This window comes from Prionailurus viverrinus, chromosome B2, assembly GCF_022837055.1.
Source record: "Prionailurus viverrinus isolate Anna chromosome B2, UM_Priviv_1.0, whole genome shotgun sequence".
NCBI classification, from domain to species: domain Eukaryota; kingdom Metazoa; phylum Chordata; class Mammalia; order Carnivora; family Felidae; genus Prionailurus; species Prionailurus viverrinus.
The window spans coordinates 14,831,441-14,897,075 of NC_062565.1; the positions used below are offsets into that span (position 1 = coordinate 14,831,441).

General features: G+C 46.1%; 1 protein-coding gene across 3 annotated transcripts; it reads left to right on the forward strand.

The window, feature by feature from the left end:
• Window positions 1–16,081: 16,081 nt before the first annotated feature.
• MCUR1 (mitochondrial calcium uniporter regulator 1) lies at window positions 16,082–42,044 on the forward strand. 3 transcript variants are annotated; one of them, XM_047859464.1, is made up of 9 exons: window positions 16,087–16,628; window positions 24,597–24,734; window positions 28,193–28,296; window positions 29,041–29,142; window positions 30,656–30,697; window positions 31,498–31,569; window positions 35,789–35,842; window positions 37,150–37,264; window positions 38,567–42,044. In XM_047859464.1, the coding sequence occupies exons 1-9, from the start codon at window positions 16,190–16,192 to the stop codon at window positions 38,620–38,622; spliced, it is 1,122 nt and encodes a 373-aa protein (XP_047715420.1). In that variant the 5' UTR covers window positions 16,087–16,189; the 3' UTR covers window positions 38,623–42,044. The 3 variants fall into 3 exon arrangements, with proteins under 3 accessions (XP_047715422.1, XP_047715421.1, XP_047715420.1); XM_047859465.1 differs by lacking the exon at window positions 35,789–35,842 and having other exon boundaries at window positions 16,083–16,628; XM_047859466.1 differs by lacking the exons at window positions 30,656–30,697; window positions 31,498–31,569; window positions 35,789–35,842 and having other exon boundaries at window positions 16,082–16,628.
• The last annotated feature ends 23,591 nt before the right edge of the window (window positions 42,045–65,635 follow it).

Here is a 65,635-nt window from a genome sequence, read left to right on the forward strand (position 1 = left end):
GAACTCACAAACCGTGAGATCATGACCTGAGCCGAAGTCGGACGCTTAACGGACTGAGCCACCCAGGCACCCCTACAGATCTCTTGATTTGGACCAGAAAGACACCAGTAAAGTAGTGTCTCCAAAGTTGGAAGAAAATACTAGAACATGAATGATTGTAAAGAATAAGAACTGAAACCTTATTAATGTGTAGCATATGGCTTTGCTCTGCCCCAACTGGGCCCACAGGCGGTAAGATCACGTGCTGTATGTAGTAGGTAAGGGATCATGAAGGAAAAGTGGGATTTCTACCACAACAAGGATTTGTAGTAGCCTCATTCACTTTCAGAGAATTGCTGTGAATTACAGTTTACCCGTGCTAGGTAAGTCAAGTCAAGAATTATCTTATGCGAGGCGCCTGAGTGGCTCGGTCAGTTAAGCCTCCGACTCTTGGTGTCGGCTTGGGTCGTGCTATCACAGCTCGTGAGTTCAAGCCCTGCATTGGGTTCTGCACTGACAGTGTGGAGCCTACTTGGAGCTCTCCCTCTCTCCCTCTTTCTCTGCTCCTCCCCTGCTCTCATTCTCTCAAAATAAATCAGCTTAAGAAAATTACAGTAAGTTAACTGATCTTTACTTAAGAAGACATCTTTTGTTATGGATAGAATTTGTCATTCCTAAAACCCATGTGTGGGAAGTCCTAACCCCCCCATCTCTCAGGATGTCACCTTACTTGGAGATAGGGTCTTTACAGAGGTAGCCAAGTCGAAGCGAGGCTATTGGTGTGGGCTGTAATCCAACACGACTGCCATTTGTATTACAAGAACTCTGGACGTAGCCAAACTCGGAGGGAAGACCATGTAAAGAAGGAGAAGGGAGAAACAGTCCTCTGCCAGCCAAGAAGAAAGGCATAGAACGGATTCTCCCTTACAGCCCCCAGAAGGAACCAACCCTACTGACACCTTGGTTTTAGCTCCAGCCTCCAGACTGTGAGACAACCAATTTCTTTTTATTTAAGCCACTCTGTCTGTGGTATTTTGCTACAGAAGCTTTAGCAAGCTGAAACACCCGCCCACGAGTAAACTTCAGATGAAAGATGCTACTCATGGGGCGCCTGGGGGGCTCAGTGGGTTAAAGTGTTGGGCTCTTGATTTCAGCTCAGGTCATGATCCCACTGCTCATGAGTTCGAGCCCCGAGTCAGGCTCTGCGCTGACAGCACGGAGCTTGCTTGGGATTCTCTCTCTCCCTCTCTCTCTGCCCTTCCTCTACTCACTCATGCGTGCACGCACACGTGCACGTGCACTCTCTCTCTCTCTTTCTCTCAAAATAAATAAATAAACTTTAAAAATTAAAAGACATTAGACCGGGGGCATAACAAGAAAATGACAGAGCTGTTGCTTCCCTTGCACACGGTCTTTATTAGTCATAATTTAAGGTAAAAATAATAATCTTCTAATCAGAGATGACCCCAAAAATGGCCCCTCAAAGAATCAGAATTACCAAAACAATAACAAGAAAGACTTAAAATATGGTTGTTGAAAATTTGGATGATGCTGAGTACTTAAACCTCCAAAACTTCTGAGTCTCCCTCTCCAGGAGAAGCAACCATCCTCCCCGCGTAATGAGGCTGACCCTACCTTGCCTGCTTTTCTGGCAACTGCCCTCCTGCCCCACTCCGCTATCGCACCCCCAAACCCACATGGAGTCGGGGCCCCCCGTGCCCCTCGGGAGCCAATTAAGAAGACAGTTCCAGGAAAAACTGAGTCTCACAGCAAAAGGAAAGGCTGGCTTGTGGAGGTTCTGAACCCTTGGGGAGTGAGTGTGGACACAGATCCCCAAGAGACTTATCCCGAAAGGGAAGAGCTCAGCGCTGACGTCATCTATATGGTGACAATCCTTACCTGCGATTCCTACGCATGGTGCCTACAGTCTCTGCCGCTAGGAGGGACTCTCACTGCCTGCCCACGGGCCTGACTAAAACCTGAAGCCAGGGGCAGACTTGACCCAATGAAGCTGAGATGCCAGAAATTCCTCCCTATCACACTGAGGAAGGAACCCGAGGACCCAAGGAGATAGGAATGTGCAATGGATTTGTGCTCACCGGTCCCTGCTGGTGGCCCTCAGTGGGCCCAGAGGATGTGACTTTCATCAGAGCTTTGAGATATAGAAGAGTGAAAGATTGAGAGAGAGAGAGAGAGAGAGAGAGAGAGAGAGAGAGGGCCTATCTCTGTGGGAACCTTGATGGAGGCTGTCCTCTGTGTAACACGCATAAATTGAGAGAAGGGTCTGGCTTTGGATTCCAGTTCCACACCTCACCAGCTTAGCAGACACTAAACGGCTCCAAGTCTCGGTTTGCTCATCTTTGTTTTTTTTATTTTTTTATTTTCTTGAGAGAGGCGGCGAGAGAAAGCAGGGGAGGTGCAGAGAGAGAGGGAGAGAGAGAGAAAATCCCAAGCAGGCTCTACGGCCAGCACAAAGCCCCACCTCAGGACCCCGGGATCACGACTGAGCCCGAATCAAGAGTCTGACGCTCAAGTGACTGAGTCACGCAGGCTTACTCATCTTTCAACGGGGATAGTGAAACCCTTTGAGGGGGGTGTGTTGACAAATACTCTCATTTGTTTTCATCAGATACGGTAAGACATGCAGACACAGAGATTATTGTAATGAAGAAAGAAGTTTATACTCACAGAGCCCTAGGAACAGGAGGTATGTCACGCAGGGACACATGGAGAAGCACCAGGGACAGTCAGGGGACAGAAGAGCGGTGAGAAGGGAGAGCATAGCTTAGGGCCTCTGTTGGGGTTTTCACAGGAAGGAGTGGGCAAGGCAGGGTACATATGCTGAGTAAGTTTGGGGCTGGGTAGTGTTTGGTTTTTTCCAAGTAAAACCAATACAATATTTTTAATTTATTTTTTAATATGATTTATTGTCAAGTTGGTTTCCATACAACACCCAGTGCTCATCCCAACAGGTGCCCTCCTCCATGCCCATCACCTGCTTTCCCCTCTCTGCCCTCAGTTTATTCTCAGTATCCAAGAGTTTCTTGTGGTTTGCCTCCCTCCCTCTTTGTAACTTTTCTTTTTCCCCCTTCCCTTCCCGCGTGGTGGGACTGGATAGTTTGAATAACTTCGGCGGGCTCTGGGCTTTAGGAGTGGTCCTTAGTTGTCCCATATCTAGCCCTGGAGTGATTCAGGGCAGGGAAAAATTGGCTTGGTGTTTGAGAGTTTGATAGAGGGGATGGTTAGAGTGTTGTGGCACTGGTTGGTTTTTATATCCAAGGCAAGCTCGCAGGGGACTTATTTGCTACCTCTCGGAATTAGCTAGCCCTGGGAGGCCCAGGTGGGAGGCCCCACATGCCAGAGCATCAAGAACACGAAAACATAAAAACAAAAAAACACGTAGTCAATACACAGGGCTACCATGAGATGGAAATGATGCAATCTTTGTAATGTCAAAGAAGAATATATTTTCTTTAAGACAACTAGAGACCAAAGCCTGAGCTCGGAAGAGTCCCGTGTTTCCGTCTGGTCTCTGATCCTTGAACCACACAGGTTACTCTTACACTCAGAGGACGTGGCCTCCCTGCAGGCCCTTCTCAGCTCTTTCTTGGCTCTCTGAGGGGGACTTGGGACATTTCCCCATGCCTCTCACTCAGAAAGTCTTCCCTGGCCCTGTGCCACATCCACTCCGTCCCTGTCACAGCTCATTGTCAGGAGAACCGGCAAGGCCGGCGTGCGGAGGGCACACAGGTGTCCTTCCTGCCCTTTAGAGACTGAATAGACAAACAGACAATGACCAGACCATTCAGAAAATTCAGACTCTGACCCACAACCCGCAGCACCTGCCCAGGAAACCAACCCCTTATCCACAGTGACCAGCCCCGGAAGTCGGCCTGCTCAAAAGCAGACCTTCCGGAAGTCGGACGCAACCTGGGGCAACAATCCGGGAAACCTAACAGTTAGCCCCAAATGGCCAGGACTCGTCTGATAACTGACGGCTTCACGAAGGTTTGTCCCTGCTTCCAACTCAGGACCAATCAGAATTAATCAAATAGGTATCCCTTTCCAGTCACACAGGAAGCCCCCCCTTGTAGTTACCCTGCCTCCAGCCTCCCGGGGCCAACAGCTTCTGATGAGGACGCACCTGAAGGGGATCCTTTTTCTTACTCTCAAGCTTTCTCATGTCCCTGCCTGCCTTTGAGTGTCTTTCAAAACGCAAGTCAGCAAGGCCGACTCTTTCGCTACAGCAAGCTCTGAATAAATCACCTCTGATTTCCTCATGAGGTTGGTCTTTTCCGTACCTCTGATCCCTAAACACATTCAGCTGTATTTCCACACAGCCTCCACCAGCAGGCACGGCAGAGCGGACCAGGAACAGGCTCGGAGCCCGCTCATCCACCTTTGGCCCTTCTTCCAGCTTCCAGACATCTTCAGTTCCTCTGGGGAGGGAAAAACAACATGGCACAGCCAACATTCCTCCACGTCTGCTGTTTTTAGGGTGAATACTATGCTCTGAATGCTTAAACGACAGGGCATTCAAAAGCCCAAGACACTTTCAACGACTAACTCTGAGGCAATACTTAAAGGCTACTGTGAAACTCATAAAGCTGAAACTTGACTCTTGTCTTTATATCACGACTGTAACACCCCGAAGGAAGACAATTTAGAATTAACAGACTTAAGTGATAGAGCAATCAAGGGCGACATTTGAGCCTTAACTGTATCCTAACGTGAGCCAACAAACTTTGAAAAATGTGGTCAGGTAACTGAGGACATATAAATGCTAACTGGATAATTGATGACAGCAAAGAATTCATGCTATTTTTATCACGTATGGTAAGAGTGTTATGTATGGGTTTTTAAAAAAGAATTATTTTCTTTTAGAAAACAGTGAAATAGGGGCGCCTGGGTGGCTCGGTTAGTCAAGTGTCCCATTTCGGCTCAGGTCACGATCTCACAGTTGGTGAGTTTGAGCCCCACGTCGGGCTCTGTGCTGACAGCTCAAAGCCTTGAGCCTGCTTCAGATCCTGTGTCTCCTTCTCTCTCTGTCCCTCCCCCCCCCCACTCTGTTTCTCTCTCTCAAAAATAAACAAACATTAAAAAAAATTATATGTTAATCATGCCGTTTTAACCTTGGGGCCTTGCTAACCCAGAGGGACTGCCCCTCCCAGGATTAGCCAAAACCTAGAGACAGTAAATCACTTGCCTGGGAGAGTGCCTTTCAAGTGCAAAGCAGCAATCCAGAGCTCACACATCCCACTACCTTCTTTATCAGACTCACTCCCTCAGGACCAATATTCCCCTGTGGTAATCGCCCCAGGGCAGGTGCAGACAACGCAGGACAACCCTACCCCCAAAGCCCACTGAAATGATTCCAGGGAGCCAACCCTAAGCCTGCTTACCCTGCCTTCCTGTTCCTCCCCCATAGAAACCACCATAAAGGCTCTGGCCTACATCTTCCCCTCATTCCCTGCTTCCCCTGAATGGCATACCCTACTCTCTTGGAATCTGTGAATAGAACAAATTATCTTTTCAATGGCAGGCATCTCCTTATCAGGATGAACTCACCGTACTTGAATAATAATAATAAAACCTCCATTTTAAAACAGAAGTCTATTTTGAAACTCAAAAGCTAAGATCTACTTTTATTTTTCTTTATATTGCGACTGTAACAAGTCTTCCTTAAGGGACTGAATTCGGAATGTCCTGTAGCCCGAGCTGGGTGACACAAGCTGGGTAGAAAAAAAACCCCATATCAGCAATTATCCCATGATAATGATAATAATGATAATTATCTTAAGTGCAGAGTAAGCATCCAGGAAATATTGTTGATTAACCAATTTTGTTTATTACCCAAGTACCTTAAGTAAGCTTTTCTTCGTTAATAGACAAAAATAAGTATGCTTTTATTTTCCTCTCCCCCCTGCCACTGATCAAGTGCCCCTAAGTATTTTTGACAGATTGAAATCCATTTTGATCTACTTACTGTTATATTTGTGGGATTCTTCTTCTATCCTCTATACATGGCTTCACTGATGTCTCAGAAGAGAAAATATTTAAACTATGCTTTCGTGAAAATATATTTATCGAATTTGTGTCGTGCCATTTCTTCCAAAGGAGAAATATTCAAATAAGGAATATTTAAGTTCAAAATAGCTATTCAGATAGATTCATGCAAGATTATTGGTTTTGGTAATTTTTTTTAGCTCCAAAGCTGGCTGAAGAAAGCCATCTAGACATGTTCATTTAGAAATAAGACTTGTATGCTGGAATAAAGGCCTATGTTTACAGATTTAAATATGTACATTTATGTATAATTATGTGAAGTTATAAAGACAAAATATAAAAGTTGTACTGCTGTGATTAAGCAATCTTGCCAATTCCCTAGAAGTGAAAAAGAAAAAAAAGAATGTAAGCATCTCCATTACATAAAATTTAAAGGGTGTATTAGCTTTCTAGGGCTGTTATAACAAGTACCGCTGAAGCCACAGAAATTAATTCTCTCACAGGTCCAGAGGCTAGAAGTTCAAAATCAAGGTGTTGGCAATGTTGGTAGCCCCCAGAAGCCTTGAGTAAGATCTGTTGCGTGTATCTCTCCCAACTTCTAGTGGTTGCCCACAATCCTAAGTGTTCCTTGACTTACAGATATGTCGCTTCAATTTCTGACTTCCCTCCCTCGATGTGTCTTTATTAACATCACCTTCTCTGTGTCTCTCTGTGTCTCTGTGCATTGTTTTTTATAAAGACCCCAGTGATTGGATAAGGACCCACCCTAATCCAGTATGATCCCCTCTTAACAAATTATACCTGCAAGGACCCTATTTCCAAATAAGGTCACATTCCAAGGTTCTGGGAAAACATGAATTTTGGGGAGACACTATTCAACCCAACATCAGGCAGAAATATAGATAAGTGAAAATACCTAGAATCACATTCCATAGCATGGAGATAGGGGCTAGGTCTGTACCTGGAATACAATATAAGATGTGGCATTTATCTGTATGATCTAAAATGAAATCAAATGTGGACTCAGATCCATAGCATCCACTTTTCCACAATTCACCTGCTAAGGACCTCTTCCTCCCACCCTGTTTATCCTAATTTCTAGAAAAAGTAATGAATCATCATTTATGTGGTAGGAATGATACCCAAGCGCCAAAGATAGAATGACGGACACAACATGGCCCCTGACCTCATGGACCTTGCCCTCTAATGCAAGAATGGATGTTAAATTGTTACATATATGGTGGAGGTAACAAAAGTGTTGATAAATTGTTATCACTCTGCATAGAGGAGATCCCCAAGACCATCGTCACTAGGAAGACTCATAGAACTCATCACATGGTTGTATTCATGGCTGATTTATTACATCAAAATGAATACCAAGTGCAATCAGCAGAGGAAAAAGGCACACGGGGTGAAGTACAGAGGAAACCAGGCACAGGCTTCCAAGGAATCCCTTTGGAATGACACAGGATACGCTTCATTCCCCTAGCGACAGGCTGTGACCACAGATGTGAAGTCTTGTCTACTGGGGAAGCTCATTAGAGACTCTGTGCCCAGGGTCTTTTTTTTTTTTTTTTAATGTGTATTTATTTATTTAGGGGAGAGAGTGCGTGAGCGAGGCAGGGACTGAGAGAGGAAGAGAGAGAATCCCAAACAGACTCCGAGCCATTAAGCGCACAGCCTGATGTGGGGCTCGATCCCACAAACCGTGAGATCATGATCTGAGCCGAGATCAAGAGTGAGTTACTCAACCAACTGAGCTACCCAGGAGCCTCGCCCAGGTCTTTTAAGGGACTGATCATGTAGACAGACTCTGCTTGACATGTGCCAAAATTCCAGACACCCAGAAAGAAAGCAGGTGTTCAGCATAAGCCATATTGTGTATACAAACAGCTTAGGCACAGTGAGCTAGTCTTGTCACTTAGCAATGAGACCCCTCCTGAGATCTAAGTTCCCAGACACCACCCAAGGACCAACCTAGTAAGCAGGACTTTCCAGGGACTATGGTTTAAGCTTGCTCTATTAACTCTTTTCTGCATACCCTGAGACACAGTGGGTCGTGTCCAGGGTCAGCCAAGCTCCCTAAAAGATCCGGATGCAGAGAGAGAAGGAGACACAGAATGCAAAGCAGGCTCCAGGCTCCGAGCTGTCAGCACAGAGCCCGATGTGGGGCTCGAACTCAAGAACTGTGAGATCATGACCTGAGCCAAAGTCGGACGCCTAAGTGACTGAGCCACTCGGGCGCCCCATGTGGGTTTCTGTTTTAGATACGGAACCTATACCCTAATAAGTCAATATAGCTAGTGTATGGGGCTTCTCAAGATGCCTTAACAAAATGACATCGATGGAGTGGCTTAAAGAACAGAAAAACGATTGCTTATACACGTGTTTTATATTTTGTTGGTAAGAAAGTATATTTGTCAAGTGTAAGGGAGGAAAAACTATTTTCCCTTCACCCATCTTCTTTTTTTAAGTCTATTTATTTATTTTGAGAGACAGTGCGTGTGAGCGCGCGCACACACACACACACACACACACACGGATGAGGGGAAGAGAGAATGGGGAGAGAAAAACCCAAGCAGGCTCCACACCATCAGCACAGAGTCTGATGTGGGGCTTGAACTCAAACCATAAGATCATGACCTGAATCAAAGTGGTATGCTTAACCGACTGAGCCACCCAGGCACCCCTAAATTAATACATTAAATTAAATTAAATTAAATTAAATTAAATTAAATTAAACTTAATTTAATTTAATGTTCATTTATTTTTGAGAGAGAGACAGCACACAAGTGGGGGAGGGACAAAGAGAGAGATGAGGGGACACAGAATCCAAAGCAGGTTCCAGATTCCGAGCTGTCAGCACAGAATCCCACAGCGGGGCTCAAACTCACAAACCACGAGGTCATGACCTGAGCTGAAGTCGGACACTTGGTCAACTGAGCCACCCAGGTGCCCCCATCTTAAGTTCTTTGGTTGGAGTCCATCAGTTCAACTGCTAAAAGAAAAGATCTACAAGCGAAAACAGACAAGTTCATTCACAAGTACAGAGGGCACACACAGGAGTGGTCAGAGATGAGGAACACATAGGAGTGGTAGAATTTGGGCTTGTACAGCATCTTAGCAAAGAACAATTATTTTGGGGAGAAGTGGTAAGACAAGCAAAAAGCGCTTTGAGCTTCTAGGGGTAGCAAATTGTGAGAAGGCAAATCTAAGGGGCAGTAATGATTGATAAGGGTAGAAAAGGTTTATTATGTAGGTAGGTTCCTCTGATTCTACTTCTCGGCTGTTACTGATCTAGAGTTCCCTCTGGGGATTAACTTCTTTCTGGTAGAGAAAGGGGAGGGGACACCTTTACAGATCTATGTCCTATGTGTAGGCAAATAGGGGAAAAGCAGAGAACTTTTCTCGTATCGACTTCCTCTCAACTGCCTTCAGTTTGAAACAGTTCTTATGCCGAAGTGGCATATTTTGGCGTGGCATTTATTCTACTAGCCCTCACATAAAAGGAGGTTGGAACATGTTTTATTTAACAGGGTCTTGGCTTGATTTATAACTTCTAAATATCTGGGTATAGAGGTAATGGGTCTTCATTTGTTCTCTTGCTCTGGTCTCTACAAATGTCAGAGGCAGACTACTTTTAAGAGTAAGCAAGAGAATGGGTATAGCAAAGACTTAAATGATTCCCAAAGAAGAAGGCTTGAGGTCATACAAGTAAATGCAGGAGGAGTAAAAACAGTAAGTTATTCAAAAGAACAAAATAGATATGGAAAACAAAAGTGATTCAAAATATGAATAGTTGTCCCTGAAATAGAAACTCAGCTGGGCACCTGGTGGCTCAGTCAGTTGAGTGCCTGACTTTGGCTCAGGTCATGATCTTGCGGTCTGTGGGTTCAAGCCCCGAGTTGGGATCTGTGCTGACAGCTCAGAGCCTAGAACTTCCTTCAGAGTCTGTGTCTCCTTCTCTCTCTGCCCCCACCCCTCCACTCTCTGTCTCTCTCTCTCTGTCAAAAATAAACATTAAAAAAAAATTTTTTTTTTAAATAGAAACTCGGGGCGCCTGGGTGGCGCAGTCGGTTAAGCGTCCGACTTCAGCCAGGTCACGATCTCGCGGGGTCCGTGAGTTCGAGCCCCGCGTCGGGCTCTGGGCTGATGGCTCAGAGCCTGGAGCCTGTTTCCGATTCTGTGTCTCCCTCTCTCTCTGCCCCTCCCCCGTTCATGCTCTGTCTCTCTCTGTCCCAAAAATAAATAAACATTGAAAAAAAAAATTTTTTTAAATAAATAAATAAATAAATAAAAATAGAAACTCAGCCAAGGGATAGGAAAATTATCAAAAATATAGGGAAAAGAAAAGAGAAACTGGTTATGTCTCAACCTTTCCTTCAGTCCTCTAAGTTATCATCATATCGTTCAATGGCAATTCTACTGTCACGTACCTTTCTTTTTTTTTTAAGGTTTTATTTTATTTTATCAAAAAAATTTTTTTTAACATTTATTTATTTTTGAGAGACAGAGTGAGACAGAGTGCTAGCCGGGGAGAGGCAGAGAGGGTGGACACAGAACCCGAAGCAGGCTCCGGGCTGTGGGCCTTCAGCACAGAACCTGATGTGGGGCTCAAACTCACGAACTGCCAAATTAAGATCTGAGCCAAAGTGGGACGCTCAACCGACTGAGCCACCCAGGGGCCCCTAAGGTCTTATTTGATTAGTAATCTCTACGCCCAGTGTGAGCCTCGAACCTACAACCTCAAGATGGAGAGTCATATGGTCTACCCTCTCAGCCACCCAGGCCGCCCTGTCATATACCTTTCTTACGCTACCTTACACATTAGTTTCTTATTGCTCTTCCCTCTTAACTTACTGTTTCCTAACTGATAATATTGCGAGAAGGGCTAATGTAGTTAATATTCTATGTAAAATAAGAACAAATGGGCACAGAATGAGTGTCCAAAGGCCTCTGCGTGGCATAAAGGGCTCAGGTTTGACGGGGGTAACTGACGCTACTCAGAGTCACCCTCTGCTTTTGGTTTCAGGGCTATATGCTTCCACTCCGAAATGGCCAGAAATCTGGCTTCCCTAGAAGGGAAGAGGAAGGAAATAGCAAGGAGAACCCCTCTATTTCTGTCAAGTCCCTATCTCAGCACACATTAGAAGCTTCTTTCACTGGGGTTTTTGCCTCTTAGGGAAGCACTAAGGAGAAGCATCTTCCCCTTTCCCCACCCCTGCAACCTACTCACACCCTTCTAACTGAAATGAGTTTCTTGTTAACTATGTAAAGTTAGGTCATTGTTTCGGGGCACCTGGGTGGCTCATTCAGTTAAGCGTCCGACTCTTGATCTCAGCTCAGGTGGTGACCTCACAGCTTGTGTCAACAAGCCCTGTGTTGGACTCTGCACTAACAGCACAAAGTCTGCTTGGGATTCTCTCGCTCCCACTCTCTCTCTCTGCCCCTCCCCCCCACATTCTCCCTCCCTCCCTCTCTCTCTCTCTCAAAAAAAAATTTTTTTGTTTATTTAAAAATAAAAGAGGGCAATTAGGTGGCACCATCAGTGAAGCATCCAACTCTTGATATCAGTTCAGGTCATGATCTCACCTGCACGTCATGAGATCAAGACCCGCACGGGGCTCTGCACTGACAGTAAGGAGCCTGCTTGAGATTCTCTCTCTCTGCCTCTCTCTCTCTCTCTCTCTCTCTCAAAATACATAAACATTTAGGTCATCATTTTTTTCTTTTACTTTTTAATCCATCCAAAAATGTCTGTCCTTTTATAGGTGTGCTTAGGCCACAGGCTGGCAAACAATGGCCCCTGGGCCACGTCCAGCCCAGCACCTGTTTTTGAAGAAGAAGAACACGTGATAGAGATTGTATGTAAAAAGTTGTAAAGTAAAAAATATTTACTATCTGGCGGGCCTGCGGGTGGCTCAGTTGGTTAAGTGTCCGACTTCGGCTCAGGTCACGATCTCGCAGTTCGTGAGTTCGAGCCCCACGTAGGACTGCACTGACAGCTCAGAGCCTGGAGCCTGCTTCGGATTCTGTGTCTCCCTCTCTCTCTGCTCCTCCCCCACTCACACCCTGTCTCTGTCTCTGTCTCAAAAATAAATAAACATTAAAAAAAATTTTTTTTAATTGAAGAGAAAAAAACTTTGTTGACCCTGGTTTAGATCACTTACATTTAATGTGATTATTGACATGTTTAGACTTAGGTCTACCATTGTATTATTTGTGTTTAGTTTGTTCCCTTTGTTTGTTTTTTTTTTTTTAATCTTCTCTTTCCCCTTTCCTGTCTCTTTTTGAGTTATTTGAACACTTTGTATTATGGCATTTTATCTATCGTGTATTTTAACTCTATCTCTTTGGATAATATATTTATGGGTTGCACTAGGCATTATAATATACATATTAACTTTTCTAAGTCTGTTTAGAATCTATTTAGAATTAATATCTAGCACTTGAACTGCAATATAGAAACCTTACCATCATATAAATACATCATACATTACATATGCTATATACATTACATCATATATATATAATAATGTACATATACGATATATAATGGATATCCATACCCATAACCATTAACCATAAACACTGAAAACCCCACCAGACACTCATAATTTTTGCTTTCAACCATTAAACATATGTTAAAGAATAGAGGAGAAGAATAGTCGATTACATTTATCTAAATATTTACTATTTCTATTGCCCTTCTTTCATTCCTGATGTTACAAGCTTCCTTTTGGCATCATTTCCCTTCTACCTAATGAACTTCCTTTAGCAATTCTTTTAGAACAAATCTGCTGCTAAAAAAAAAGAAAAGAAAAGAAAAGAAAAGAAAAGAAAAGAAAAGAAAAGAAAAAAGAAAAGAAAGAAAAAAATTGTCTTCGTTCTCTTTCATCTAAGAAGAGGTTTATTTCAACTTCATTCCTGATGGAATTTTTGCTGGGTATAGAATTCTGGGTTGACAGGATAGGCTGGAAGGATGCCAAAGGGGGAAAAACATATCCGTGAACTCAGCATCGGCTTGGTGGCACTTGGAATTTTTGCCTTCACTGACCCGTTTGCTACTATTTATTTTTCAGAGTCCTCAAATACCTGCTCTGGGCTTTGTGTCCAGATTTTATAGCTGCACTGAGTTGAAGAGATAGGGTGGGGTGTGCTAACTACTTCCCCCCTGGAACCAGAATCCTCTCCTCGCCCTTTGTTATTCTTCCATGAGGGCGAAGAGCTAATCTGAGTAGCGGACGCTGATCTCCCCTGGTCAATGTTTACTGGTAAATGAGGTCATTATGGTAAAGGTCACACTTACATGCTCGGCATCTTTGTTTTCTCTTTGACCTGCCGTTCATGAGGCTCCTATTATTAGTCAGGATAGGAGACACAAACCCCGCCGTAGCTGGTTTAAACAAAAGCAGTTTGTCGGTTTTTAGAAATAAAAATTTCAGTTTCAGGTTAAGCTAGAACAAGACATTTCTCTTCATCTTGCCGGGCTGTTTTCTCCATAAAGGCTTCAGTCACAGGCCACGTGGTAACCCCAAGAGCTCAAGGTTTAAAACATCCTACACCTAGATATCGACAGAAAATAAGACCTCCTTCCCAATAACTCTTAGAGAAATTCTAGTATCGAAGCTCATTGACTCTTAACCGGTGACATGGCCACGCCTATGGCCTGGAGAGAGGTTGGCCTACTCAAACCACATGGACTGAGCAGGGACCAGCGTCACCCCATGGAAAGCTGAGGTGCTGACACCAAACACAAGAAGGTGCTTTGGAAAGCAAGTAACATGTGTCCCTGCTTTATCTAAGGAAAAGTCCCATCCAACCTGTAATTGGTACTGACATTTGCTAGGCTTCAACCCTATACCAGGCACTGTGCTAGGCACTTTACATATGCCACTGCATTTAATACTGACAATAACGGTTTTTAAAACAACATGGAAAGGTACTCTCAGGGGCGCCTGGGTGGTTCAGTGGGTTAAGCGTCAGACTCTTGCTTTCCGGCTCAGGTCATGATGTCATAGTCATGAGATCAAGCCCTGTGTCAGTCTCTGAACTGAGTGTGGAGCCTGCTTGGGATTCTTTCCCTCCCTCTCCCTCTGCTTCTCTCCCCCTACTCACTTGCATTTTCTCTCTCTCTCTCTCTCTCTCTCACTCAAATAATTTTTTTTTAATTTTTTTTAACGTTTATTTATTTTTGAGACAGAGAGAGACAGAGCATGAACGGGGGAGGGGCAGAGAGAGAGGGAGACACAGAATCCGAAGCAGGCTCCCAGCTCTGAGCCGTCACCCCAGAGCCCGACGCGGGGCTCGAACTCATGGACCGTGAGATCATGACCTGAGCTGAAGTCGGACACTTAACCGACTGAGCCACCCAGGCGCCCCGCAAATAATTTTTTTAAAGGTACTCTGGATATCATTATTCATCAGGAAAATGCACATTAAAATCACAATAAGATAGCATTCCATTAAGGACTGAAAACATCAAAAGTTGGCAAGGATATGGAACAACTGAAACTCATCTATTGCTGGTGAGAGTGTAAAGGGGTCTGATTACTCTGGAAAACATTTCGGCATTTTCTGTACAGTTAAATTACACTGAACATATGAATCATCAGTTTGACTCCTAGGTTCTTTCCCAAGAGGATGACGAAGATTTTGTCATTAACCAAACCCTACTCAGGTTCCACAGAACTGCTTTCCAACTAGGCCTGACTTTCAGACTTCCCTGTTCCTCTCTGTATGATCCAATTTTAGCAAAACTCCCGATAAATCAATTCAACCAGGACCTTCCATCCTCCATACCTGATCACCCCGATGGGCTGTCGGCAAGAATCTTGTTAGGTTGGTTTAGCCAGAATCCATCTTCTGATGTTTCCTATCCCCACCCTGTTCTGTGGCTATGAATTCCCGTCTGTCCCTGCTGTGTTTGAAGTTGACCCCAATCTCTCTCCCCCACTGCAAAATTCCACAGTAGTGCTCCCTAGACCTATCAAGATAGCCCCCCACCCTTGAATAAAAGTTTTCCTTACTGTGCATTAACAAGTGTCATTGAATAACTTTTTTCCTTTAACAAGGGATAAATGCACATATCCACACAAAGATGTATATAAGAATGTTTATAACAGCCGTGTTCATAATAGCCCAAAACTGGAAACAAACCACCACATGCTGTCAATTTATGAACATAAAGGCTGTTGATACACTTTGCTAAATTGCTTTCCCTACCAGTTCTACAAATGTGTAACTCCTACTAACTTCTTATGGAAGTGTCAACTTGCACCTTAACATTTTTAGTTATTTGTATTTTGATAGCTACTTAAACCTTCCTTCCACCCCTTTCAACGCCATATACACTTCTCTCTTACCAGCACTTTACAGCTCTTAAGGCTCATAAAACATGCTTTCCTTCCATCATGTATGTGGACATATGTAAGTGTGTAAGAAAACTCCTGGAGGACAAGGACAACTCATTTTTCTTTCTCTCTCCAAGCCTTGAGCTTTGTGCGTTTCATTCCTTCACTCAGGAAACACCGAGTTCACACAACAGACCGACCTGTAACCGAGACAGGTGCGCTAGGCATTCAAAAAGTTCACTGAACTGAACACCACTAGTGTCAGATATCCTACGCCAGTAGCTCTCCGTTAACATACAAGCCCCACGTTTTAAATTCCCCAGATTGTGTACTAATCCGAAAACAAAAGCTCTGAAGTTTATCCTTTAAAATGTATTGACTAAGTAAGCGCCGCTCCCTCGGCCCTGTTAATTCCTTAACGTGCACACCACACGCTGGGGGACTTCGGCCAGAAAAATGACCAGGGCAGCCTTTTCAAGGGATCCTGGTGCGGGGACTTTTCAAGGGATCCTGAAGGGCGCCACGGTCATTAATTTCTTTGTAAGGACACCAGAACACTGAATACGCAAATCGTGGCAGCCCGGCAGGCAACCCAGATCCCGGAGCGCCCGCCGCCTCCACCCTACTGAGCTGGTCCGGGGCAAGTCACTCTCGCGGTGCCTGGGACCGTGCCCCGCCCCCGGCCCCGCCCCCTGGCCCCGCCCCGCCTCGGCGCGCGTCCGGAGCCCGGCAGCCCGGCAGGAAAGGGCGGGTCGAGGCCGCCGCCCACGCTCGCTCCTGCAGTCTGACACGGGCCGGCGCCGCGCGAGGGGCGGCATGAGCGCGCGCCCGGGCCGGTGACCGCCGTGGCGATGGAGTGCGGCTTCGTCGCGGGCGGGAGGCCGAAGCGCCCTACGGGCCGCCGGCGGCTTCTGCTCTTTCTGCCTTCCGGCCGCTGCGGAAGCCCGGGCGGCCGCGGCGTCCCGGCGCGCCACTGCCTGTCCGCGCTGCCGGGGGCTTTGGGGGCGCTGCGGCCCCGCGCCCCGGCGGCCCGCGGCGGAGCGTCACGTGCCTCCCCGCTGCTCCTCCTCCTGCTCGTGCCCTCCCCGCGCCTGGCCGCCGCCGCCGCCGCCTCCCCGCGTCGGCCCCTCGCGGAGCGGGAGCGGGAGCGCCCGGGGCCCTCCGTGCCCCCGGCCGGTCGCGGCGGCGCCGGGAGGTGCCTGCGGGGCCTCGCCCCGGGCGTCGCCTCGGCCGCGGGCCTCCTCCACCTGTGCCGCGGCCGGGTGGCCCCCGTCGCTTCCTCCAGGAGAGGTGAGGGCCGCGCGGCCGCGGGATGCGGGGGCAGCTCTGGCTTTAACCTCCCGAGCTGGGGCAGGGGGGAGGCTCGGCCACCCACAGGTCGGGTCTGCCGAGGTCGCCGGGCTCCTCTGCTGGGGCGTGGGGACGAAGGTCTGTGTGGTGCCCTGCCCTGGTGACCCGCGGTCGCCTGGCCTTGGCCAGCCGGGAAGAGCCGAATGACGCGGAGTCCCGGGCACCAGGTGTGTGGCGCGCTGTTGGCTCGGGCTGCAGGGAGGACCGCGCGCTGGGCGGGGAGCCGGTGCTCCGGGCTGCGGGGAGCCGCCGCGTGGGCGCCGCTGACTCGTGCGTCCTGTCGCGCCTGGGGTGCGGGCGGCTGCGGGGGTCTGCGAGCTTATTACCATTTTATTTCCGACTCTCATGGATTTTTTTTTTTTTTAGGTTTATTTATTTTTAAGAGAGACAGTGGGCGGGGGAGGGGCAGGGAGCGAGGGAGACAGAGAATCGGACGCAGGCTCCAGGCTCTGAGCTGTCAGCACAGAGCCCGACTCCCAAGGAACTCACGAACGGTGAGATCTGACCTGAACCACCCAGGCGCCCCCCCCCCGTGCCCCCCTACTCTAACGGGTTTATTAACTCCTTAACCACTAGTTGCCTGTTCTGTGTTTCGCACTCTTCTGGGTCCTTGGGATGTATCAATTGACAAAACCTCGGGTCTTCACTCTAGCAGAGGAGATGATACAGCTTGATAGCTTTAACTTACACATACACATATAATTTACATATACGTACATAAATACTGTAGGGGAAAAAAAAAACAGAGGTGGTAAGGGTTAGAAGTGAGGGGGGCCTCCAGCTATGGATTTAAATAGGGTTATCAGAATAGGTTTCATTCAGAAGGTGGTATTTGATTAAATTCTGGAAGGTGAGGGCAGTCACTGCCCTGCATAAAGATTAGGGAAGTCCAAAAACAGGCTCAGTTTACTAGACAGCAAATGGTTGATTACTAGGTCCATCATTTGTGGTCATCTTTATTAATTAGCAAAGGGCAGAAATATCACTTTGGGTGGGCTATACGTATGAGTCGGTAGCCATCAGTAACTACACTGATGGGTATTTATTTATTTATTTATTTATTTATTACGTTTTTCTCAGTAGAAATGCCCTGTGAATGTTGACCGCGTCTAAAATTTGAGAATGCCTGTGGCTGGGGGAGAAACTGATTGGGAGAGGAAGAAAGTGAAGGGAGGAAGCTTTATGTATAAAGGGTGGAGAAAGAGTCGTGAACTCTGTCAGTGTCCTGCAGTAATTCTGAGTTAGAGATGGCTTTGGTCTTTATTTCAGTGCTTTTGCTGCTTGCTTGCTTTCTTTTTTTCTTTTTTTTTTTTTTGACAGGCTGTGTAACTTGTGATTTATTTTCATTTCATAATTCAAGGTGCTGGGGCAAAGGGGAAGAGCCTTTTCTCATCAGTTTTCTGAGAGTGTGTCAAGAAGGAGGTCCTGTTGGGTTAGTCTCAAAGGATCTCATTCTTCACAGTGAGAACGGATGCCTAACTATGGGGAAACAGACAACACACACTTAAGGAGTGTGTGTGCCCATTAACTAGCAGCATAGGTTTTGGTCCTTTGCCTCCAGCCTCATGCTGTGTTCAGTACCAGAGCTACTGAGACTTGAGGATGTTACGAATAGGAAGTTTGTGCCTGGCTTCCTCCTCTGTTCAAGGCCAACTTTGGGCTGCTTTTGTATGTATTTTTAATATCCTTTTGATGGCCTGATGGTCCCTCCAAAGGAGAATTCCACATGACACTTTAGCATAGCTGCCTTTACTTGCTTCCTGGTTATTGGTAGGAGTTCCCAGTTCTTGGGCCTCACTGTGTTGTCACCATAAAGGAGAAAAAATGAGTCAGAGGTATTCCACATGCCAGAATATTGGTCGTCCTCAGGCTCTGCCCTTTGACAGAAGGCAGGACATGCAGCTTCTGTCAGCAGAGGTTGGCCTGCCAAGTGACAAGTGGCCAGCCCTTTTCTCCACTTTTCAGATGGCAGTACATATTTTGCGACCGAAATAAATTCCAGTTGTTTTTGGACGAGAAAAAAAAAATCTGCAGTATCGAAGTTTGGAATTAGCTCTTGCTTTGAAAGTAGTTGTGATAGTTTAGTGTGTGTGTGTGTGTGTGTGTGTGTGTGTGTGTGTGTGTGTGTGTGAGAGAGAGAGAGAGAGAGAGAGAGAGGTTTTAAATCACACAAGTGATTATTTTTGTTGGTTAAACAAGAAATTCGATACTAGAAAACTCCATCACTCTTCACAAGCCCCCTCTAGACTCCAGTGTTTTCAACTCGTGACCCATGGGACAGTTCAGCACAGTTGAAAGATGGGTGGGGTAACCTCTAGAGAGCCCCGTAAGAGATTCGGTCATTCATTTGTCCACCCCCACTGTTTCTCGAGCTAGGTCTGTTCTGTGTCAGGCAGACATTCGGGGTCTCTTCTCACAGAGGCCACTTTTATCTCAGGACTGGACAGAAAGGATGAAAAAAGACCAGATTTAACTGAGCAACTTAATGTAAAAAAGAAAGATCATTGGTGAAGAGGTGAAAGGAGTTGATTTCAAATTTTCTTTCTAGACAGTCTCATAATCCAGATCATAGAGTTCCCTTAAAAAATTTCTGGCGGTACCTGGGTGGCTCAGTCGGTTAAAGCATCCAACTCTTAATTTCCATTCAGGTTATGATCTCATGGTTCAGGAGATCCAGCCCCACGTCAGGCTCTGTGCTGACAGTGCAGAGCCTGCTTGGGATTCTTTCTCTCCCTCTCTCTCTGCCCCTCCCCTGCTCACACTCTCTGTCTGTCTCAAATAAATAAACATTAAAAGAAAAAAATTATTTCTGGCCTGCAGCATGCCAGGCCTTCTGCTAGATGCTAACAATGCGAACGTGACTAAGACTGGCTGCTCTTGGGATGTTTGGACTAATGGATGATACAGATGTGGGAATAATACAGGGAGTGCTGTGATCGAGCTGTCTGAACTGGGCTGAGAACACAGATAAGGAGCAATCAAGGCTGCCCCCTGCCCTGGGTGGAACTGGCAGACAGAACCATACAGAGTAGTGTAATGCTCTGCCCGGAACTTAGTATGTGCTTAGCAGATTGTAAAATTAAATGAAAAAGCGTAAAAAGGTTTCGTAAAATTTACCAGTTGAAAAAGGGGGGCAGAGCAGACTTAAGGTTGGAGTACCAAGGTTATGTAAGTGCAGGAAACGGAATAGCTTAAGTGGCTGGAAAGAAAGCTGAAAGGGCAAGGGTGGGCTAAATTAGGACAGGCTCTGTATTTGTATGCTTTGCCAACGCCTTTTTTTTTTTAAGTTTATTTATTTTGAGAGAGAGAAAAAAATACGAGTGGGGGAGGGGCAGAGAGAGAGGGGAATACAGCAGGCCCTGTGCTGACAGCAAAGAGCCCAGTGCTCATGGGGCTCACACTCATGAACCATGAGATCATGACCTGGGCCGAAGTCGGACACTTCACCAACTGCGCCATCCGGGTGCCCCTTGCCAAGGACCTTATACTGTAGCCTAACAGTTCTCTGAAAGTAAGGGCCTTTTTTTGTTTTATTAACCCTTAAGCTCACACATACATATGATAGCTGTTGCATTTTGTATTTCATCCGTCTGCAAACCGCGCTTGGTACAAAATGATTATTGGATTTCTTGTACCTGATCCCGACTGAGCCTCTTTCCAAGGTGGGAACCACTGCTGTAGTTTACAGACAAGCATCAGATCTGTAGGGTCCTGTCCACACCACACTTTTGCTTACGTGCAGTTTCCTTTAAAATGTTTGGAGGTGAAGGATTGACTATAGGAGCTGAACTATCTTTCTAGTCACTTAGGGATCTTACTGAGAAAACCTTTGAACTCTGAGTTAGTAGTGACTGTTCTTTCTTTTACCACCCTTCTCCAAACCTGGCATCGTAGAAAAGTAAGGACAAATATGAGGCAATATTTTCACACAGCTATGTTTATTACATTTAAATGAAAGGTTGTTTTTTTTTTTTTTTTTACTTTTTTAACATTTATTTATTTTTAAGAGACAGAGCATGAGCAGGGGAGGGGTAGAAAGAGAGGGAGACACAGAATCCGAAGCAGGCTCCAGGCTCCAAACTATCAGCACAGAGCCCGACACGGGGCTCGAACTCCAACCGTGAGATCATGACCTAAGTCGGACGCTCAACCGACTGAGTCACCCAGGCGCCCCTGAAAGGTTTTTTTTTTTTATATTGTTCATCTTTTTTTTTTTCTTTTGCTGCCAAAGTGTCTTTTATAGTATGATTGTAATAGTAAGGAGCTATTATGTTTAAATGTCCTTTTTGACAGAATTACTCATTGGCATTGCAATTGTTACATATTTTTTAAAACTATTTTTATGGTTCATGAAATACAAAAGCCAGGGAACTTCAAAACAAGTTTACAAAATGGGTTGGATCTGTGGCTAAATGCACAGAAATTCTTAGAAAAGATAATATACAAATTGTTAAGACACCTCTCTCTAAAGATAGGCTTTTACAGAGACATCACAAAGAATGAAAACTATAGACCAATACCTCTTACGGATAAAGACACAAAAATCCTCAGCAAAATACGCAGCAAATCAAATCCAGCACTAGGTAAGAAAGGAGTATATACATCGTGACAAAAGGGGATTCTGTCCCAGGAACAGCAGGTTCGTTTAAGATCTGAAAATCAATTCACGTACTGCACCGTATTAAAAAAATAAAGAAGAGAAACCACATGATCATCTCAAAAGACAAAGAATTTGACAACATTCAGCACCCCTTCAGATAAAAAGGTGAAAGGCATCTGTGAAAAACCCACAGCTAACATCATACTTAATAGTGAAAGACGAATACTTTCCCACCAAAGATCAGGAGCAAATCACCATCCATCCAACATTGTACTAGAAGTTCTGACCCGGTCAAGACAAGAGGCATCCAGATAAGAAGTAAAACTATCACTCTTCATAGATGACATAATCTTGTACATAGAAAACTCTAAGGAATTTGCTAAAAAACCATTAGAGCTAATTAACCAGTTCAGCAAGATTGCAGGATACAAGATCAAAATGAAAAATGTAAAAAAAAACAAAAAACAAAAATCAGTTGCATTACTCTACACTAGAATGAACAATCTGAAAAAAATCTAAAAAACAATACCCTTTATAGTAGCATCAAAAAGAATAAAATACTTAGGGATAAATTTAACATAAAAACCCACAAAACTTATATTCCACATGGTTGAAAATCTGTGTTTAACTTCTGACTTCCTGAAACTTTAACTGGTAATAGCTTGGCCAGAAGCTTTACCTAATAGACAGTTGTGTATAATATAATATTTTGTCTATGACGTGTGTTCTATTCCATATACTTATAATAGTGTAAGCTAGAGAAAAGAAAATGTTATTAAGGAAATCATAAAGATGGGGAAATACATTTACAGTACTGTACTATAAAAAATCTGTGTATAAGCGGACCCATGTGGTTAAAACCTGTGTTCAAGTGTCAGCTCTTCTGTGAAACCTACATAACATTATTAAAAAATTAAAGACATAGGGGCGCCTGGGTGGCTCAGTTGGTTAAGCATCTGACTTTGGCTTAGGTCATGATCTCACAGTGCGTGGGTCCGAGCCCTGCGTTGGGCTCTATGCTGACAACTCAAAGCCTAGAGCCTGCTTCAGATTCTATGTCTCCCTCTCTGCCCCTCTCCCACTCGCACTCTGTCTCTGTCTCTCAAAAATAAATAAACAGTAAAACCAAAAAAAAAAAAAAAAAAAAAAAAAAGAAATGGAAAGACATCTTATGTTCCTGGATTGAATTTGTACTCCCCCAATTAATATACAGATTTAAAACATTCTCTCTCAAAGTTTCACGTGTCTTCTTTGCAGAAATTGGTAAACTGAACCTAAAATTCATATGGAAATACAAGGGACTCAGAATAGCCAAAGCAATCTGGAAAAAGAACAAAACTAGACGACTCTTCCCTGATATAAAAACTTATACTACAGAGCTACAAGTAGTCAAGAAAATGTGGCATTGGTATAAGGACAAATATAAATCAGTGATATATAATGGAGAACCCAGAGATAAGCCGTTATATTTTCAGCCAATTGATTTTTGACAAATTCCAAGATAATGCTGAAACAACTGGACATCCACACTCAAAAGGTTGAACCCTCATCTCACACCACGTAAAAGTTAAATGGATCAAAGACCTAAGTATGAGAGCTGAAATTATAAAACTTTTAGGAAAAAAATACAGGTGTAAATTTTTGTGTCCTGGAATTAGCTAGTGGTTTCTGAGATATGACACCAGAAACATAAGGAACAAAAAATAAATAAATTGGATTTCATTAAAATAAAAACCTATTGCACTTCAAAAGTCACCGTCGATAAAGTGAAAGCCAGCCCACAGAATGGGAGAGTATTTCCATATCATATAAATGATAAGGAACTTTTATCTAAAATGTATAAAGAGCTCTTAACAACTGACTCAATAATAAAAAGATAACCCAATTTTTTTTTTAATGGACGTAGATATTTCTCCAAGGAAGATATACAGATGGCCACTAAGCACATGAAAAGATGCTCAACATCAGGCATCAGGGAAGTGCAAATGAAAACCACAATGGACTATCCCTATGTTTATTGCAGCATTAGTTACAACAGCCGAATGACGGAAGCAGCCCAAGGGTCCATCAGCTGATGAATGGATAGAGAAGATGTGGTATAGATATACATTGGAATATTATTTAGTCATATAAAGGATAAAATCTTGCCATTTGCAAAGACATGGATAGAGCTAGAGAGTACAGTGCTAAGCGAAATAAGTCCTATGATTTCACTCATATTTGGAATTTAAGAAACAAACAGAGGGGAAAAAAGGTGAGAGAGAGATAAGCCAAGAAACAGACTCTTAATCGTGGAGAACAAGTAAGTAAATACCATAGTTGAAGAGACATCTAAAAAAAAATAATAATAATAAAATAGAATTGCAATGGGATACCACTTTATACCCCCTAGGATGATTATAACAATAACAATAAAAAACCAATTTCAAGTATTGAGGATGTAGAGAAATTGTATCCGTCAGACACTGCTGTTGGGAATGAAAAATGGCATAGCCCCTTTGGAAAATAGCCTGCCATAACCTCATAAGGTTAAACACAGTCACTAGATGATGCAACAGTTTGAATCCTGGATATATACCCACGAGAATTGAAAATTGGTTCACACAAAATCTCATACAGTAATGTTCCCAGCAGCATCATTCCTAATAGCCAGGAAGTAGAAACAACTCAAACGCCCTTCAACTGATGAGTAGATAAGAAAAAAATTGGTATATTCGTGAAACACAATGTGATTCAGCAATAAAAAGGTATAAAAAGTGCACATAATTACAAGGTGGGTGAACCTTGAAAACCTCACCTAAGTGAAGGAAACCAGTCACAAATACCACATCCCTCATGATCTCTTCCTATGAAATACCCAGAGTAGGCAAATGCGTAGAGACAGAAAGTAGATAAGGGGTTGCGTGGGGGTCAGGGAGTAGGGAGATTGGGGCGTGATAGCTAAAGGGTATAGGGTTTCTTTTCCGGATGATGGAAATGTTCTAGAGTTAACTGTGGAGAAGGTTGCAGAACTCTGTAATTATAGTAAAAATCGCATTGAACACTTGAAATGGGTGAATTGCATAGTATGTGAATTACATCTCAATAAAGCTGTTTAAAAAAAAGAGGGGTGCCTGGCTGGCTCATTCAGAAGAGTGTGCGACTCTTGATCTTGGGGTTGTGGGTGTGAGCCCCACTTTAGGTGTAAAGATTACTTTTTAAAAAAATGTAAAAAAAACCGGGTAGGCTTTTGAGGTATGCCATGTTCTTTCATGGCTTTCCTTTACCACCAGGTCCTGTTTTGAGCTTTATTGTGCTGTCCTTTCTAGAACTAAGCCTGTCTGCTGGAAGCCTGCAGCTGGAACACAGGAGAGATGTGGAGCACAAAAGGAGGGAGTTCACCTCTTGTGGGAACAGGAAGCTCTACTTCGACACCCATGCCTTAGTGTGTTTACTCGAAGAAAATGGTAATCCTTTTGTGCCAAGCTCAATGCCACAGAAAAAAAAAACGCTGTAAAATATGACTTCTCATGATCTTATCTAATTTCTCATATTATTCTTTGACTTGTAAGTCTACAGGTAATCTTTTGGTCACTCTGTGTTTTTTAAGTTCTTATTTTTTGCTTAAGGACATTTTCGCTTCATTGGTACAGTTGAGACTTTTCCCATCCATTTTCTCTCTGTCTGAGAGAAGTGTATTTTAAAAAAATTATTTTAATGTTTATTTATTTTTGAGAGAGAGACAGAGCGAGCGAGCAGGGGAGGGACAGAGAGAAAGGGAGACCCAGAATCCGAAGCAGGCTCCAGGCTCTGAGCTGTCAGCACAGAGCCCGACACAGGGCTCAAACTCACAAACTGCGAGATCGTGACCTGAGCCGAAGTCGGACGCTTAACTGACCGAGCCACCCAGACGCCCCAAGAAGTGTATTTTTTATAACATCATTCTAGAAGTACAGCGTTCTAGATAAAAATTTAGACACAAGTTAGCAAAAGTCAGGAATGGTTCCTGTGACAGCTGTCTGTAGCATAGAAGGGGTAGCTTTATTACTATGCATGATGTGTGCTTTGAAGACTTTTATGAAATTAAAATTTTCCTGAGCAGCAATTGCTAATAATTCTAACTTGTGGCATTTTTAAATAGTCTAATATTTTCCCTTATTGCTGTTCATTAACATGAAAGGTAGCTCTAACATATATGACATTTACTGAAAGTGCCTTCAGTACGTAGGTAACATTCTCTTTTATTTATGTTTTATTATTTTTTTTTAAATGTTTATTTTTGAGAGAGAGAGAGAGAGAGAGTGTGTGTGTAAGTGGAGGAGGGTCAGAGAGAGAGTGGGGACAGAGGATCTGAAGCGGCTCCAGGCCCTGTGCTGACAGCTGTGAGCCCGATGTGGGGTTCGAACTCACAAACCATGAGATCGTGACCTGGGCCGCAGTCTGACACTTAACTAACTGAGCCACACAGGCGCCCCACATTCTCTTTTTGTCTCATCTAGACCGACACACCAATTCTCATTCTCTGTACTGTGACCCTTTACTACATTGTGTGGCTGTTTCTCCGGGCTACCCTGTGCTTCACTTGCCCAGGACACGCGATGGTGTGAGTTCTGCTGTGCTTGGGCAGGGGAGTTAGAAGTTCTGGGTTCAAGCTCTGCCCGGGGCCCCGCTGCACAGCCAGGCAGCTCTGTCATTCTTCCCAGTTTCCATCTCTTCATCTAATCAGTAGCGTCAGCACAATAAGAATTCCGAAGATCTTTTTGAGAATTAAAGGAAATACCGTGTACTTGAACGCACTTTGGAGAAACGGTCAAGCACTGTATCATAATTTTCACCACTTTGCTTCTCAGAGTTGAAACGTTAGGCCTTTCTTTCACCAAACTGTCTTTCAGCTCAGAATTTGAAAAAGAAGAGCATAAGTGAGAAGAGAGGCATAAGAATTGTCTTGATAAGCAGAAGTCTTCCTACTTTTTCCTTTTTTGGATGGACCTCGTGTGCTTGCATTGAAAGTAACCCAACGTAAAAAGACACGTTCAAGATAATGGGGAGGTTTCGCTCCACGCAGGTGCGTGGGGTTGGTGAGGAAGCGTCACAAATTTTGCTAAGTGGCAGGGTAGCTGCAGTGGCCTCGAGATGGCCTCAGAGCTACGTCCCGCTAACAGGTGCGGTTTATTTCCCCTCCCCCCGCATACAAGTCGATTTAGTTAGTTTTGATAAATAGAAATTGTTCATGTTTAAAGTGTCTTATTCCGATGGATGTACTTCCTGCTTTTCTTGTTTTCAAACCTTGACCCCTGAGTGTTTGCATCTCTCAAGACCGGTGTTGGGAGGAACCCACTGCAGTGTAGGGCTCGAGGCCTCTTAGAGGAGCGATATGGGTCCGCCATGCCGTAGGGTGAGGCCCAGAAGGACCCGTCCAGGAACGCCCCACCCTCTGTCCTCTTCTCCGAGGCTGTGTCTCCTGCCTGAGAGAAGTTCCGTCCGTCTTGCAGCTTCCCTGACCCTGATCGTGTATTGGTCTGTCCTTCTCACAAAACGTTGATTTGTACTTGGTAACCCGGCAGGTTTTTAGGCCTAACTTCTGCTTTTTCTTATCCCTTTCTCCTCCCACAGCTGGCTATAAATTATAAGGTTGTGCAGTTGATCATCAGCATTAAGTTCTCCTCCGGTTTCTCTTTCTCTTTTACTCATCGCTGCCAAACTAATTATATTTAACTGGGAACCTGTCATAAAGTTTCAAAACTTGCGAGACGCATTTTCATTTTCAAAAAATGGGGAAGGCAGAAAAGAAACAACAAAAAAACTGTCTTGAATCCCAATACCCCAGAGCTAAACAGCATTAACATTTTGGTGGGTAACCTTTTAGATGATTTTTCTAAATGTCCACGACCCACGTGTTGAAAATTTAAGGATTTCGAGTAAAGTGAAGGGAGTAGGTCTTTGGAGGTCCTTTTTTGTTTCTTTCAAGTCTTGGCCTTTGGTTTTTAAAAATTTTACTCCCATGCTTCGCCTGATCCAAGTTGTATCAGTTATAACTTTATTCAGAGTGCCTTTAATTACAATGATCAGTAGATTCTTCCGTAGTTCTTATGGCTGGAAGTGTTTAATAGAAAAAAAACTACTTTCCAGGGACTTGGTTTTAAGCATTTTTATTAGGATTTCCAATGTGAAATGTAAATTACCGTCTACAGTTATTGGAAACAGTAACACTGCTGAGTTGAATGTTTATATAATTTAATTCAGTATCATTTTCTGAGTAGCACCTGGCCCCCTCTCCACAAGTAACCCAAGAGACTTGTAGAGGAAACATAAAAGAATGATTTTGTCTTTTTAACCTCAAATAAATTAACAGCTGAATTACTAGTTATCTTTATATGGTCAGTGATTTGACGGATTTATGCAGGTTATAAAACAGTTGAACTTTCCTACTTAGGTAAATTATTCTTTACTAACATGTACATTTTAAAATTCAGGAAAACATGTCATTCTAGAAAATGTAGACCACACAGAGAAAAAGAAAAATTACCTAGGGTCTTTGTTAAATTACAAAAGCAGTAAACTGCATCTGTAATTTTGAGTCTTGCTTTCCTTCCCTTGACCCCACACTTCAGGCTTCCTCTTTGTCATGAGACATTCTCTGGAAACATGATTTTTGACAGCTGGGTGGGATGTTAGAGGACACCAGCCCAACCCTTTATCTTACTTGGGGAAATAGACTCCGATGTGTCATGCTTGTCCAGAGTGACAGACACATCACAGACTCTGGTCTCTTCACCTCCTGCCACACTGGGCTTTCTGAATTCACTTTCTCCCTTTCTTTGCATTGTCTCCCTTTCTGTGAAGGGTTTTTTTCTGGGTTTTGTTTTGTTTTGTTTTGTGACAAACGGAGTCTCCAGAGTGTGACTGTCTGTGTGTGTTCGCTTAGGGTTTACCACCCAGCAAGCAGAAATCACTGTCTCTGCGTTGGTCAAGATCACCGATGCCAATATGGATATCGTCTACAAGGATATGGTCACCAAGATGCAGCAGGTTAGTTGGGGCACTGTAGCAAATTTAAAGTCTGAAGCTGGGATGTTATTTGTGGTATATATTTTTGGATAATAGTCTATTGAAAAGCATATGGTACTTTTTTTTCAATTTCTTTTTTTAATGTTTATTATTTTGAGAGAGAGAGAGACAGAGCACGAGCAGGGGAAGGGCAGAGAGAGAGGGAGACACAGAATCGGAAGCAGGCTCCAGGCTCCGAGGTGTCAGCACAGAGCCCGACACGGGGCTCGAACTCACGAACCGTGAGATCGTGACCCGAGCCGAAGTCAGTCACCCAACCCACTGAGCCACCCAGGCACCTCTGAAAAGCATATGGTACTTTTAACCAGTAGTTGAGAGGCGAATGATTCCAGTGGCATAGAAGATATTTATTTGAAGCTCTTTTGTCCACCGTTGTAGAATCGTGCTGGAAAACTCACTGTGCTTGAAAACAGACTCTTGCAGTCCACCAACCATACGCAACAAATGGCGATCTGGCCAGCACTGTAGCGGCGTGTTCGTGAGCCGCTGGCCCTCAGACTGCCACCCTTCTAACCGTGGCACGCTTGATGATGATACTGGACTTGGTCTTTACCGTTTTCCTTTCCCCATCGATAGAGCACGGCCTCGCTGCGCTGCTTTTCTCACGTCCGGTTCTTCTGGTTTCTCACAAAGATGATACCAGGTAGGAGGCGGACGTCCTAGGCCCGCCCAGGTTATTGATCTGTTTTGTTTCTCTCTTCCTAGGAGATCACTGTTCAGCAAATCATGTCTCAGATTGCTAATGTGAAAAAAGATATGGTTATTTTGGAGAAGAGTGAATTTTCAGCCCTCAGAGCAGAAAATGAGGTAACACTGAAGAGCCCCTCGTCCTTACAAAATAGTATCGAGACGTTGAGACCCAACACGCAGAGACAAAGTGCACGATAGACGTGTCTTCACCAGGTGCCCGCTACCAGTCACGTCGAGAAGTAGAATGTTACTGGGACCCCAGAAATCTGCTGACCCCCACCCTGCTAGGAAACCACTAGCCTGGCCTGTGGCACCGTTGGCCAGTTTTGCCTTTTCCAGAACCTCATCCGGGGGAAGCATCCGTTGTGGCTTGCAGCAGCAGATTTTGCTCTTGTCCACTGTCTGTAGGGTCACGTGAATGTGCCACATTATTTTCCTGTGACGTACAGGAGATTGACCCCTGAACAACGTGGGTTGGAACTGAAGAGGTCCACTCACACAGTTCAGTGAATGTGTATCCTCTTCCTTAGGATTTTCTTTACAACATTTCCTGTTCCGGGGCACCTGGGGGGCTCAGTCTGTTCAACTTCCGACTTCAGCTCAGGTCATGATCTCACGGCTTGTGAGTGTGAGCCCCATGTCGGGCTCTGTGCTGACGGCTCAGAGCCTGGAGCCTGCTTCCAATTCTGTGTCTCCCTCTCTCTCTGCCCCTCCCCCTGCTCACACTGTTTCTCCCTCTCTCTCTCTCTCTCTCTTTCTCTCTTTCTCTCTCTCTCAAAAATAAACATTAAAAGATTTTTAATAACATTACCTTTTTAGTGGCTTACTTTATTGTAAGAAGATAGTATATAATACATATAACGTGCAAAATATGTGTCATGTTATTGGTAAGGCTTCCAGTCAACAGTAGGCTATTAGTTAAGTTTTGGGGGAGTCAAAAGTTATATGCAGATTTTTAACTGTGTGTGGGTCAGTGCCCCTAACGCCTGCGTTGTTCAAGGGTCAAGTGCATATTAAAATTGTTTCCAAATTTGGGTTCTCTTGACCAAGTGGTGCTGTAAAGAATCCCGTGGTTTGTAAAGTGCGGCCCGTGCTGTGTTTGCATCCTTCCTTTTGTTTTCAGTCCTCGTTAGAGTTCCGTAGAGGAAGTCCATTTATTACCGCTTCATCCTAGTCTTGTAAGAAGCCTTCTAGCAAAAGATTCCTTCTTTTGCTAGAAAATGGTAAAGTTTGAAACTCTCACACTTGTCCTTGAAATCAGCTTGTTTGAAGGCAGAATTCGTTCAAAGTTGAAGGAGGTATTAAAGAAAGCAGGGCCTCTGGAGGCAAACATGTATGTTGAAAACAATTGCATTATTGATTTTATGTAACTTTCGAAATGAATTAAAACTGATCTCAAGACAGGCACACGCGTGGTCTTACCCTCCTGGCCTGACAGATTTCTGCTGCGGGGGCTGTTCGGGTCACATTTCATTCTGAATGCGGCGAGGTTCGTGTTCAATGAGAAAAGAATCAGGAAAACTCATGCACATACGTGTCCTGATGTGTGTGTTACTAAGTTTTGTGTATTTTTTTTCTAACCTTCTAAGCGTACCCTTGACTTTTTTTTTTTTTTTTAATATGTTTTTAGAAAATAAACCTCGAACTACATCGGTTAAAACAACAAGTAATGGTAAGATCCTCGCTCCTGCTTGCTTGTGTGCGCTTACATAAACATAGTAATAAATATAATGTCAGAAGCCCTTTAATTCTATGTTAATTATTTGTGTAATATGTCTCAGAAGTACACATTGGAAGATTTAGCTAAGAACATAGTCACGGAATAAGTTAGTGAGGTCTGTAACCAAATTCATTAAGAAAATTCTGTTCTAGGATGAATCGGATGAATTAAGTTTTTTTAGGTTAAAAAATTCTTAGGTACCACTTGGAACCTCTAGATTCTCTTAGAAGAGACTGGCCTTGGAGAATTACCTGTGGTTTTAAATGCTTACTGTGCCAGCTGTATGATTTTTTTCTTTTTTAAGTGGAAAGGACATGGATGTTAAGGAAGAAAAGGTTCTGGTGAGTGTCAGAAAGAAGGCTTTATTTAAACCAGAATTTAGTATTTTCCTTCTTTGAGCCCAACTCTGCTTTCCAGAGTGGTCCGGGGAATGACTTTTGCCACGAATTCTGTAAAGAGATTACACTGGGAATCTTGAGGTTAAAGGCGACAGTAACCCCCCCTGGACTGACTTGAGCATAAAAGGGGATTGTTTGTGTATACGACTGGGGACTCCCAAGACAGGCCTGAGTGCAGCCATGGCTTGGCCAGGGACAGTCCTCCTGTCTCCGTATCTCTGAGAGCCCCTGGCCCCGCCCCGTGCCTCAGCCGTTGGCTCAGGAGAGAACCAGCAGGGTCACCATTCTAGGCTTCGCACTCCAAGGTTCCCCTTTCTCACTGTGGACTTCTTTCTTTCTTTGCCCTCCTCCTAGGATGAAGTGGTCAAGGTCCGGACAGATACCAAACTAGAGTTCAATCTAGAAAAGAGCAGAGTGAAGGAACTGGTATGTCCTTTCTTTAAAAACCGAGTGCGAATTCATTTCTCCGCAGGATGTGTACTTGGTCAGGTCTGAGTTTATTTACAGCTCAGCAATGGTGGCACACACTTACCCAGGTATTGTTGGTAGGCAGTTTTCGCTTTAATTCTGTTTTTGGCTTACAGCTTAAATTTGATGCTTTCCAAAATGGCATTAAAATGCAAATTTTGGAGGGATGCCTGGCTAGCTCAGTCCGTAGAGCCTGTGACTCTTTAAATTTTTTTTTTTCAAAGTTTATTTATTTTTGGGACAGAGAGAGACAGAGCATGAACGGGGGAGGGGCAGAGAGAGAGGGAGACACAGAATCGGAAACAGGCTCCAGGCTCTGAGCCATCAGCCCAGAGCCCGACGCGGGGCTCGAACTCGCAGACTGCAAGATCATGACCTGGCTGAAGTCGGACGCTTAACCGACTGCGCCACCCAGGCGCCCCTAGAGCCTGTGACTCTTGATCTCAGGGACACGAGTCCAGGCCCCACATTGTGTGTAGAGATTACTCAAAATCTTTAAAAAATCTTTAAAAAAAATTTTTTTTTAATTAAAATCTTGGTCAAATCAAGTTTGAATCTTATTTCAGAGAGACTAAATTATGTGTTACTTGGATGTTACCAAAGAAACCAAACTCAATCTCGCTCTATTTAATCTGACTTAAACCTCCACGGGTCCTGATTTCTCAAAAGTTAAGTTGATGATCTGTCTTGAATATTAAATTATTAATATCAAATTCTACACTGAAATTCAGGATTAAAAAAATATTTCCATGTAAGCTTTTTTTTTTTAAGTTTATTTATTTTTGAGAGAGACAGAGAGAGATGCAGAATCCAAAGCATAGTCTTTTTTTTTTTTAATAAAGACATCTTAATGACTTTATTGCATTGTTTTGAAATGCAAATTCTAAACGATTTTTTAAGTTACGTTAAATTGAAACTTGTAATTAGGAAAAGTAGTTGTATACATTTGTTACAAAAAAGATACTAGAGTAAGTAAGCCGACTAGCACTCATACAGCAATTTGTGGGGTCACATACGGGGACCCAAGAAAACTGGAAATACGGTTCTGCTGCCCTTGCTTTTTTCAAACACGATGCAGATAAGTACTTTTTCCCCCCTCAGAACTTTCACAGTAATACTTTTTGAAAAGTTTATTATATTGTTATAATTGACATATACAGCATTATATTCATTTCAGGCATACAACATAATGATTTCATATTTGTATACATTGCAAAACCATCACCACTGTGAATCTAGTCACCATCTCTCACCATACATTGTTACAAAATTTTTTTCTTGCCATGAGAACATTTACGATCTGTTCTCTTAGCGACTTTGAAATATACAATATAGTACAATTACCTGTAGTCACCATGCCTTACGTTACATCCCAGGACTTACAGTGTTTACGACTGTAAGTCTGTACCTTTTGGCCCATTTCACCCACCCTGCAGCTCCCACCTGTGGCAGCCACTAATCTGGTCTCTGTATCTGTTAGCTCAGGTTTTGAGGGGTTTCTTTTTGGTTTGGGGGCAGTTTTTTAGATTCCACATGTAAGAGAGATCATACAGTATTTGTCTTTCTCTTATTTAATCACCCGAGGTCCATCCATGTTGTTCCCAATGGCGGGATTTCCTTCTTTTTATGGCTGAGTAATATTTCATACACACACATATATACGTACACACACACACACCACGTTTTCTTTTTTTCTTTTTTTTGACGTTTATTTTTGAGAGAGAGAGATTGCACAAGTGGGGGAAGAGCAGAGAGAAAAAGAGGAAGACAGAATCTGAAGCAGGCTCCAGGCTCCAAGCTGTCAACACAGAGCGTGACGTGGGGCTTGAACCCACGAACTGTGAGATTATGACCTGAGCCAAAGTCAGATGTTCAACCAACTGAGCCACCCAGGCGCCCCATATACACCACATTTTCTCCATTCACCCATCAGCGGACACTTACCTCTTCCACGTCTCAGCGATTGTACATAATGCTTCAGTGAATATGTTCTAATAAAGATACATGTTGAGTTGCCTCTGGCGATTTTTAAGCCATCCATCTTCTTCAGGCTTTATTTCAATTTGATAGCAGTAGTTAGATAGCGTCTTTATTCTTAGGATAATGAGAAATACGGGGTGCAAAGCATTTTTCACAAACGGAACTGGATACACCTGTAGAAACTGAGTATGCACTTTTTGTCCATTGACTTCATGTTTTTCACAGTTTGTAACCAAAATGTGCTGCGATGATAAATGAAGCCAGTACTAAAATGCAAATAGGTACTTAACTTTATTTTAGAACTGTGTCTGGATTTCAAGAGTTGAGCTGAGCCTTGTTGTCCAAAGTAATTATTAGGCCCACGTCACCTGTCTTTCTTGTCTTAAAAAACACGTCTCAACCATGAAGATTAAATCACCTCCTCCCGCTAAAATAGTTGACAATCATTAGCATACAATTAGTCTCTAGAAGAAGAGAAACTCTTTTAATTACATTTGTCCCTATGGGTTATGTACCTAGCAGAAAATCTGAATGCACTTGATTTAGCCCATAGCTAACCAGGTGGGGAAGAAATACATCTAGGAGATGGGAAGATATGGGATTGATAAACATGGGCTAAAGCCAGTGAATTTATGTGATTTATTAGCGCAGCTGAGAAGTGGTTCTCAGTAATCCTTAACTTAGAAGACTCTGAAATGCAGGACAACCGTATATACTGTTTCACAGCTGGCGTGGATTCAGTGTGCATTGGGGAAGATGAGTTATTTGACCCTCCCTTTCCTCATTTAATAAAGTTATTCTGGGGCGCCTGGCTGACTCAGTAGAGCATGCGACCCTTAATCTCAAGGTCTTGAGTTTAAGCCCCACATTGGGCGTGGAGCCTACTTAAAAAATAATAGTAATAAAATTAAAGTTATAATGCTGATTCAAAGATATAACTGGTGGCACTTCCAGCCAGTTTCAAAAGCAGTACAGCCTATAAACTGCTTTGGGGTGCAGGAAGGTGGAATCCCATAGAAGTTATTCTAAAATCCATGGCCATGTCAAGATTTAGGCTTTTCTTTTCTGTTTAGTCAAGACTGACTTAGGGAAGACTGGAGCCCAAGGGTTGCAGAAAGATCCAGTCCACCCTGCCCTCTTGTGGTGATTTGATGCATAGCTCTTTTCTGAAACCTTGACATACAAAGAGGCGATGAGCAGTCTTTGGTCCTAGGCTATTCCTTGATTTGGGGTTTTGGGTTTTGTTGGTTTTGTTTTGTTTTTGTCTTCTTTTTCTTTTCTTTCTTTATTTTTTTTTTTCATTTCTGGGCATCACTGGTTTTATACTCTATCCGTCTGGTATTGCCAGGGGAACATTTTATAGCTAGAACGTTTCTAGATACTAGAGCATTGATTTTCTCTCCTATAACAATGTTAATTTAGTGACGAACTAAAAGCTAATTTTTCACTTAAGTTATAGGTTTTCATTAACTCAGTTAAATCCTAATGCCCATTGCTAAGGTGGTATGTCTGAATTTGGTCTCAATGACAACAAAATTGCACTAAATCTTTGCATAAGCATTAATAGCCAAAGGCAAGATACCATTTTGATTCTGGGTAGTGCTAGTCTGTTCCTTTATTAACACTGGATTGTGACAACACCCAAGTGGGTTGTTGTTGTGTAGTTAAAACCAACATGTGATGGTTTGTGCATTTCTCGTATCGATGTACTTAAATTGTATCTTTAGGCAACATGTGCGTCACAGAATAATATTCTTTGAAACTACTTTTCCCCCAACTTTATAAAACTCCCATCTTTGTCTAAGCCTCAGCTAGTGACCAATTTTGTAATTGTGAAGGGATAGCTCCCAAACTACATCCTTACCCACTTTTTTCAACCCTGTCACAACCAAAAGGCATCTGACTCAGCAGCCGTGCACATTGGTCCCCTAGTGGGAGGGGTCTAATGACATCACAGCGAAGCGAGCACAGGAGCAGGGGAGAGAGGTAGGGGGTGACAGGGTGATGAAAGGAATCCAGATACTGGAGCAGTGAGTGGCTAGAAATCAGAAAGTTGAGCAAACGCATCTAAAGGAGAGGGGCTAGCAGCAGAGGTGATCTCTAGTGTTCTGTGTTCTTGGAAGTACGGAGAATGCAGAAGGAGGAAAGGGAGAAAGGAATAAATCAGAATCTGACCTGGGTTACATGTTTGTTTCAGTATTCGTTGAATGAAAGGAAGCTGCTGGAAATGAGGACAGAAATGGTGGCATTGGTAAGACATGAGACTGACTTTTCTTGATGGTTGTGTCCACCTTTGCTTCATCCCACGCATGGTTACTGTCATTCGTGATGTGTCATAGGGAGGATGCACGCAGGCTCAGCGTCCTAGGGGTTTTCTTTTCAGTACACATGAAATCACCACCTGAACCACTTCTAAGTGAACAGTTCGATGGCATTAGGTACATCCACATCATGACACAACCGTCAGTGCCGTCCATCTGCAGAACTCTTGACCACCTGTGGAACTGAAACCACCTGCTACACGCTAGGTCGCCATTCCCTTCTCCCCTGTTCTACTCTCTGTCTCTATGGGTTTGACTACTCTGGGGACCTCATGGAGCTGGAGTCATACGGTGTTTGTCCTTTTGTGACTGGCTGGCTTATTTCACTCAGCACAATGCCCTTAAGTTCATCCGTGTTGTAGCACGTGTCAGAATTGCCCTCCTTTGTAAGGCTGAATAATATCCCATTATATGGACGTGCCACGTTTGGATTATCCGGTCAGTGGACACTTGGGTTGCTGCCGTCTTTTGGCCATCGTGAATAATGCCGCTATGAACGTGGTTGGACACGTACCTGTTGGAGTCCCTGCTTTCAGTTTTTGGGGTATACACCCAGAAGTGTGGAGCATCCTGGGGATTTTTTTTTTTTTTTTGCAGTTAATAGAATATTTGATTATCTTAATGAAAGTTTAAATCTCAGTGACTGAAGAATAAGGGATGGAGATTTTTTATTTTTTATTTTGTTTTTGAACTTAGGGCACGCATTACTTTTTTTCCCTCCTATGTTACTTGGGACCTCTGAAACTCATAAGACGCTTCCATCAGAGAATAGAATATTCCTCCAGAATATTTTCTACTCATCCAGGCATTTATTTCCTTACTCATTCCCTGAATTGTTAGCCATAAGGAACTACAAGTGATCCTTGAACGATAGAGAGATTAGGGACCCTCCCATGCATCAGAACTCTGCATATAACTTGTGACTCCCCGAGCACTTCACCACCAATAGCCTCCTGTTGACCGGAAGCCTTCCCAGTAACATCAGTAGTCAGTACGTATTCTGTGTGTTGTATGTATTGTATACTGTATTCTTACAGTAAAGTAACAGGAATATTAAAGGCCCTGATCAGTGCACATAGTGTGAGGATAGAAGAACAGAGACCAAAGCCCAGGTCTCCTCAATCTTACCCCAGCTTTCTCTCCGACTGCACCCTGCTGGGGAGGGTCCCTAGGAGGGAGCCATGGGGACAGAGGTATCCCAGCTGGTTTAATGCTGTGACTCTCTCTGTTTTAAAAGCATGCCCAGCAAGATCGGGCTGTCACCCAGACCGACAGGAAGATAGACACTGAGGTCGCTGGCCTCAAAACCATGCTGGAGTCGCACAAGCTTGATAACATTAAATATTTAGCAGGTAAGCTATTTTGTGTCGAAGTCGTTCAGAACAGCTGAAAATACATAGAATTTAGAAAATAAGTCAAAGATGTGCACTCTGTTGATTCTAACACATTTTTTTCACATTTTAACGTCTCTGAAATTAGAAGGCACCTTACAATTTCTAATAGATGGATCATCATACCGTAATTGGCCTTTTTTCCCCTTAGTAGCATAGCGACGTGCTTTACGATGGTCAGAATCTTCAATTTTGCAAGTTACTCTCATTGAACAGTCGTTACTTACTTGAAAACTTTTTTAGTGAAATTCAAGATAGAACATTTTATGGATGGAGTAAAAGGCTTTTGAACTGTGATCTCTCTGCTTCGGTTGGTCCCACTCCCTGTGAGGAGCTATTTTGGTTTTGTAATTTTTGAGCCCGAAGAGGAAATGAAGACTCACGTGTGAATATAATTAGCCATCCGTTGCAACTCCTATTTAACGTTTTGGATTAATCAGTATTTCAAGTTTCTAGAGCATTTAGAAGTGGAATTTTGTTCATGAAGGTTTAAAGGGTGTGTCCCTGTAATATACATGTATTTTGTGACCACAGAAGTTCTGTGATTCTCAGCTTTCATTAAAAAGTTTTGTTGAGGGGCGCCTGGGTGGCGCAGTCGGTTAAGCGTCCGACTTCAGCCAGGTCACGATCTCGCGGTCCGTGAGTTCGAGCCCCGCGTCAGGCTCTGGGCTGATGGCTCAGAGCCTGGAGCCTGTTTCCGATTCTGTGTCTCCCTCTCTCTCTCTGCCCCTCCCCCGTTCATGCTCTGTCTCTCTGTCCCAAAAATAAATAAACGTTGAAAAAAAAAATTAAAAAAAAAAAAGTTTTGTTGAATATTGGATAATTTGTACTTTGAAGATGATGATTTGAAGGAGTGGAGGGGTTTTTTTTGTTTTTTGTTTAACGTTTTTATGTTTATTTTTGAGAGCGTACAAGGAGGGGAGAGGCAGAGAAGGGGGGGGCACAGAGGAGCCAAAGCAGGGTCCACGCTGACAGGAGCGATCCCAATGTGGGGCTCAAACTCACGAACCATGAGATCCTGACCCGAGCCAAAGGCAGACACTCAAGTGCCTGAGCCACCCTGGTGCCCCAAGTAGCGGAGTGTTGTCGTGGGCAGGTGTCTCGTGGAATGTGGCACATTAGCAGACGATCTGAGTTTCTTGCGTTTGTTCATTGTTTTGCTTGGTGGGTAGGTGGATAAACAGCTGTGTTTTCTTAATGAAAAGTTGTTCCTTAAGTAACTGTTAACTAATACTATGCTCGATTTTCTTTTTTTTCTTACAGGGTCTGTATTTACGTGCCTAACAGTAGCTCTGGGATTTTATCGCCTGTGGATGTAATAAAGTGTCTGTTTAAAGAAATCCTTATCGTTCTGCCTTAAGAAAACCAGATTGCTGTCCTTCCCCGCCCCCTCCCCCATTTCCAGATTTTAACCCTGGTTTCGATTTAACATGTATTATTTATTTTATGCAGAGTATGGACATATGACCAAGGAAAGGAGTCAAGAATTTCATAATTGTTCCTTTCGTCTTTTCTGTCTAGTTGGCTTTGTAACGCTGAGCGGTGGTGGACAAAGCGTGAGAGACCCCGCTCAGCTGGACCAGTGAACTTGGTCTAACCTGTGGGACATATCAACAGTAAATATTTGCATAATTCTCCACAATTTTAAATCTTTTGTCAGAGGACGTGGGGGTCTCAGCGTCTTCACTAAGTGCTGAAGAATCACCGAAACTGAACCAAGAGCACCAAATCCTCTTTACCTGAGGACCCGGTCCTTCCCATCAGCCAGTCCCCACATTAGGGTAACTGTGTTTCAGGCCCAGTTGTTTGGGGTGTTAATGATTCCCCTCTCCTGTCCACCCAAAGCAGATTTTTTTCCTCTTCATTTCCATTGTCTTTGTTATTGTCATGGTTATTTTTTACGTGCCTTCCAGCTAGAAAATCTTGTTGCCTAACGAAGTTTTGTAATGGTACTGGGGACTCTCTTTTACCTCCCAGAGTGCTAGGTTTCTCTCCCACCCTCTCACTTAAGTCTCCATGATGTGAGAACCGTAAGGTAACTCCCATTTGTGGCATTGCCTACCTAGAAAACGCGCTAATTCTCGGCATGGAAGTCTAGTTTGTGCAACACGGTCTCCTTCATTCTGGTCTTCATCTGCTTTGCATGCATGAGAACCACTCAGTTTTCCTTCCGCAGCAGTATCTAGATCTTTGGATAGCGGATGCACTTTTCACACAAGTCTTTCTTTAATGAATATGCTTGGAAGTTAGAGAACCGTCATGCCGGCTCATCATCCAAACCTGGGTCTATTCGTTTGGTTGTTCAAGACTTTCTTATACCTACCTTACCTCTGGTTTTTAAAACAAATAAATGCCTACATACCGACAGGGTCCTTTTAGAGAAGCACGTTCTCATGTTATTTGAATGACTGATGTGGGAGAGGAGAAGCATTTTTAAAAGGAGGACACGGAGACCATGTTTTCCATCTCTCTCCACACGCGTGTGCACACGACCTGGTGCGGTGGAGAAGACAAGTGTCGCTCAAACGGGTGGAATAAATCACCCACCGTCACTGTTGGCAGACAAATTACCTTTGTCCTTTGGATGTCATTTCGAAACTTCCGGAAGTGTAAATCGTTATCTTTTTTCAAAACATGGGTTTAGCACAGAGGTTCTGAACTCCAAATAAGCATGAAAATCAAGTACTTTGGCATTGGTGGTATCGGTTTCAAAGTGAATGTAATCGTTTTCAACTTGATCCAGAATTCTCTCAGCTGCTCCATAAACTACTGTGGCAGTACGTTCTTCCCCTTTCAGGGACGGAGCCCCAGAAAATACTGCACATTTAGCAATTGCCTTAATTATTAAAGATTTAAGTAAATGACATCCCATTAAGACCACGTTTGCCACTACTTAATGTAGATACAACTTTCGTTAATAAGAACTTGGAGAGAGGGCCTGGAGCGCAGACACTCCTCCAAAATTAAAAGAATCCCCAAGAGGCGCAAGCACTGTAGGCAGTTACGTTTCAGAGCAAACAGTCACTCGTGTAGGTTAAAAACAAGTGAGGTGACCTTACTTCCCGGTAAAATATGTTTTTAAGTGGCATTCAGTGGGGTGACACTCTTTCATCTGCCAGAAAGTACTCCAAGTGACATCCCCACTGTTTGCAGTAGTGGGCTGCGTCAGGCCCTGGATCCGGGGCCTTGGATTTTGCTGTGGCATCGTTTGCAGCACAGGACAGCCTCCCCATCCCCGCAACCTTGGGAACAACCAACTCGCCTTTGGGTGGCTCGGGTTGCGTGCGTCCGTGGAGGTTACAAGGGTTCGGGACCGTGTTCTCTTTGTTTGGTCAGAGGTCTTCTATGGGAAAAGCATATGGGCCAGAAATACGAGCATGTCCTCCCCGCTGCTGGCTGGCCCAGGCTTCTGAGAGCAGCGTGACCGTTCCCTGAACTAGCCTGGCTCAGAGGGATTCAGATCACTTGGGGATTTAGGCCTTTGCCTAATTTCTAATCTCAGGAAGGGGGAGGATGCCCGGCCCAACTCGCAGGGAGCCCGTGTCCGGGCCCTGGGGAGTTAACCAGAGCTGAGAGCTGCCAACACGCCCCTGTGGGTACAGGTGCGTGAGCTACGCATGCCCAAGGCAGGGCATCGACGGACAGGCTCCGTCTCCTTCGAGGCTGCCTCTGCATTCCTGCCTCCTCCCGCCTGCCCTGGTTTTGTTTTGTTTTTTTTTTTAAAGAACCTAAACTCCAAATCGACTCCTTTCCTGCTCCATTAGTAAGCAAAACCTGCCTGTCTCTACGGTTCTTTCCAGGAAACAGCAGTTTGGTCTCGGGGCCGTTCTTACCCCTTCGGCCGGTTTTCCAGCTTCGTCTCTAACAGAACCAAATCCGAATGTATTCATTTTTTCCCTCAAGTACGCCAAGGACCTCAGTTGAGAAGTCAAGTTCGAGAAGAAAGGCTTGACTCAAACCAGACATCTCGCTGGAATTTGTCTCGGGAACACTCTAAAAATAAACACCCTGAGCCACAGCGAGCATGTCCCTGCCTGGGTTGGCCCCGGCTCAGCTCGTGCCCTTCCCTTTGTAGCTGCCCTTAGTGACAGGAGCCTCGCTTCTGTGTCTCAGCCTCCTCCCCGTCCCTGCCTCTGCCTGTGCATTAACCATGTCAGCACCGGCCCAGCATTTCTCTTCCACCCCACCATGCTCCGTCGAATCTGTCGCCGTCCTTTGCGAACGAATCTAGAACCCCTGTTTAGGAAACTTCGGCCAAAAAAAGATTTGCAGCTTTTCTGACACTAGAGCAAGAACGTGTTAAGCGGAAGCTATTCCTTCTGTATTCTCTGTGTTTGGGAATGTCGAGCCTTTTGTTGCGCTTCTGTTTTGAAAATACCTGTCCTGCTGAAGATTTACACTCCCGTTTCTCTGATTATAACCCAAATCATTTATTAACCTTTTCGTCACTTAAGCAAACACTCAATTCCATTTTATTGTAGAGTGGGTATAATATCTTTATTGTCTAAAGTAAAATATGTGATTGTTTCTGTGTGACTACTTCTCATTCAGATTTTTCAATGAATGGAGAACTAGAGCAACCTGTGTCTGCACTGTATTTTAACTGTTACTCCCTCCAATTGTATAGGGTAACGGTGTATTACAAGAAAATCTAATACCCCCAAGATTGGGTTTGTATAGACGACAACCTGGAAAGTGCTTATTTGATTTACAAAATAAATTTTTTTATTATTCAAAAGAATCAGCATGCTTGTGTAAAACCCTTTACTTGTTTGAGGGGAAATGAGGTTTTCAAGCTCAAGTTTTAGAAGTATGAGTGTTAGGAATCCAAATCAGGCTAGCCTGAGCAAGAAGGAATCTGCCCTTTTAGCTCACAGGATCCAAGCTCAGGAGGGGCGAGACTCCAATGCCATCAGGCCTCCTCTCTGCACCTCTTACCTCCCCTTTCTCTCCAGGTGGGCAAAACTCTCTCAGACCAGCTTCCTGGTGAAGAACCGGAAAGTCCCAGCACAGGCCCCGAGGCTTGGTGATTGGAGAGCTCATTCCACTGGGACAAAGCCCGGAAGAACGTATCCAAAGCCTGCGGCCAAGGTGGCAGCCGAGCAGGAGGGTGCAGGGAGGGGTGCTGTGGTTCCTTGGGGCAGCTCCTTCCCTGGAGACCCGCTGGGCAAGCGTCCCAGCTCTGGAAGAGGGAGCTCTTCGCGAGTCACTGTGCAGGCGACCTTCAGCGTAACCGCGTCTGCATGCGAGGAAAGCAGACACCTTGGGAAAGCGGACCAGTGAAATAGCTGAGAAATTAATGTTCGGTACCTTTCATGGTCTCCAACCAGAAATCTACCAATGGTAGAGAGTCAAATAAACTGGACTTGAGGATGAGCCGTAAAGTTGCTAAAAAGCCTCCAATGATTTGCAGACTCGGCCTCCGTGTTTACAGAGCGGGTGGGGGGCGTCCATCCACCTGGTCCTGCTCTCACATGCACGCGGTGCGGCAAAACGAAAGCCTTGGCTTTGCCTCCGGCCTTTGATGTCCTCCAAAATAAGAACGTTGCCTCGAAGGATGGCATTTTCCAGAAACAGCTTTCTTTCTGGAATCGAAGACTCCGCCTTTCCCCAGCCGAGCTCTGCCACGCATCGTACAGCCAGTGGCGTCTACCTTAATTCCGCAGCTTCCACGCGAGGGTCACAGACTGCGGGAGGCTGGGGAGCTTTCGCGGGGGCCACCGCCACCCACAAGGATGTGGGCATCTGCACCTTAACGTCAACAGCTTCGGGTCGCCTCTTCCATGTTACAAGTACGCGCACGACTATTTCTAGGCCAGCACTCTCAGGAGGAAGGAGTTGAGGCTGGGTTGGGTTTTTTTTAATGTTTATTCATTTTTGAGAGACAGAGAGAGACAGCATGAGTGGGGAAAGGGCAGAGAGAGGGAGACACAGAATCCGAAGCAGGCTCCAGGCTCCGAGCTGTCAGCACAGAGCCCGACACGGGGCTCAAACTCACCGCAAGATCATGACCTGACCGGAAGTCAGACGCTCAACCGACTGAGCCACCCAGTTGCCCCGAGGCCTGGGTATTTTATAAGGTCCTAATTTATATTTTTCTCTCCGTTTCATCCTCCCCGTCCCCTATCAGTTCATGATTTGGAAGCTTAAGATCGGCCCAGGGAGCTGCACTCCCAGTTGTAGCTCTGGCCCTTAACTGTCTCTGGAAGATATTACGGTTCTTCCATAGCCACTTGAGAGCCCACGACGTCCGTCCTCCCAGGAGAGAAGAAACAGCTGCTGAGTGGCACCTTGTCCCTTACTGCACGAAAGCCAGCGTCTGTGCCTAACACGGAAGCATTTTTTTTATTATTTCTTTTTTTATAGAAATATAAAAAATATAGTTTGTGGTGTGTGAGCCTCATATCATTCTGAGAGGCGGTGTCCCTGTGGTATCTGTGAAAAAGGGTGATGAGACTTCACGGAGAAAGGATGGAAACCTGCGGGACCAAGGTATTCAGCGAACCCATGAGAGCACTTACGAGTATTTTTTTTTTACGTCGTAGCGATCAGGTGCTTTCAACGGCAAGTAACATAAAACAAACAGTGGCTTATGCCAGATGACTTTTATAGCTTAATTGAGTCTAGAAATACAGGTGATCCTCAGGGTTGGGTTGGCATGTCAGTGTTGCCTTTGAGGATCCAGCTGTTCTCATCTTTGCATTCTTCCCTTCCTCTGTATGTTAGGCCTTCAGCTTCAGCCTGGGGGTTACGTGGTCACAATATGGCTGCCACAGCTCCAGGCCTCACATCCGCAGGTGGCAGCGTGCAGAACAAGAGAGAGAGCTCCAAAGGGGCTCTTCTCATAGGTGTCTCACCTTTTAGTCAAGGCGAAAAGTGTTTCGCCTTTGCAGCCCTTCCGGTGGGAGGCGGACAAGGAAGAAGGAAGCTGGCAGTGGTTGTCGGCTTGGCATTCACAGCGTTGGTTAAGCGTGCGAGTGACACAGCCTGCACACTTAAAGAGAAGGAGATAATCGCTTCAAATGGACAAATTCACACGCAGACGTATTTCTCAAAGCTCTTCCCCAATCTGCAGGGTTATAGATCCTCAGCTTTGCGGTATTATTTAGCGAAGCATGGTGTAACCCAGATACCGCTCCCTTCCCCTTAAAAAGAGCAGGGTAGGGGGGCCTGGGTGGCTCAGTCAGTTGAGCGTCAGACTTTTGATTTTGGCTCAGGTCATGACCCCTGGGTCATGGGATCAAGCCCCACATCAGGCTCTGTGCTGAGCATGCGGCCTGCTGAAGGTTCTCTCCTCCGGCCCCTCTCCCCCACTGCTGTCTCTCTCTCTTTCTCTCAAAATTAGAGGGGCGCTTGAGTGGCTCAGTCAGTTGGACATCCAACTTCAGCCCAAGGCATGGTCTTGCGGCTCACGAGTTCCAGCCCCACGTCAGGCTCGTTGCTGTCAGCACGGAACCCACGTCAGGTCCTATCTCCCTCTCTCTCTGTCCCTCCCCAGCTCCTGCTTTCTGTCTGTTTCAAAAATAAATAAAAGCATTAAAAAAAACCTTTTTTTTTTAAGAAAGAAAAGTCCCTTGCATGTTAAAAAAATTTTAAATTAAAATTAGAAACAGAAAGATCAGGGTAGACTTCCAACAGGCATTGGACCCCTGGCGTCCTGAGTTTTATTTTTGCCTCGGTTGCCTTACGCTGCATGGCGAAGGCATGTGTCCCCCACTCCATTTGTCCTCCTCTGTTCCCAGCTTTCTGGCTCCTTCTTTTCTGACTCCTCTAAGAATAACTCAAAACACATATACTTGATCTGCAATTCGCAGGTTTGAGGGAAACGTGTAAAAAAAATCAGTCGAAACCCGGTAGAGGTCAGGGTCGGCTATGGCACGCTTGGTGGCCATCAGGCTTGTTAAGGGGGTGGTGGACCCAGAAGGCATCGCCTTCTCCGCTGAACGTGGTGTCCTCTGTGGGATGCTGCAAATCACTGGCGTATCCAATCCCTTCACTCGGACGCTGGACAGGTGCCCCTGCAGAAAGTCTGCTTCCGAGGTTCGAGCGCAATTAAGAAACAAGGTCAGCGTGCGTGAGAACCAAACAGCGGTTGAATGGAGCACGGCCGGTAACTTCCGAGTCTTCACCATTAATATTTATGCGAATGCCTCCCGTTGGTTATGAGCACTGCGCGTGCTAATAGACCAAAGAGTAGCAAGCCCTCAAAGGTTAAGAAAACTCTAAGGGAAAAAGTTTAAGGTTGAGAGAAGTCCATTAACTTCTTCCTGCCAATGAATAAAACCAGGATTGTTTTGTTTTGTTTTAGCGGCAGAGGATCACGGTGTGGTTGCTCAACACCCGTTTTTCTAAGCAGATAATTTCAAAACCACTAATGCGATGAGTCAGGAGCCCTGGGTTCAGCTCCCCAGCTTGCCACTTGCCATGCTCCTGGGAAAACCATCTAAGCTTGCCAAGCCACGGTTCCCACATTTCTACAGTAACAGCAGGAACAGTAACGAGAATGGGAATGATTATGGAGCATTTGTTTACCATATTCCAGGCACATTTCGAACGTCTTTCCGTGCTCGTTTAATCTTCATCACGTCCCTATGAAGTAAGCGCTGAAATAATCTCTTTACAGATGAGGAAATCAAGGCAGAGACCGTCGAAGTAATGTGCCCACCAGCGCCCAGCTAAGACGTGGTGACTCCAGGTTCAGACCCAAGCGTTCTGACTCAAAGGAATACCTTTCCCTCGCCATCTCCCCAGAGTGCCAAGACACCAACACGTACCAGGACAGGTTTAGTTTTTAATGTTTTATTCTTGTTTTTAAATTTTTTAGTTTCTATTTGAGAGACGGAGAGAGAGCGACAGAGCACCAGCAGGGGAGGGGCAGAGAGCTGGAGACAGAATCCAAAGCAGGCTCCAAGCTGCGAGCCGTCAGCACAGAGCCCGACGTGGGGCTCGAACTCACGAGCGGTCAGATCATGACCTGAGCCAAAGTCGGACGCATAACCGACTGAGCCACCCAGGTGCCCCCCAATGTTTTATTTATTTTTGAGAGAGCACACGCGTGAACGGGGGAAGGGCAGAGAGAGAAGGGGACAGAGGATCTGAAGCAGGTTCCACGCTGACAGCACAGAGCCCGATGTAGGGCTCAGACCCACAAACCGTGAGATCGTGACCTGAGCCGAAGTCGGACGCTCAACAGACTGAGCCACTCTGGCACCTGGGTCAGATGAATTTATTGAGAAAGATGCGGGGTCTTAGTAAAAAACAATAATCGCTTGAACAGCTAGGGTGTAGATTGTAGCAGGTACGTACATAGATCATAGCAGGAATCCAGAAACTTCAAGGAAATGAGCATAAGCTGTGAAGGATCCTACTCTGCCAGCCCCTCGCGTAAATCCCAGAGTGACTGTGAATGTTCCTCACTTTATTTGGGGGTTTTTGTATTAAAGGATTGATGTTGACATGAAGGCCACTGTCTAAGTCTTAGATTTATTCAAAGTTTAGGCCTTAAATTGTTACTTACTATTTAGTTTAATGCCCTTTTTTTTGGTGGATCATTAAGTAGGGTATTTCATTCTTTTTTTTTTTTTAAGTTTATTTATTTTGAGAGAGATGGCGGGGGGTGGGGCAGAGAGATAAGGAAAGAGAGAGTCCCAAGCAGGCTTTGCACCTGCAAAACCGACCTGGGGCTCAGACTCCTAAATCGTGAGATCATGACCTGAGCCGAAATCAAGAGTCAGACGCTCAACCGACTGAGCCACTCAGGAGCCCCATTTTAAGATTTTATTTTTAAGTAATCTCTACGTCCAGTGTGCAGCTCGAAACCACAGCCCCAAGATCAGGAGTCGCACGCTCCCCTGACTGAGCCAGCCAGGCACCCCTAGAATATTTCGTTCTTAATCAACCAAGTCAACCATCTATCTGTAGCACTACATGAAAAAATATATATATATTATATAAAATATATAATACATTACCATATATATATATGTGTGTGTGTGTGTGTATATATATATATATATATATATATATATATATTCAGCCACTTTTCAAAAGTTTTCCAGAAAGCCGGGCTACCCAAATCCTGACAGGGCCCTTGGAAGCATTCGCCTCTTTTCCAAATTCTGTTTCATTTGCATAAAACCCCTCTGGCCTGCTCTCAGCTTTCCATGGAAACTATGTATCTCCTGCTCTTCTCAAAGCCGGGCCTCAGATCTCAGATCTCAGAGAGATGAGAGGGAGAAGGGGCACGCAGGAAGGGCGCACTGGCTTTTCATCCCACCTTCTTGTGGGTTAAAAAAGTTACATTAAGAATAGGGGCGCCTGGGTGGCTCCGTTTGTTAAGCAAAAGGACTTCGGCTCAGGTCCTGATCTCAGGGCTGGTGAGTTCCAGCCTCGCCTGGAGCTCTGTGCTGACAGCTCAGAGCCTGGAGCCTGCTTCGGATTCTGCCCCCCCGCCCCCCCCCCCCCGCCCCTTCCCAGCTCACACTGTGTCTCTGTCTCTCTCGAAAATAAATAAACATTTTTTTAAAAGTTATTTAAGCATAAAAGGTGTGCACACACACAGACATTTCACCAGAATAAGCAAATCCATAGAGACAGAACCTAGACTGGGAGTTGCGTAAGGCTGAGGGGTGGGGGTGGGGTGGAAAGGGTGAGTGCAAAGGGTACCAGGTTTCTTTTTGGGGTGATGCAAATGTTCTAAACATGGATTATGGTGATGGCTGCACAACTCTGTGAATATACAGAGGACACACTTTAAATCCGTAAATTGTATGTCGAACTCATTGAAACTGGTTTTTATTTTTTTAATTTTTTTTTTTAACATTTATTTATTTTTGAGACAGAGAGAGACAGAGCGTGAGCAGGGGGAGGGGCAGAGAGAGAGGGAGACACAGAATCCGAAACAGGCTCCAGGCTCCGAGCTGTCAGCACAGAGCCCGACGCAGGGCTCGAACTCACGGACCGTGAGATCATGACCTGAGCCGAAGTCGGAGGCCTAACCGACCAACCAAGCCACCCAGGCGCCCCGAAACTGGTTTTGAAAAAAAACATGTCCATTCTACCCCTTCAACTTCCGAATGAAGAACCAAAGCCAGAAAATTGTGCAGTCTGCCACGTGGGTCACACGGCTGGTTACTGGAGCTCCTCCCACTGTTCCCCCTCCCCCCCCCCCCCCCACCGCCACCCAGGGACCCCGCGGGGGCCAAGTCCTCCTGCGGTGCCCTCCCTGTGTGCCACATGACTCCTGATCAGTCTCCCAAGAAGATGCTTTGGTTACCGATAAATCCTAAATTAGGTTTTTTATTAAGGTTCAGTGATAACTAAAACGAACTAACCTCGGGCACCCCTCTACTTCAAGTGTTCAAGTGTTTTACAAGGGCAGAGCCGCCTCCTGGTCTGCACCGAGAGAGAAACCGAGCTTGTCCGTGGTGAGTGCGTTGGTCTCCCCGGGGCCGCACAGCAGGCACCCCCAGGAAGGGGTCGGGCCTTCTGGCCTCTCATCCCCATGGGCCAGCGTCGTGCCTGGGGCAGCCCAGACGGCCGGAGGCCACCCATCCTGAGCACAGGCCTCTCTTCTAGGGAGTGAGTCAGCCTGGGGCCTGAAGGGGGCGCTACGAATGGCCGGAAGGCCCAGAGGGTTAGCCATCCAAGGAGCCTAGACCCCCGCGCTCCGCAGAAAACTCCTCCCCCGGGACCTCCGCGGTGCTCTCCCCACGCCCCCGACTCTGAACTCATGCGGACCTAGGTAGGCAAGTCAAGATTCCCCAGCCGTGACCCGTCTCCTCAGACTTCCAGTATCTTCTGAGACGGGACGTCCCGTTCTGCTCCTCCTGTCCCTTGTCTGTAACACAAGGAGGGGAAACTGGGAGACTCTCTTCCTCCCCAGACCACAGCCCTGAGGCTACAACACGTGAGTCCTGGGGCTCAGGGCACACAGGGCCCCAGTACCTGATGCTTGCGGAATGATAAAGGTTAGGGAAGAGGCCTCCCCCTGAAGGAGGCCTTAAAACTAAGGAGTCATTAAAACTAAGAGGGTTAGAGGCGCCTGGGTGGTTCAGTCCGTTGAGTATCCGGCTTCGGCTCAGGTCATGATCTTGCAGTTTGTGAGTTCGGGGCCTCATCGGGCTCTCTGCTGTCACTGCAGAGTCAGCTTCGGGTCCTCTCCTCCTCTCTCTCTCTCAAAATAAATAAACATTTTTTTAAAAAGCAAGACGGGTTAGCAAGAAGGGGAACCAACTGTCTTTTTTTTTTTTTTTAATCTTGCTCATTCTCATTCACCACCAACGTGGCCCCGAATCTCCATCATTCTTTGTGACAACTTACCTCCTCCAGGAAGCCATCTGGATCGACCCCATTCTTCTTTCTCTGTGTTCCTCGCCATTCGCGTCCTGTGTCAAGGTTGGAAGCACAGCCTCCAGAGCCAGGCTGCTTCCGTTTGAATCCCTTGACCTTGGGGAAATGACCCCAGCTCTCAGTGCCTCAGGTTCCTTATCAGTAAAATAGGGATAATAATAGTACGAAAGTCATAGGGTCATTACGAGGATTAAATCGGTTTACGTGCATCGCCACCCAATGCCTAGCAACAGTTTTGTGAGTCGGTGCATTTTCTCATCTGCATTTCCTGCTTAGTGAACATGTGGACTTACAGTTGTTTCTAAGCGCTCCTGGAAGGACTGTCCCCTAACCGATGTCCTTTCCCAGTGATGAAACGACGCCGTGCACACAGCGGAGTGTTCACTAAACGCTTGCTCTCTGCTTCCCGGCGCAATCTGTTTCAAACGTAGAGAACATTCGCTGGAAATTTTGTCAAGGCGGATCTGCCCGTATTTTAAACCCCGGGTGATTGTTGGAGGCAAGAATCGTCACCTTTTGTGTTTTCCCTCGGAAGTGTCCTTTGCAAGCTGCAGCCACCCTGGTACCTCGGAAGGGCCCCGAACTGGGCTTCAGGGTTACAGGTTAAAATTAGCCACCTCGCTCTCGCAGGGGGTGCCCGGAGATGCAGGGATGGGGCGGGAGTGGATGAAGCTGGCATGCGATTGGGGACCACCGTGGAGGGGAATAGAGGCAACAACCTCCCCCCCCCCTCACCCCGCCCCCGCCATCAAATGTTGGCATCTCCGAAGGGGGCACAGAGCCTGGGGTTCCCCGAGGTTGTAAAAATCCCAAATCCGTGTCACGGCATATGTCTTCTCTGCGAGGTCTGCTGCTGCTACATTTGAGCTGTGTTGACAACTGGAATCTTCCAGATTGTTCCTTTTGTGATTATAAACTGTCTTTGGAGTAGCGTGATGTGGGCGGATGCAGTTTATAGAACTACTTGGACCAATCAGCCTGCTCCCCAAAGGAACGCTTGTCTTACCCTCTCCCAGCGTCTTCCTTGCAAAACAACATAGCCTGATGATCTGTTTTGGGGGAAAGGAGAGGAGAAAGGACATCATTCAATTTAAGGACATGAGGAAATACCCGAGCACAGACCAGACCTGAGTCGAATTGGGCAGGAATTCTCTTTTATGCGACCTCCCCCGCCGCCCTGGACCTTTCCCCCATTCCATGGTATCTCTTCTTCTGTGAGACGCCCACTGCCTTCGTGTATTCTCAGTGCCCCAACCCACCAAAAATAAACCCAGAAACCTCTCCCCTCGGGAAAAGAGCAAATCTCAGCCCTTCGTTATGAGGGTGGGCTTTGACAGCACAGAGACCTGGGTTCAAACCCCAGCCTTTTCTGCTTCCTAGGGGTCTGAGCTCCTGCAAATCAGCCTGCCTGTCCCACATAAACCACAGATCATAACACTCACCGTGCTTTTAGCCGCAAGTAACCAGAAAGCCAACTCAAATGGGTTTAACCAGTGAGGAAATCGATTGACCCCCATCCCGCCCTAATAATGGAAAGTTCAAAGGTGCAACAGGCTGACTGAACCCCGCTATCAGGGACCCAAGGTTCTTTCTGCTTCTCTGCGTTCCATCCTCAGGGTCAGTCGCATCTTAAACCTGGCTCCCTTCACAGAGTGGCAGCCGGGGCAGAGGAAACCATCCCCTTGACCACGGGCTAATGACTGGCACGAAGGGAATGCTATGCGCTGAGTGTCTCAGGCCTGGCTCCGTAAACCAGTTACTAGCAAGGCATGGACAGGATTACCATGGTTGGTATGCAGTGGTTGTCAAACTTGAGCATACATCAGGGTGGCGGGAAGGACTTACAAAAACACAGATAACCGGGCCTCAGTGTCAGCGTGTCTGATTCTGTAGGTCAAGAGAAGAGCCTGAGACTTTGCCTTTCTAACAAGTTCTGGGGTGCCACGGAAGCCTCCAGATCACGCTCTGAAAACCACTAACGTAGTCAGAGCAGGGGTACCCCTAGACTCGGGCCAAATGCCCCAGATTGCACGGTAAGGAAGGGGTGACATGGACGTTGGAGAATTAGCTGTGATACTCAGAATCTTGGAGAGTCAGCGTTTCAGTCATCTGTCGCTGAATAACAGACATCCCAAAACTTAGCAGCATAAAACACCAACTTATTATTATTTTCAATGGTTCTGTGGGTTGAGCGGTCTCGTCTGGGCAATTTTCACTTAGGGTCTCACATGCATTTGTAATCAGATGTCAGTTGGGGGCCGAATCCTCTGAAAACTATGTTGAGCTGGCATGGAAATGGCTTCTTGGTTCACATGTCTGGAATGTATATGGCTGGGATCGCTGAGGGCTGGCCAGCACCTGTGTCCCCTCCGCCACTCCACGTGACTTGCTTGGGCTTCCTTACAACATGGCTTCTGGAGACTTGGATTTCTCATATGGCGATTGACTTTCCCCAGAATGACCATTCCAAGAGACCAAGGCAGGAGCTGTGAGGCTCCTCCCGATCTAGCCTCAGAGACCACACAGTATGCCTTCCTCCCCCCACCAAGCCCCCCGCCAATTCTACTGGTTACATGGGAGGCACAGAGCCAGCCCAGATTCAAAGGAAGGGCACCACACAAGGGCATGTATATATAGAGGCAGGATCACTGAGGGCTCATCCTGGGGACCAGCTACCACGGGGATTAAAGGAGATCATTCATGGAAAGTCTTGAGTATGAATATAAGCATTTACCATCAATAAGAGTTCAGGAAATGAGCATTATAATAATTGCTGTTCCATGCAGAGGGTTCTGCTTATTACACTTTCTATGTTGTTGAGGAATTTAAGGCTTTCTCAACTAGGAAAGGATTTTCAGGCAGTAGCCAGCAGGTGAAGCAGTATTTTCTTGGAGTGTGATCCTTCCAGGTCTCCCGAACCAGACGTACAAAGTCACTATTTCCTTAACCAGGAGAAAGACTACACTCCCAAGTGTATCTGCTATATGATGGAAATGTTCCTTTTCTGTTGGCTTCCATGTGGTTTCTATTTTATTAAAGTTTATTTATTTATTTCGAGAGAGAGTGGGGGGGAGGAGCGGAGAGAGAGGGGGAGAGAGAGAATCCCAGGCAGGCTCCATGTGGCCAGCGTGGAGCCTAACACAGGGCTCAAACTCACGAACCGTGAGATCACAACCTGAGCTGAAACCAAGAGTTGGACGCTTAACTGGCTGAGCCACCCAGGTGCCCCAGGTTCCTATTTAAAAAAATTTTTTTAATGTTTATTTATTTTTGAGACAGAGACAGAGCATGAATGGGGGAGCATCAGAGAGAGAGGGAGACACAGAATCTGAAACAGGCTCCAGGCTCCGAGCTGTCAGCACAGAGCCCGACGTGGGGCTTGAACTCACGGATCATGACCTGAGCCGAAGTCGGACGCTTAACCGACTGGGCCACCCAGGCACCCCTCCAGGCTCCTATTTTAGAATGCTGGCTTTCAATGAGAGATTTTTACCCAGGCTCCTGTAGATTGGCTGACTTGACTAAAAATTATGACAGCTCTTGTGTTCTGTATCGGTACTTAGGTAAAACCTAGTCCTCCAGTGTCCCCGTTCCCATGTCACTTATGGAAAGTCACTAGAATGACAACGACTCAAGTCACTCTGTATCACTCCCACCCAGCCACCTCTATTCCGAAGCCAAACACGCCTTGCCAATTTGAGCGATTCCGAGCACGACTGAGTTTCAGAATGGCCTCAGAGAGAGGATGGGTTTTCTTATTTCTACCAAAGATGCACACATACGTCTTAGCTTTATACTTGCTGGTGCTTTTTCCTTTCCTTTGGAGTGAGAGTGAGTTGGGGCTTTACTCAACCACATGATGGAGAGAAACTTGAGGGGCTTTTGGCTTGTATGTGTTGGGGGTGGGGAGGAGCTGGTGCATCCCAATCTGGACGAATCTACTGCTGCTGCGGAGGGAGAAGCACGGAGAGCTTCTAGAGTGTCTGTCTGTCGGCCAATGTACCCGAGCAGCCCTGCCAAGGTCTGATGTGTTTGGACTTGAGCTTGACGGGGAAGGTTGCACAAAGGCAAGTTCCTGGGATTTGTTCTGCCGTCTGAGTGGGCTGGGTGTTCTCACGGGGCTATTTCTGTACAAAACGCTGTCTGGAACCATCTGAGAATCCACTCACCGCCGCGGTTTACTGGAATATACCTTCTAGTCACTCTGTTGCATCATTTCCCCTCCATTTTGTGCTTAAGAGGACGACTGCGTGTGTACATGTGGATGTCCGTGTGAGTGTGTGTGTTCCAAAGTTATGTTACCATGGAGAGTTATTTGGAAAAGCTATCTTACCAACCGTTTCAGCCGAACGTATGAAAGTGCATTTCAAAAATCAAAGCTCCTCTTAATGTGCATAGACTCTGTTGGGAAGGACACGCAAAAAAAGTGGTAATCTTTGTTGCCGCTGGAGAAGGGAACTGGGGGGTCAGTGTGCTGAGGGAGGCTTAGTCTTCATTGTGTGCTAGTTAATTTTGTTTTACCATGAGCGTGTAATATTTTTTAAAAATGAACACTAGAGTTGTCGGGGGTTTTTTTTCTAATGTTTATTTTATTTTTTTTTTTTTAATTTTTTTTTTTCAACGTTTATTTATTTTTGGGACAGAGAGAGACAGAGCTTGAACGGGGGAGGGGCAGAGAGAGAGGGAGACACAGAATCGGAAACAGGCTCCAGGCTCTGAGCCATCAGCCCAGAGCCCGACGCGGGGCTCGAACTCCCGGACCGCGAGATCGTGACCTGGCTGAAGTCGGACGCTTAACCGACTGCGCCACCCAGGCGCCCCGTTTATTTTATTTTTGAGAGAGAGAGAGAGAGCTTGTGTGAGCAGGGGAGGGGCAGAGAGAGAGAGGGCGAGAGAGAATCCCAAGCTGGCTCCTCACTGCCAGCACAGAGCCCGACTCAGGGCCCGACCCCACGGACCGTGAGATCATGACCTGAGCCAAAGTCAGCAGTCCGACGCTTACCTGACTGAGCCACCGAGGCGCCCCGAACGCAAGAGTTAAATGCCAAAGCTTCTCCTGGGAACCATTCGCTGGACTCAATCGTCCCTCTTGACTCCTGCACTCAGCTCCCCAAGAGGAAACTGGGAATCTTTGAACCATCGTGGGGTGAATATGAAGAAGGATTCTGCCTTCTTGGACGCACACTGCACATTCTCCAGGACACCCTTCGCCTCTTTAGCCGTTGGAATGGATAAAGTATGTGGAGAGGGCACAATGTCTGTCAGATTCAATAATGACTTCGGACACATTCTGCCTGGCGGTATCCCAGAGAAAACACAGCGGGTGGTGAGTGGGGCAGCCCGCTGAGTGCAGGGTGCTAGGCATACCTGGAGTGACCTGCCAGGCCAGCATGAAACCGCTCGTCCAAGTTGTGCAGGGAAGCTCTGTACCTGGTCACACAGAGGAACACTGAACACCTTCATGACGTGTCTACCCACGTGTTGATTCCCTCACAGACGATGGCTCAGGCTTCAGAAGTTATGGCGACCTTACTGTGTATTTTTTATATTCTCTTTGCTGAGCTAATGACCTGCTTCCAAGCCAAGAATACAAATGGCAAGTGGACAGCCCAATATTTCCTCTCCTGTCCTCGCCCTACTGGCAGTCCATTAACACAACGCGTGTCCACACAGCCCCTCTCGTTGGCACCGTGCGTGCGGCTTGGGCTAGCCGAGTTGCACCAGATAGAGCCTGCTCATTGGAAAGCATTAGCCAACTCAAGAGGGAGGAAAAAAGAACAAAAAAGAAAAACACTGCCCATCATAAAAATAACTTGAGAATTGCGCAACCCGCCAGCATGGGTCATTTGTGTTGAACTTGCTTTCAGCGCTCTGTTAAAGGTACCACACCCTACCAGCGAAGAGATTACTCCCTTCCTTTCGAGCAGCAAAATAATGGGAACTAGAAAAGCTTCTGTGAATTTGGCAAGGCTTCGTATATACAGGTTTCCATGAGGTCGGGCAAGAGCCAGGATGGTGTTCGGTATATGTTAGTGCTCCCTGTTCATTAAAGGCTGCCTTTCGGAGCTAAAGCCACGCTTTCCTAGACGTGAGATTCTGCCCCGACCCGGTGCACTCGGCTGACGGTGTGGATTTTGCAGCGCAGGTTATTGTTGTCTTGTTTCAATATGCTTGAAATCATCATGGCACTTCACGGAGCGCTAATGTTTTCCCAAGGGAAATACTATGTTTTTGCACGCAGAGCTACCCAGACTCAGAGTTTCCTCCCGAGGACATTGTGCTATTCCACGGAACACAATAGGGCAGATGTTTCAGAGGATTTCAGTGCGGTCGGGAGAAGTTTGCTGACTGCCAGCTGCGTGCCAGACATTTTCATATGTCTTCACGTGTTGTTGACAGCCACCAAGCGAGGCTGATGTCATTGTGCTTTCCCGGGTGGGGAAGCTAAAGCACAGAGGAATGAAGGACCAGCACAAGGGTGTCCCGCTGTAAGCGACAGCTGGGATGTACACCCAGAGCCTCCTGGCCCCAACGCAAACACCCTTTCCTACGGCAGTGACACTGCCTTTCAATGCCCCCGTTGACGCTGAAGATCAAGGTGTGGCTCAAAGTTTGGACATGGGTTTCAGGGAGGCTCTGCCAGACCACGGGTGGGACGTTGATGAGAATGGGGACTTGGGTTTCCAGGGGGAGGTTCCAGTATTGAACAGCACAAGGGCATCCGGAGAGCGAGAGGCGGGATTCCTGCTAATCGAATAGCAGATATCTAGGGACTAGACTCTAAGGGCAGGATCATATCTCCAGAAAGACTGACGAGGAGATAATGAGGCAGACCCTACGTCGTGGAGGAGACAATGGGAGCCACGAAAACGTCGACTCAGAATCAAAGGGATCAAGGGGGTCAAGATGGAGACCCACCACGCTGGACTTCAGTCCCAGAGGATGTGACAATGGCCAATGACTAGCATCAGACGGTCAGAGCACGACCAGCACCAGCCTGACTTGGTGCCGAGGCTCTACTACGCGGCAGGGGCCGTGGGAGTAATAGTGGACAAAGTAGGTGGAGTCCCTGCCCTCGTGAGCTGGTGATGGGTGCCCGGGGTCTGTGTTAGGGAGTACTCTTGGGTTCAACTTGTGGAAGGGAAGGGGGAAGGGAGCAAGACGGGGCGGAAGACGAGCTGTCTCCGGCGGGGAGTTTTGAAGATAGGACGACCCTCCAGAGCCGTGCACCCTGGGGGAGGCGGCTGGGCCCTGGCACCCCCCCCCCCAGGTCATTGAGCCGTGGCTGCCCCTGGAAAGGGCTGGGGTGGCCAGCTCTTCTTCCCAGGGCGCCTGAAGGCTATCGACCGGCAGCACTACCTGCCATGAGCCCGTGATGGGAACAAAGTGAGTAAGAGGGCGGTGGCAGAAAACGAGTTCGGAGAGGCGTCGGGGGGCCAGCTCGTGCGGACCTCGGGGACCTTCGTGAAGACGGGCTTTCGTTCCACCATTGGCGGTCTCGAGAAAGGCATGCCGAGCTCTAATTCACATTTTAACCTGATCGCTCCTGTAGCTAAGGGGAACAGACTGTGGAGAAGCAAAGGGGAAGGAGGAAGACTTGGGTGAGTCTGGAATTCAAAGGAAACGTCCCAACTGAAACATGAATTTGGTAGCTTTCGTGATGCATTTATTTATTTATGTATTTATTTATTTGAGAGAGAGAGCACGCACACGAGCAGGGGGAGGGGGCAGACAGGGAGAGAGAGAGAGAGAGAGAGGCTCCACACGCAACACAGAGCCTGATGTGGGGCTCGGTCCCACGACCCTGGGATCATGACCTGAGCCGAAATCAAGACTCCAACGCTCAACCGACCGAGCCACCCAGGTGCCCCTTTCGTGATGCATTTAAAGCCACGTGACCCCAGCTACCCCTTAGGGAGTGAATGCAGAGAGTGGAGAGAAGAAGTCTGAGGATTGAGTTCCAGAAGATTCTGCTGGCTGGGGGCCGGACATAGGAGGAGGACTCAGCAAAGAGAGACAAGCGAGGCTGCAGGAACTGCGTGAGGGAGCAGCGGTCCCGAGGCCAAGTAAAGAAAAGGTTCCACCTCGGAGAATAATCAGCTGCTGAGAGGTCGAGTAGGAGAGAAGGAGCAGGACCCGTTAGACCCGGCGAGCGCCCTGGTCAAGAGCAGTTTCAGATGCTCTTGGTGGTGGTGGGGTGAAAGCCTGATTGAACTGCCTTCAAGAGATAACAGGCGGAGGGGAATTGGACACAACCAGTACAAACAACTTTCTGAAGAGTTCTGTTAGAGGAGCAGAGAGGGGCGCATGGGGGGCTCAGTCGGTTGGGTGTCCAACTCCTGGTTTCCACTCGGGTCATGATCTCGTGGTTCGTGGGTTCCCTGCTGACAGCATGGAGCCTGCTCAGGATTCTCTCTCCCTTTCCCTCTGCCCTTCCCCTGCTCATGCTCTCTCTCTCAAAAAAAATAAAAATAAATTTAAAAAGGAAAGAAAGAGAAGCAGAGAAATGGGGCAGTAGCATGGATGCCTTCAGGGTCAGGAGAAGGCCCGTGAGCCTCGGGTCCCCCGAAAACAGTTCCGGAGTCTGGGCCGGGTGGAATCCATGGGTGAGCACCCAGAGGCCCACCTGAAGGCTGGGGATTACAGGGTTTGGGGCTGAGGAGGCCACGCAAATCCTGATGTGATGAGTAGAGGGAAGGAGAACAGAGCATTTCAGAGGTGCCTTTTTCTGCACTGTCCTCCTATGGGCGCTGAGAAGTTGGATATGGATTGGACTTTTGGAAAACTTGGTCTTGTTTTAACTACTTGGGGGAAATTACTTAAGAGGAAACCAGTGGTGATTTTTTTAAAATGCTGAAAAAATGTTTAGTATTTTTGAGAGAGAGACAGTGTAAGCGGGGGAGGGGCAGAGAGAGAGAGAGAGAGAGAGACCCAGAATCTGAAGCAGGCTCCGGGCTCTGAGCTGTCAGCACAGAGCCTGACACAGGGCTTGAACCCATGATCCGTGAGATCGTGTCCTGAGCTGAAGTTGGATGCTTAACCGGCTGAGCCACCCAGGCGCCCCAGCGGTGATTTCTTCATGTGAGAAACCCTCTCCGAGTATAACCGTGTTATGAGAATTTCCATGTATCAGTTTTTCCAAAAACTGGGTACACCTATAATCGCACTTTGGGTTCTTGGCTACATCGAGGATGAAACTGAATGTAATTCTATCACATTTTCTTCAAAGGCTCTTAAAAAAAAAAACAACCGAGGCTATCACAATATGACGGTGAGATTATAGAATAGCATGCAGTTTTTAAAAACTAAAACAGGGAGCAAGAAAGTTATTTTCCAGATGCCACAGACGAAGCCCGGCCAAGCCTGGCAGGGGGACAAGAAAACAGCAGTTCTGGGCCAGGCCAGTTGTCCTCAGGACCCAAGGGAGATCGGTAGGCATCAGGAGCCACAAGGCTTTAGGGAGGGCTTTAAAAGGTAAAGGACCAGCGTCTAATACGAACAGGACCCTGGATAGCAGCACAGGGCGGGGGGGACAGAAATTCCTGCCTTGGAAAGGCTGCAGGGCAGGGAAGGGGTAACAGCTCGGGCTCACACTGAGGAGGTGCCCAGCCTGTGTTTGGAGATTCAAGGCTGTAAGGTGTCCCCATGAAGACGCCTCGAAGACGAGCAGGCCCCCTCGGGGCCTTTGCTGTGTGGTCTCTCTGCTTGGACGACTCGGCCCACTCCGCCATCCCCAGCCGACTCTTACACAACCTTGAGATCTATCTCATCTGAAACCTGTCGAAGTTTCCTGACTCCCTTCCCCCAACTTTCTTTTGTTTCTTTTCTCGTGCAGCTGTGGTCCCCTGGCTTCCCCTTCGTTGCTAGGTGTTGGTGCACCTGCTGCCCTGCTTCTCTCTCTCCCCACCCCCAACCCGGGCTCTGATTTCCTGGTTCTCCTTGGATTAAAAGCAAGCCCAACCCCCCCCCCCCCAAGCAGTCTGTTCACACAGTGTGTTCTCCAGCTGCTCTCCTCTGGCTCAGGCTGCCCACGTGAGGTCAGTCCCGCCTGTTTTATGGGACAGGGCTTTTCAGCAAGAGCCATATCCAGTTCTTGAAGAGACGCCCTCCTGCTTGCTAGTCATGCTGGGGAAAATGTTCCACTCTCCTGACCAAATAGCGACTACCAAAGGTTTTCCTGCAGATAAATATTCTGGATAATCACCGAGCACCACTTTGATTCCCATAGAATTCGCCAAGACTTCCCATGGCTGCATGGAGATCTTCCTGTGGAGGATTTCAGGAACCCTGTTTTTGTTTTTTGTTTTTTTAATGTTTTATTTATTCTTGAGAGAGAGAGACAGAGCATGAGCGGGGGAGGAGCAGAGCAAGAGAGGGACACAGAATCCGAAGCAGGCTCCAGGCTCTGAGCCATCAGCACAGAGCCCTACGTGGGGCTCGAGCTCACAGACCGTGAGATCGTGACCTGAGCCCAAGTCGGACACTCAACCGACTGAGCCACCCAGGCGCCCCTCAGGAACCCTGTTTTGATGAGGTTCTTTCTAAAGCACCGGCAGAGAACGAATATAGGAGAGGACTCCATAGTCACACGTCATTCACTATTTCAGATATTCAGATGGAAAGGGGAGGACCCCGGATGCTAAGGTGTCCCCGTTCTGAGGCTTCATGCTTTCCCTGTGTGTGATCAGGACAAGATAACAGGCTGTGTACCTTCGTGAGTGTGCCCTTCGTGAGACACCAAGCAAGGGCCCCCAGCTTCCCCTGGGCTCTACACTTCTGTCACGTTTTCCTTCTCCCAAAGACAAATGTGGCTTAGACACTTCAGACCCTACTCACCAAAGACTTTCTGTGGCTTTGGGTTATGGTCCTGAGGCTGCTTCCTGGAATGCCAAGGAACCCTAGATTGCCCTTACCCACCAAGCCCTCAAGCCCCTGTTTGCTCCCGGGCTCAAAAATGCCAGCCTCCCTCAAGCCATCCTTCGTTTCCTCTTTGAGAACTATACCAGCCACAGGTATAAAAACTGGTGAGGATGCCCTTGCTGTTCCTGGGGAATTAAGACGTCTGACCCTTGCCTCTGTGGATGCAAATTAGACAAATCTTAACCTCTGGTATTCATATACATCTGACAAAGGACTGCGATCCAGATATATTTCTTTAAAAACTCCTACAAATCAATAAGAAGACAGACATCCAATTTTTTTTTTAATGGGCAAAAGATTTAAGCAAACATCTCAGAAAAGGAGATATACAATTAGCACATGAAAAATGCCCAACATTTTTATTTGCCGGAGAAAGAAAATTAAAGCCACGATGAGATACCACTACACATCCCCCCTGAAATGGCTACAGTTTTAAAAACTGACACCACCAAATGTCGGCAAGGACGTAGAGCGACCGAACTCTCACACAAGCTCTGGTGGAAAACAAAACAGCACATCTGAGTTGGAAGACCGTTTGGCCATTTTTCACAAAGCTGCCCTGACCACACGACCCAGCAATTCTACTCCTGCTTGGTTTTTCTTACCCAAGAGAATTGAAAATATATGTCCGCCCAAGGGCTTGTGCCTGAGCGTTTATAGAAGCTTGGTGCATAATAGCAAGGCAAGACGAAGTCGTGCATAACCAAAATGTCTATGCCAGCAAGTGAATAGATAAACAAATTTTGGTCAAGTCACATAACAGAACACCTCTCAGCAATGAAAGGGAACAAATTGGTCGTGTCCATGACGTGGGTGAATTTCAGAAACACGACACTCGGGGAAAGAAACCAAATACCCAAGAACGTATACTGTGTGATGCCATTTTTATGAAATTCTAGAAACGCGGAAAAAACCTATAATGACAGAAACGTTCTCAACCTCATACACAATTAAAAAAAAAAAAAGCAAAACCACAATGAGGTGTGGTTTTGTTTTTTTTTTTTAATCTGCAGGGCTGCAAAAATATGTGCTTTGAGCAAAGTACAAATCTAGATTAAAGGTCACTGACAGAGTTTGGGGACTGACTGCAAAGGACCACGAGAGAACATTTTGCGGTGACAGAAATGTTCTACGTTTTGATTAAGGAGTGACTACCCAAGAGGACACGTTTGTCAATATCCCACAAAATGTGCGCTTAAAATGGGGATTTTTATTGTATATAAATTATACCTCATCCAAGGGGATTGGGGGTTACCACTTAATAGGTACAGAATTCCAGCTGGGGATAATGGGGAAGTTCTGCTTTTTCATGGCAGTGATAGATGTCATTTTTAATGTAAATTTTATTTTATTATTTAAAAATTTTTCTTAATGTTTATTTATTTTTGAGAGAGAGAGAGTCAGAGTGTGAGTAGGGAGCGGCAGAGAGAGAGGGAGACACAGGATCCGAAGCAGGCTCCAGGCTGCGAGCTGTGGGCACAGAGCCCGACGCGGGGCTCGAACCCACGCCCCGCGAGATTATGCCCTGAGCCCAGGTCGGACGCTCGACCGCCTGAGCCACCCAGGCGCCCCTCTTCATGTAAACTTTCAAACAACAGTGTGGACATACGTAATGCCATAGGACCATACACTTGAACATGGTTGCAATGGTGATTTTTTGCATTGTGTGTGTTTCACCGCAATCAAAGAATTCTGCCTCGTTAGTGTCAATTTTACAAAAACGGAAGAGGGTGTTTCAAAGAGCGGCCTGGAAGTGCACTGTCTGGAAATGGATATGTAAAATTTGGAAGAGTTTTACAGGACCTACTGGGTGCTAGCCAGATGTGAGATGCCCCTGGGCCGTCAGAGAAGATGGTCCGGGCGGCCATGGGGCAGAAAAAGAACTGAGATGCAAAGCCAGACTTGTAGCTCCTGCCGGGCTCCCGGTGTGGCCGGAGAGTGTCACTTGTCCTTCCTCAGCTTGGGCCGCCTCCCCCATAAGGCGTGAGGGCTGGGCTGGCTTGTGCGACCACGAAGTCCGGCCTGGGGCTGACGCTGTTTTTATAGCCACTAGGGATTTCCTCCCCTACAGAAGGGGAGATCCATAGCTTAAGTCAGACAGACCGAACGTGTGCTTTAAAGAAGTGAGCAGTATTCACATTCATAATCATAATTACGATTACATAACATTATACAACAATTATTACTTGTCTTAAAGAAGTCGTGCCAGCTTTTTTTTTTCCAATTAACTTTTACTAAGCACTCGCGTTTTGTGTCCAGGCCTCTCCCTCCGCGCCGCCCTCCCTCCCTCCTTTTCGTGTTCTCTCTCTCTCTCTCTCTCCCTCCCTCCCCCACCCCACCCCTCAGGGCCCTCCCTCCCTTTCTGTCTTTTCCCTTCTTGTGACTCAAAAACCTGCCTATCAACACTCCCCCAAACCTGTTCTACAAAGGTCACGGCGACCTACTTCCTCATTGCTCATTCCAAAACACTCTTAAACCTTCATCCTTCCTGAGCTCTTGGCCAAACTTGACACTGTGGGTCCCTCCCAGCTGAGAGAACTCGGGACCTGTCAGAGCTGCCCCATCCTGCCGCGTCCCCAGCCTCCTCTTTTTTTCTCTTTACCCCTTCCGGGACCTGCAGACGTTTTCCTTTTCTGCCGAGGGCCAGATAGCAAATACTTCAGGCCTAGTAGGCCATAAGCCCTCTATGGCACATTTTCCGGTTTTGGATTGTTAGTTGGTGTCTTAAAACCCTTTAGAATGTCAAAGCCATGCACCTGTCGCATGGGGTGCCCGCCACACTGCGTGGGTTTCTGCCCACTGCCCCCACTGCAGCACCCACCTGTAACCCCATGGCCTCACGTGACGGCCTAGGAGTTCCATCTTTCCCCAAGATGGGGAAGGGGGTTAAGGATGCCCCATTTTCTGCACTCCAAGAAAGCTGGTGGCTGCCGGAGAAAGGACAAGGTCAAAGGGCCTGCACAGGTGATTTACAAAATAACAACTGTTGGTGGCTTTGAAGCATATTAACGTTCTCAACCTCAAGCACGATGAAAGAAAGGCAAAGTGAAACCACGACGAGATGTGCTTTTTTTTTTTTTTGATCCTGTACAACACAAATGAAAGAGTAATCAGGAACTGTAAGATCGTGACCTGAGCTGAAGTCGGACACTCAAGTCACTGAGCCACCCAGGGGCCCCAAGCATCATCCTTTCGGGTGGGTGATTTAGCCACGCATCGATCAAAATACAAAATGCACTCATCTTTTGACCCAAGAGGTCCATTTATAGTTAGTTACGTGCAAAGGCAGACTGGAGGGTGTGCTTGTGGTATGTCACTGCCTGTATAAACGGGGCAGGGGTAACGCATGCGTATACGATACGTTGTTGAGATGTTAGAGGTCGGCAGAAAGCAGAAAGCTGGGAGTCAAGGGTGGAGGAGGAACAAACCTTTGCACTGTGTATCTTTTTGTATCATTAGAGTATTTTTATCTTATGCATACAGTATTTTCACCCAAATGAGCCATAATTGCATGATGGATGGATGGATGGATGGATGGATAGGAAGGGAATATCTTATAAACAAAGACAGAGGAATCGTTGAGGTAGAAGGGACCTTAAGGTCATCTACACCAATGCCATCATCTGTTGATGAAGACGCTGAGTGCCGAGCAGGTCTGTGACTCTTCCGCGAGCTCACTGTTGCTGACTGAACTAGAACTTGAGCCCAGGCTGCTAGTTCTCGGTCCAGCACTGGTCCCTCTAGCTACAACACGCCGCGTCCCATCTCTTAGATGACGACGCTTTGATGCAGGAAACCTAGCTACATAATTTGAACTTGAGGAAGAAATAAAAATATTTATAAAATTGATCATTTGCAACGTATCTCCATGGGGGAGAAAGGGCCCATTCTTGTATTTTAAAATTGCCAAAGTATTAGACGCTTTGGCATCTATAGAACTGGTAGAAAATTTAAATAATGCACACGTGTCGTAGGGTTGTTTCCACAACAAACATTCCACCCCTCCCCTGTCATGCGGCAGCCACAAGTGATTTGCATGGGGTCAACCCCACTCTCAGCTGCAGGGGACACCCTCATTGATCTAAGCAGGATTCTTTGCCATAGTGGTTTATTTAGAGAATATAGGCCCAAGCCAATTAGCACTTGCCATTCCTCTGGCCCCAGGGGTTCATTCAGGGTTGATCCAACTGGTATTGAACCTGGAGACTTTTGCTGAGAATTAGGAGACAGGAACACATCTCTGCTTCCAGGTACTGTGGGGATGCATATGTGACGTTTGGACCTCTGCAGCCTTTTTGCCACCACGAGGGAATCTTGTTTATGAATGCAGCAGACACAACTGAAAGCAGAGTACAAAGATGGAAAGAAACCAACTCCTTGAAGACGTTATTAAGTTACCAAATCACACCAATCCTGGCCTTGTTAAGCCGTCAAATCACACCAGACCTCCGAATTTTCCAGAGGCCCGAGTAAATATTCCCCTGTAGTATTTAAGTTAATTTGAGCTAGGCTTTCTGTTACTTATGAAGAGACCTGAATGATACACGTTTAAAGGAGTTCCCCTACTTTCACATTTAAGGAATAACTAACATAAACAACCTGTTGTATGTCCTTTTTCTCACACTGCTCTGCGGGGGCGGCTTGTCGCAGCAGGATATGTCCCTTCCCACACACACACACACACACACACACACACACACGCTCACACATACAGTTGGTTTACAAAAAATCCATTTTGTTGCTCATGCTGTTTTACAACTTGCTTTTTTTCTCCTCAATCAAATGACGCGAGAAGTTTCCCTACCCGTACAAACCAAACTACCCGTTTGCTGCAGGGTATCCCATGGTATGGCTGTAACTTACGTATCAAGCCGTCTTTCTAATTTTAGAACCTTAGGTTTAGACTCTGTAGCGCAATAATGCATCCTCATGCAGGTGTGAGGCACGTTAAAGAGAGTGACTTCATGTATGGGCTCTGGAATCAGATTGCCTGGATTTAAATCCTGGTTTCGCTAGTTACTCACGGTGAAAACTGACTTTCCCTCAGCCTCAGTGTCTCGG

What these genes read in the sequence shown, in the direction of transcription:
- MCUR1 (XM_047859464.1), top strand. Translation starts at nt 16,190, where the DNA reads ATGGAGTGCGGCTTCGTCGCGGGCGGGAGGCCGAAGCGCCCTACGGGC. An exon ending in CCCTCAGAGCAGAAAATGAG is followed by an intron (nt 29,143 to 30,655) that starts GTAACACTGAAG and finishes ATATGTTTTTAG; the next exon opens with AAAATAAACCTCGAACTACA. An exon ending in AGAGCAGAGTGAAGGAACTG is followed by an intron (nt 31,570 to 35,788) that starts GTATGTCCTTTC and finishes TGTTTGTTTCAG; the next exon opens with TATTCGTTGAATGAAAGGAA.